The sequence below is a fragment of the Melanaphis sacchari genome, unplaced genomic scaffold (assembly GCF_002803265.2).
Source record: "Melanaphis sacchari strain LSU unplaced genomic scaffold, SCAv2.0 Contig1_pilon_pilon, whole genome shotgun sequence".
Lineage (NCBI taxonomy): Eukaryota > Metazoa > Arthropoda > Insecta > Hemiptera > Aphididae > Melanaphis > Melanaphis sacchari.
Window position 1 is genome coordinate 677,049 of NW_020270976.1, and position 59,871 is coordinate 736,919.

The following is a 59,871-nucleotide window of genomic DNA, read 5'->3' on the forward strand; positions in this document are numbered from 1 at the left end:
AATTGTTTATATTTATAATTATGGACATAATTGTTTTTAAAATGGATCTTAAGCATTAGTATTTTAAATTTAAATAATTAAAAACTCAGAATTTTAATAAATTAATTATAGTAGAAAATTATGAGAGTGGCCACTGACCAGTTAAATGGTGAGTAACCTAATACATATTATAATACATATATATTATTTTCGCTGAAGTCATTACAAAATAGTTTTTGCTCGTTGTCCACTTGACAACAAATCGTTATGCTATAAAATATTTCGAGTAAGTATTTACACACCCACAGAAAGTTATATACGCATACTATTATTATTACACCGATAAAAAACAACACAGAAGCCAAATTGCGAGACTAACTAAATTACAATATTTTATTCACGAGAAAAAAAAGTCCTCCAATTATTTGTCTTGTTATATGCGTGGTATTAATTAACATTGTAATATATGTATATTTGCATACTCATACTAAATAACAAAAAAAAGTGATAATGCGATTTCACAAACTTGCAGAGATATCCGATCTTATAACCGTTTTTAACAAACGATTCATCGTTATTATCCCATAATACATTTCAATAATTTTTTAATCAATTAAATAGCTTCACACATGCCATGCATTTAAATATAAAAATTGAATATGTAATAAGCAACTAATTGTATTTCAATAATAAAATTATAAAAATAATTGTAAATTTAAAACAAAATTGGTATTTGGAAATAAAATTATCAATTGATAAGTATATATAAATTTCCCGGTAAGTTACATTATTATTTTCCTAAATTTTAAAATACAAAATTACAATTGTATTTTATGTACAGTACAAACGACGTATAAATTATTGTTACACTTTTTATACGAATATCGAATTTGAAGAGTTAGCGGTAAATTTAATTTATTTTCAATCTAATTGTTTTTAATATTAACTAATTGTTTTAATGATCGCTAGTCATCTAATAGTGAACAGAATTTTCAGTAAAATTACAAATCACTTGTATTTATGATTTGTGAAAGACATAATATTATGTACATAAACACGTAAACAATTATAAATTCTTAACAAAAGGTAAATATGAAGTTAATATATACTACATAATATGAATAATTTGATAATAAAATTAGATAAGATTCATATATATATATAAATATATGTATATTATGTATAATGTATAATATACGATAAATTTAGGAAACAAAGTATATAAATAGTTAGATAATGCAGTGAGTAGAGAAATTTATAATTGGGTTTTATTTAATAATGAAGTGAAGAGGGAAAGAAAATGTTTCATGACAAAATATATAAAAATTAAATTGTTGTTTTCGTAATATTTATTTCTTGAATTGCCTATACTCAACGCCTTATAATAATTATTGTCAATTCTGTTGTCTTATTTTCGTCATTATGAATTATGATTATAAATACTTATACGTTTATTTGTCTATTAAATTATATTTCGGGCTGTTCAAATAAGCTCATTGGTTATAAAATTGATGCAATCTTAATTTTGATTGGATTAAGTTATGTAATCAATACATTTTGAATACTTGCAGACTCCACTATATTAATATTAGGCTATTGAGTTATTCCAAAGAAAATTGTATGGTATAATAATTAAAATTACAAAGCATGATTAAAATTGTTGAACTTTTACAAAACTTTAGCACGAAACTACCTGCTAATAATGACGTGGAAGAATAGCACGCTGTACAATGGTTTATAAGTCGTTTATGGGCACCATGTTTCAATTTGAGGAGGGATGGTTACCTTTAAACTTGAGCGTACATAGTAATAAATTATTTCAATATAATTACATATTGATTTTCTGATAATATATTATAGTTAACCAATGTTGAAAATTCAGAATCTCAATACTAAAAGTAATAACACCGTTGGTTTTGCAAACTTTACGATCAGTTATAGTTTATAAGAAGTAACTCTTTAATTTATAGATACCTGCTAACTATAATTAATATATAATTGCAATATATTTTTAATATCAAACTTATGTAAATTTAATTGATGTTTATGTGCTAAATAGTATAATATATTAAAATTAATATTAATATATACGAATCGTTAAATAATCGTTTCACCCTATTTCTATCGAAATACCTATGTATTAGAAGCGTCAAAATAATATTAAATAGTGCACGTTTTTATGTTAAATAAACGATTGAAATTTTTTCACTATACATAATTAATAAAATAGTTATAAAATAAGGAAAATTGGTATTTAAAAAATAGTAGTTATGTAATCGTGAAAACATAATCATTCTATTTTTTAGATGAAACGCAATTATTAATAAGTATAATGCAATAAAAGAATTAAATAAATAAATGTCATATTCAGTCAAATATTTTTTTTCATTCAAACATTACACCATAAGAGCAAAAATCGAACACATCAACCTTGCACTTATATATATAACACAACTCGAAGAACAATTTTACTGCAGCCAATTTGATGAACCCTTCACAATAGAGCACATGTCTTACATTATCCATTATTCACCATTGTAAGAAATATTTTCAACTACCATCAACAGTGAAAAAAATGCTCGGAGAATCGAAGAACAAAAAACACACTTTTTAAAACCTACCTTGATACCGATATTTAAAAATATAAAATAACATAAAAAAAAAAGTATTTTATTTTTATAAATTCTATAATGTAATACTATTTGAACATAGTTAAGTATATACTTATTATATCAATGTCAATGTAATTATTGAATATTGATTTCTAGTTTAAGCCAATACACTAAATGACACAAAATTATTCAATACTTAACATATATAAATGTAAATAATGTTTTAAAATTGTGTTGGTTATAAATTTTTTATATTTTGTAACTTTACCATACAACAATGTGTGGTATGTTTAAATTATTATAAGACCATAAAAAACATTAAGACAGTAAGCATTTTTTTTTTTTTTAAATAAATTAATTATCTAAATGTAGTCATTGTTTACAAAATATATATTGAAATTGGTTGAACTTTAAAACTTATTAAAACAAATAAAAAGTTTCAAATGTATAAATTACACACGATTATATTATTTTGAACGCAAATATTACATTTACAAAGAAAATAGTATACATAATAGGGTTTCAAAGAAATATATAAGTAAAGTATAGTAATTAAAACGGGTATTAGAAAAAATAGATCTTGAACTAACATTGTAATAAAATCCAAGTATAAAGACTACCATAAAAAAAACACTAATAAAACTAAACTAATAAAAGATTTTAATGAAGTACTCGTAAAAAAAAAATACAAGTCAAAGTAAAAAAATATAGATATTCCAAAAGTCTACTATTGCAAAATTTATTTTATTTTTTTTTTTTTGATAAAAGTTCACATAACTGGTTGTAATATAATTAATATTGTTTTATATTATCAGTCTAATCGATAAATGTTTTAATCACTACAGGAGAATATTACAATCGTTTTAAACATCAAGCAAGTGAGCCTTGAAAATTAATATCAACTACAAGACCTAATCTTTAGTACTCAGTATTTAACATTTCTCTCCTAATTAGACTATATATTTTTTTATATATGATGTTATTAATTAACCTTAGTTACTTTATCTATCAAACGGTGGTATAATTTTAAGACATGCCATAACCATTAAATGAATAATGGTACGTGGTCATATTATTAAAATGTTATATAATATATATTATTGATGTATGAATAAACAAAATAGTTGGAGAAAAAATTGAAATCAAAAGGTTATCATTTGAAACGTATTATTATAATTTATAATATTGTTTTGTCACTTACAAGTAAAGTATTCCGAACAATGGTGAATTCCCGTTCACTATAGACTCTAGATACGGTGATTGTGTATGATAAATACCTAATATTATATAGCTTTCCGATGATAGATATTATGATTTTCAAAAAAAAAAAAAAAATCTTAATACTTTTTTAATGTATACATGTACACAATAACTATGACGTTCTTATTATTTAAAAATAAATTTCTGAGAAAAACATTTACTATTATAATGCATACAATAGAATCAACTACAATGTAATAGAAATATACATAAGACCTACTTATTTATAAAATATTAAATGTATATTGAAATGATCCTTTTAGCAATTTTAATACAATCCGTAAATACAGAAACTTATTCTCTCAATAAGTGATTTTATTTGCTTATTAAATGAGTGATTTATATTAAATGAAGAATTTGGTTTATTATTATATCATTTCATATATTGATCTGATATTTATCGATCATAAAATTAATAAAATATTAAATTTTATAGTCGTTTCTTATTTTATAATTAATAACATATTAATATTTCATTATACATTTTAATAATTAATTTGATTATGAATGAATGATTGTTTGCTTATAATAAAAATGTAAGTGTTTTTAATTCCACGCCTCTATCATTAAATTATGTAGAATATCATTGAAATAAGTATTATTGAATTTGAACTGTTAAATAATTTTAAATTATAACGAGGTAATATTAAACACATAGTTTTGAATTTTTTTTTTTATAAATATGTTTTAAATTTTTGTAATTTTTTAAAACAAAATTAATACTTTAATATTTAAGTACCTATAAAATAACTTTCAATATTTTAAATTAAGAAAGATAACTTGGTTGGCACTTTAATAGATTAAATGTCTAAAAATATCCAATAATTTTTTTAATTATTGGGAAAATTTTCCACAAAAACAATTAAAAAAAAAAAATCAGTTTTGTTAATCAAAAGGAATAAGTAATCGTAGATTATACTTTTTTCACTTTTTTCACTATTTTCTTGTATGGTAACATTTTTTAAATATTTTAATTTTTGAATAATTTACTATTTATTACATTTGAAGATTTCAAAAATATTTAGGAGTGGTCAAAACTTTGAAATATTAATAAGATCCTATATAAGTTTTTCTTACTGTATTTTGAAAATGTTGTAAGCTTAAATACATTTCCAAGAATTTTTTTTCTGTATATTTGATGTGAATACGTTGTAAAAATTATTCAAAATCATGAAATCATTTTGGAACATAAAAGTATAGAATAAAAATGTATTATAAGAAATATTTCTTTGAAAAACCGTGAATACACAAAATCTTCTTAGTTGCTGATACGTTGACATATTAAAAAGTTAAAAAGAAGAGATGAAAGGATCCCTTTGTTCTTTTAAATATCTTAAAATTAGTATTGGTATTTCGAAATATTTATTAAGTATAGAAAACAATAATTTAAGTAATTTTGAATGTTTTAAGTTTCTATAATTAATAATTTTTAAATTAAAATATAAAAAATAAATCATTTAATAAGAAATTATTATTTTGCGAGTAAATAACATTATCAACATTTAAAATTTAAAAATTTATAAAAAATGTTTGTGGAATTAAATTAAATTTATGTTATAAATTTTAATTACTAGACTATACTGAAATTCTTATGTTGTTAAAAATATATACAATTTATTATAACAATAAAAGCAGTTATAAAAAATTAGTATAGAGATCGACACTTAATTTTTTTTTTTTTATTCTAATATTAACAATTTACCTACAAGAAGTCTTTTGTTATACTTTCAAGAATTATTGACGTGTATTAACTTTTAATTAATGAAGAAAATTATAAAATTTCAAAAAAATTATAAAACTATATCATATATAAAAAATATTAATATAACTATATAAATATTTGATAAGGATTCTAAGTACACACACAAAAAAAAAAAAAAAAAACAATAAAATTAAAATTTTTTTTAACAATTTTTGTTATCCTATAATTTATTTTGGTCTTTTTTCCTGATAATTAGAAATGTAAGTACTAAGAAATTTTTACTTTAGACTTAGTAAAGAACTAACTAGGTTTATTTTTATATCTAAAAATATATTATTTAAGTTAAAAAGTTTTTCTTCCTACTATAAAAAGCTTTTTTAGACGCAAAAAAATTTGAAAATTGAAATTCATACAATTATAAATTCATTGTTCTACTAACAGAATAAAATATGTACAAAAAAATAATATTCTACAAAATATTTTATCCTAAATATTACGTCTTATCAATACGTACACTCGTATTATAATTATGATGTCTTTAATATTATATTTTTAATTTATATCACAATAGATATATATCATTAGTAGATTATAATGCAATTTTAATGTTAACTGTAAACATATTAGTTATAATTAAATAATAGTGGCAATATTAATAATAATAAATTATATTATTTTTATAAAAAAAAAAATATTTTAAGTATACAAACATACTATCATTCATTTATTTTTAACAGGATATTAACAACACTGAGTAATTACATATTTCAACTAACATAGCTATAATTTAATAAAATAAAATTAGATTTAATTTTTAATTACCGTACTGTTAATATTTAATATAATACTATAAGGATAATAATGATAATATATGATTTATTTATCTTTTTCCGAAATAAACGTAAATTTTATTGAAGTCACTATATTATATTTGAATCATTGTGAAACTATATTTTAATGAAACAAATATTTTTTTTATTCATTGAAATAAAATAAATGATCATTCTAAAACATTCAAGTATACTTAACTTTCAAATATTTAAACGTGAGTTGTCGGTCCCCATTTTACCAGTAAAAAGGATAAACTCGACAGTAATTTAATTTGAAAACAAAAAGGGTTTAAAATTAATTTATTTTAATGCAAAAAGAGGAAATTAAATACAAGCGAAGGTAAAATTTGTACAAAGACAACAAAACAAGAAATAAAAATAAAATCATCCCATTAATTATATCCTTCAAATAATGTACAAAATTGTTAATGTTATCATTGCATATTATACACAAATACGTATACTAGGAAATAATATATTTTTTATCATTCATATTAAAAATTATTATACAATTTAAAAATGTAAGATCCTATACACATAAAAACATACTACAATTATCATTATCATGTATCAATGTTTTAACTGAAAATGAGATAAAGAGTTGAAGCTTGAGTAATAGTTAATAATTTTAGGTATCGAATTTTTTGGACTTTTTCTACAAACTGATTTAATTTTAAAGTTTCGTTCTTTTATTCAAGTCTTGTCTCCCCTATTGTATTTCCTGTATATTCCACCAATAATTATATTATAATTTATAAGCCAAATAATTGTCAGAATAATGAGAATTGTCAACAAAAATCCTTATTTTTGGCTATAATTATTTTAAAAATAATTGTTTTAATTATTTTTGTGAATTCTTTTATGCTAATTTATTTTAATAGTATGCCAATCTTAGTAATTAACTATTCACATTCTGTGCTTAGTTATAAATTATAAAATTACCGTATAATTTTTATATTTAAGTTTTGATTGTGATAATTAGGTACTTTGTAGAATTATACTGTATTTTTGAAAATAAATTAAATACTAATTATGGCGCATTTTGTTTACATTATTTATATACTTAAAGTATTTGATTTCATTATTTAAATTATGTAATACAATATTTTAATTAATTATATTATGGATGGGATTGATTTCATTTTTAAGTTTATATTTTTATTCATACACGTTTATAACACGCGTTGCATGTTCCAAGATACTATAATATTAAGAAGTTAATTTAATATTGCTTGTTTTTTTTTTTTTTTTATTTTGTAAAATGACAAAACAATGTTTTAAAAAATGAATAAATTTAATTTATAAAAATTTAATAAACAGGAGTTCTTTTAATTTTTAATAGAATCTTTATTCATAGATTTGTATACTTTTTGTAATTAAATAGATAATAGGCTGCTGGCCATCAGTACGTGGTCTACCATCATGTTCATGGGTGTCCCATAGGTGACGTTTTAAGTAGGGAAGGATAAAATTAATTTAAAAAAATATCAATAATCTTTCATAAGTACTTACATATTGTGTCGTTAATACGATAATATAATTAACGAATTGTGTATTTTCATACTTATTTTATGTCCTAAATTAGTTAAACAATTTATTATACTTAATGAATTATAAGTTATTATTTTTTCTGAAGAAGAATGTCCCATCTTGCTGTCACATCAATGAGCACTCATAATAATATTGCTTCCTCCTAAAAACTCTACAATATTAAAAATATTGATAAATACAAATTAAATATCCTAACTTTTTTATAAAAATCATTTCAGTACATGTTATATATTTTTGAATTAACTATATAAACGATTAATAACCAAATAAAATATGTTACGAAAACTATAAATTAAAATATTTGTGAATTGACGTTAATTTAACTAATAACTATATTAAACCTTAGTTATGCTCGAGTCCTGTTTATTGTAACTATTAATTATTATTTATTACTATACATTTATACATTTTATAGTATTACTGCGTAGACTTACCAATGAAGGACAACTTTTACAGTTAAAAAAAATTGATTTGTTAATATAATTAATATCGAATATGTAAATATTTGATATGTAGACAACGTATCATTCATCTCTATGTTCCGTTATTATATTTGAACTATACAGATAAAAACGATATGGGTTTAGTTTAATTTAAGAGGGTTATATCATTCCTGTAATAAGCCAAGATGTTAAAATAAACGCAAACGATTCACATAATTTTTCTTTACGTAGTTTACTAAAAACTAGACGTAAACAAATAGCACCCGTCTAATCCGGAAGGTTTTATGGTGAACATAGTATAGTAAAAAACTGTCTCTGTGCAGTATAGTTCTAATGAAACGAATAGATTTCGTTAAGTAGATACATGCATAAAACAAACATATTGTACGATAAAAAAAGATAAACTCGATTTTAACTGGTGAAAAACAATACAAGACATTCACGGCCCTTATTCACAAATTGTTTTATTTAAGCAGGTATAATCAACACACGACAATTACTTTGCAACATAGTGTATATTAATTAGTGGGTCACGGTTGCATTACGTCAGGTGATTTAGCGTATATGTGCATAATAATATGTTATCGCATATTTCGTTGAAGAGTATACAATATATTGTCACCCGCGGTGGGTTGTAAACTTGTAAGTAATCCATAATCATATTATAATATGATCCAAGTATAATAATAAATTTCATTGTCATAAACACGTCATATAATATTATGTATATACAAAGTGATTCTTTTATCGTTGAATTTAAAAATCTATTAATCTTTTTGAAAATATTTTTCTGATATAATTTACAGTCAGAATAACATTTTTTAGATACCTAATTATATTTTTATTTTTTTTAAATAAACACTTACATTTTTAATTTCATTTCTGGAGCAGAATTTTTTCGGAGTGTTTTGATACATAAAAATCGAAATTTGGACGAGTAGAATTTGAGTACAAGTATATTTTGAAGTTTTAATTAGTGTGAGTGAAATAATATTTGGATAAACCATAACATTTTGGTCAACTACTTCTCTTAACTAAACTTTAAATATTTATATTAATATGTTGTGAGTTAATCAAATTTCGTTTTTTTATGTATTAAATTACTATGAAAAATATTTTACTTCAGAATATGAATTCAAAAAAGTATGTTGTCGCTTAAAAAAGTAAAGATTGTTATTTTTATAAAAAAAATTGTTGCTTTATTTTAACTGTAAATTTTACATTATTATTTTCAAAAATATTAATATATTTTAAAACAATAAGTGTTCAATGATAAAAAATCATCTTATATAAATATACTAAAAATAACTTGTAAGTGGTACAATTATATTTATGGGTTTATATGGATAAATGAGGAAAAAACGGCTGGTAACAATGTGCCAACTATTTTGAATTATATACACATGAATCATCATGAGAACATGACATAACTCTTAAGACGTTATAGTTTATAGATGTTTTACGTCAGTTGTATAAGTACATACATACATGTTAAGCGGTATATAATGAATTTTAATATTATTATGTTTGTAAATAATATCATCACATAACGGCAGAGAGTTGTTATATCAGTTAATAAATTTCCAACTCCGATCATTCGTATAATATGTTTTACAAAGTGTCAAAGTCGTACTGTTATTGATGATGGTGAATGAAGTAAAATAGCTTACTATTGTTATAAGAATTTCGGTACCTACCTATAGTTTTATACAGTGTTAAGACATAATTATTTTTTATCTTTTATCTTATTTAGATAAATAATTACAAGTTATTTAAATATATATTTTACTCAAACATTTCACTTATCTAGATAAATTCACAAAGTATTTTTATTTTTTTTTTGTGAAAATTAGCTAGATTTGTCCAAAAATATTTCATTTTGCGTAGCGTGTACGTAAGATAACATTGGCTACAAAATAAATATGACGTTATTGTGAAAGACTATGAATAGTTAATATTACTGAATACAATTTTGTATTTAGCTATAAGTACAGATACAATTTTACGAGTTTGTTAATTTATAAGTATTATTGTTGTTTGTCACGACTGGAATTATTTCCCATAATTTTATAAATATTCAAAAACTACAATTAAAATACCAATTAATAGAAGTAGATGATAAGTTATAATTGCGTGACATTCTATTAATGTATTTTAGGTTATAGGTTATATATTATGGGATCTACGCACTGTTTGTAAATTATTTTTAATACGTACAATGTACATGTATGAAAATATTGAACATTATTTCATATACCTAAATAATACACGTAAATATTATTTTTTCAATTTTATTAATCAATAATTTTACATTTAAGTATGAATTTGTGTATATATAACTTTAGGATGTATTTTTAGAAATATTATTTTCAAATTTAATGTTTTCCTCACTCGTTATTTTATTGCATTTTATCATTTCTTCAATTCGATGTACGTGATGTTGTGATACGAACTACGAAGTGAAGTTATATCATTTTTATAGTTTTTAGTCGAAAGCCAATCGTTACTTATATAATGTGTTGAAATTAAGGTTTAGGGGTACATAACACGTAATAAATTAAGGCAAAAACAAACGTATTACATTATACACTATACAGAAATGTTCAAAAATATTTATTTTTTTTTTAATTGTTATTTATTTTTATTTTTATTTCTATAATCATCTGTAATTTATCTGGTTAAAATATTTTAATATCTTTTATTTGTACCATGAATAAAATTTAGTGTTGAATGTTGTTATCTTTACATTTATCCAGATGATTTTTTTTTATTATCTTTTCCTTGCATTGGTTTTATAAAACTAAATAAAATTAAAATCCGACAGTAACTGCCATATGAATTCAACATATTTCATGTATACACGAACAATTTATTGCTGGGTCCTTCATATTAACTACATATAAAATTTAAATATAACCGTAATATTATCTCTATATAGTATATTATAGATATTTTTTTAAGTATGAACATTTATGGGGTTTTTCTGTAATGCACTAAAATGAAAATATTTTTAGCAGTTAGAATAAAACAAATACAATTGGAAAATAATTACGTGGTTGTGATGATATCTTCAATGTTCTCAGAAACAAATGATGTCTATTGGATTTTTTGTTTTGTCAAAACACTGCGATACAATTTCCGAAGTGATATATATAATTTCAATGATTTATTAAAATTTAAATCGAAAAAAATTGACAAATGGATACTATTCTGCTGTACATTATAGATGCCAAGTGGGTTACCATTATGGGTGTGTTAAATTTTAACTCAATGATATATCATTCTTGGCAGACGATCTGTTAGTCAATAATATCACTATATTTTGTTATATGTTTTTTTTTTTAATAGCTATTAAATTGATTTATTTTATTTTTATACTATAGTAGGTTGATATAATTTTTACTTGGAAAATGTAGTATTTAATTACTATGATAATATACATTTATACCATTCAATAAAATTTTATATAACTCGAAATTTAATTTTATCTTTTTGTAAATATCGTGAGACAAATAGTTTCATTCAATATTTTCATATCAATAAAACCATTTTATCGACATAATTTATCGTATACTCATACAGATATAAACACACAATATCTAGTATAAAAATAATTAAAAAGGATTAAGTTAGATTTATATTACCTATTATCGATATTATATCATATCACATTTTGCAAATTTATTAATTATATTTTCATTTGACTTTATTATATTATGTTAAATACACAAGTATCAATAATAGAACAACACAAATTTAGTTATTATATTTAACCATTTAAATCATCAGCTTGATGGTTTAGTAGTCAGACCGTAGAGGTAATATTGATGTGTATGGGTGTAGTTTGTATTATTAAATTAACACCTATATAAGTTATTTACTAAAATGAGAAACTTTTGAAACATTTACTTCGTGCTTATTTTATTTTTAATTTTGTCCATAAAATTACAAGAAATACTGTGGCGGTCAGTCATCGTCGAAGAACTTTTTGTTTTTGTAATAATGGTATTATTTTATACGTTTAATAAAACGAAACATGAAGGACATCTGTTCAAATTCATTGTAATCGCTAAAATTTCGTAACATTTAATAAACAATAGTAGACATTAAAGTAAACAAGGGTTAGGTGCGAAAATAATATACTTTAATTTTAAAGGAAAATTACATAAATCATATATTTCAGGAAAAGTAATTGAAATTTCTAAAAAAATATAGTAATTTATTAAAATAATTTTTATTTCAATGCATATGATATAATATTAAGTCATAAAAATATGATCGTCAGTCAACTTTCGTAACATAAATGTAAATTTATTTTCTCTATATATATTTATATCCTTAGATACGCTCATAATCTATTGAAACTGTATTTTTCAATTTGTCTTCTTTTTTTCTAGGTAAACATAATATTATGATAAACATTGATTAAAAATAAATCAAAAAAGTGATTACAAATATTTAAAATAATATTGCGTTATCTATATTTTTTTAAAGTAATAATAAAGAAGAAAAAAAGAGATAAATATCTTTTATTTTAATTAAAATTGTTAAATTAAAAAAAAAAAGTACTTTTTTGTTGGTTTTTTTTTTTTAAATGACATTCGTTTAAAAAATGGAGAAATCAAGAAATATGCTATAAAATAAACATTCTATGAAAAACATTAAAAAAGGCATACGTATATATATTACAAATCATAAATGTATAGGTATCGTTTCTTTTTCGATAACTTCAATAATAATAATAATAATAATACGTACGTATACGTCGTGGAGACTTATAATATAGCAAATTGTATAGTGCATATTAATCACAGGATATTTATATCTTGCTATAAACAAAAAATAATATTTTCTATAGACTCTTTGCTTTTAGTGGAACAGTTTCAATATTAGCATGATGTAAAATAATTCAATATAAGTTTGTTTTAGTTCAATTTATGTTATTAAGAACACATAAATGTTAAAAATTTTTGTAACAACATTACATATTATACAGAGTCATTTTTTTAACGATTAACACTCATTTTATTAATTGATATTATAATGTTATTTGATTAATATGTAGATAATTTTAAGCATCAAGCTCGTATAACATCTGTATAAACATAACAAATATATATTTTTAGTTGATATTATATTGTTATATAGTATTATTATATTTCTTGATTTTTTTTTTTTTTTTTTAATCTTCTAGTGACGTTAAATTTCAGAGATTTATTTTTTTAGATATATTTAGTCATTTGAAAAATATATAATAATAACGAAACCTAAACGTGCATCTTTTTGAAAATTCATATCATACAGAAATATTTTATAATATAATAGTTTTAATACAAATGTATTGTACAAAAAACATTCTAAAATTGTTTAATGTTATACCAATTCTTACTAAACATAATTAACTGTATGTTTACTCTTCAAAAGCTATATAAAAATAATAAGGTAGAAATTATAGAGTATATATTAAATTTAAAATAATTGTACTTTTTGTTAAGGTTACAGGACGTTGAATTTCATCATTTATGGATGCTATGGATAAAAATAATTCTCGTAAAAACAAACACACGCGTATAAAATATTATTGTAAAAAGCCAGTTGCGGGTTGTATAAGGTATAAAGTCCGTATTGTCGCGGAGAGGGGGGTAGGGTGGAAAAAAAATAAAAGCGTTTCGAGTTTGCCTTTTTTCGTTTTTCTTCTTTTAAAATTTTTTTTTCTTATCCTTCGCTTGTCCGAAGTGGTTATAAAAACAAATGTATAGCATTATTGTAGTTAGCGTAGTCACTACTCACGATTAAAACGACTTTTATTGGTATCGCATATATCCTTTGTAGAATGGTTTCATCACTTATATGAGTATTTTTTTTCGTCGTATTATATGTCCTGCGGTTTATTTTTGCAAAGCAAATAGCAATAATACACGTGCAGTTGGTTAAGCACATTTACAGTACTTTATCACTCAATCAGCGTCTCCAAAATAAGATACGTATATTGCATTTATAAGGTTAAATGGATTATGAATGCGATATTTTCAGTAACCTTAAAATATATTGAATAGTATTTTTTTGTATTTTTATGGAACTACGGTATTAACATGGATTTAAAGCTATTACTTATTATGTATTATATAATATTATGATTTACCAATATTATCTAAAACCACTATCTTAAGAAAAATAAATTAAAATATCTTGATAATTTCATGGGAATTTTTACTTAGACGAGATTGAACTTAAAATGAGAAAACCTTGCGTATAATGTATCATATAGTTTTTTTTTTTTTTGTTCCATTTGTTTTATATTTCGGTAATAACTAAAAAAAAAACAACATACTGCAGTAAAAACATTACTATACTAATACTATTTATAATATAATATTTAAATAGTTTTAGCTTTAAGTTTTTGAGATGATTAAGTTATAAAAATCTATACAGTCTAAATTTGTTTTTTTTTTTTTTTAAGTACAATATCATAGAATATTTTTAAAATTGAGTAAGTATATTATATAACACTATACATTTCAAAATAATAAATAAATTATATTTTAATTTTATGATTATTTTTCGTAACTACGTTGTGTTACACGGCGCAATAAATAGGCAATATAGGTACATGCCAGCGTCGAGGAATACCTTTTTGGGATATTCGGTAGAGATAAATGCCACGCCAGCTAATCTTAAATGTAATAAAAATATGAATTTCACTGGTATAAATTATGATAAAAATAAACTTGTTTGTCGATAATGTTTATAAATAAAATTAGGTGAATACAAATAGCTTATTTTTATTATTGCGTTGGTTTTTTACTAAAATAAATATATTTTAATTTCGTTTTCGCACTTTAGATGTTTTAATAGTATACATATTTATTATCGATGTAGCATGCAATATATTTAAATTATAAAGTTTGTGGTTTATATTTTTTCATTAGATAATATTTTAATATTAAGAACCATTATAAAATATAGTAAAAACTTGTATTTAATATTTTCAAGTGAGTGTATTTACTAAATTTAAATTTTTAATCTCTTTCAGATAACAGGGAGAGGGGATAACTCACTTAAATAAGTTTTAAATATTTATTATGTAAATATTTAATTTTATTAACATTTGAGTTAATTTAAAAATTAAAACATAAAATTAATTTTTCATAATCTATAGTATTTATCAATTTAGTTTAGATATTATATCTTGAAAGTTAATTTAAATATTATATTTGTTCATGCTAAGTAATCAATTATTAATAGTAACCAATAATGTATAAAGATATATTGTCGTAAATTATCTTAATTAGATATCATCAATATTTGTTTAAATTCTTTCAAAAAAAAAAAAATATATTGATAAACAAAATTTAAATTTTTGGGTATCTGGTCGATTAAGAAGTAATAATTAAACAATTTTATATCCACGTGGTTTTTTCGATAGCTTGTGTTTGTATAACCATTAACGTTGTCCCATATTATATATAGTAATAAATGTTTAAAAATATTTAAAAATATTTTGCAAAGTTTAAACATTTTTTTTTTAATAAATTTTGAACAGTATAAAGTAAAATGCGTAGGATGTGCTTCAAAATGATGTAAATACACGATAACAAAAATCAATTTGAATGTAATGACTATATACGCCGCTATAGTTAAATACCTTATTTATAAATGATACATATTTAGATTTAAATTTTTATGGGCGTGATTATTTATCATGAAATTGTTTTAATGTTAAATGCCGTTTATCGAAAAAGATAAATTATAATAAATATTTATTTGTTAAATATCAGTGAATACAAAAATTTGGTACTGATGTATATCATACTGGGTAGTAACTGAAATACGAATCTGAGTTATATTTGTTACTTGTGTATAGTTAAATTTTTTCCAAGTACCTTGTTCCTATTTTATATTTAGATCTTTTTGGTAGAAACTTGTAATTAAAAATTACAATAATATTGTAATATTTTCTTATGTAAACTTTGTTGTACATGATAATTAGTGGAAATTTATCCAATGCAAATATCTCATAAATACAATTAATAGGTATCTTACACATTAAAACTTTTTTTCTGTAATTTAAAATACTAAGTGAGTTAGCCTAAGTAATATTATTACTGACAAATTAAACCAGTTGAATAAGAATATAATGAATTATATAATCAATAATATGAAATATTTGTCAACTGTATGATATGAAAATGTTATTAAAATGTCCAAAATAGGTTAGGTTAGGCTGTCATAATTTTTTTTTAAAATTTTAATCCAAAATTGTAGGTCATCTCAAGACGTTCTTTAAGAAGGCTATATCGATGATTGGGATGAAGAAGTACAACAAATGTTAAAAGAAAAATTGAATTGTTTCCCACGTTTGTGTATAATTATTGATATATATATATAATATTATGATCTATAAAATCTCGTATCGTAGTTTTATGTGTGTTACTGTTCGCAGGATCAATTAAATTTATTATTAACAAATGTATTATTATTTATTATAAACAAAACAAATTAAAAATTAAATTTTATTTCTTTTTTTCATAGATTGATTAAAAGACATTGAATTGTTACAGATGCATTTAAACTTGTCGCAGATTCTAATGCTCTCATGTTTATCACACAATTGTTGAGATGTTAGAAGATATATTTTCAAAATGTTCTCTAAATTATTAACAAATAAACTGTAACAGACTGTATATATTACTTACTATTAGAATAATTTTATATAATGCACGCGAATTATATATTTGACTTTTAATGTATTTCTGTTTCAACTCACCTTCACATTTTACTTTGTATTCATTATTAATGCGTATATATTGTTTGGAATGTGTTGGAAATGCATGATTCATTATACGAATTTTTATGTATATTTGCATATTTTTTTTATGGTTGATCATATTAAATGTTGAATAAGCACAGCATACGTTTCATGGTGTAGTAAATTGAAATATGAATATTTTCATTTTTTAATGCATATTATTATTTTTTCTTTTCACATTTTTTTTTTTTAAATTTAAATGCATATATTACATATTTAAGGTCGTATTTCGTCTATTAAATTTACGTTTCAGCGACTTTTATCAAATATAAAGTGTTGGTTTATGTATTGTTTTAAAAATTAATTTTTTTTTTTTTTAATTCTAACTAAAATATATTTTTGGTTTATTAATTTCTACTTATAATTAGCATAATCAGTGTATGATAAAACTATGTTTGGGCGTTTGGCCAATTTACCACATTGCATTACGACCAAACACGGTCATAAAATATAAGAAACTTTTACATAACATGTATGTCATTGTCATATGAGAAAAAAGTTTTTATTTTTATAAATATGATAATTTTTATTATACCTAATTTACATGATGCATTCAAACAATTAAATTTCATTGTGTGCAGACTAAATTCCATATAGCGTATTGTACTATAGCATAGTTTTAGTTGTATGATAACTGTATGATGAATTGACAGTTTTTGATGATTTAGCGAATGCCACGAGAGAAACATTTAAATAAAATCAGGGGAAAGGTAAAATAACATGATATAATAGTGACATATTTAACAACTCCGTGGTATCATAGTATGGTACCGTATTCGTTTTTCACGTTATTTTAATAGGTAATTTTGTCAATTAAATTTTATTAAAATTTAAATTATTTCTGAAGTGACAGTTATTTACGCGTATTATTCAATATTTTATTTTCAAGACTAGTTGCAAATTTATTCGATTCTATACCAATTTTAATAATTATTAAAAAACAATTAACTCCATTATCGATATTTTAAAACAAATATAATTAGTGTAAAGTTTGTTTTAAAACTATTGCTTGCAATATGAAATTTGTTTCAGGATATCGGTAGCTGATACACTATTACTTTAATTTACAGGATATTATATTAGGACAGAAGATAAAGTCGGATACTCGATGCACGTCAGTTCATTATATACAATGACATATTTCCAACCGTTCTCACAATGATATTATCGTTATCAAAATAACAACACGCTTATACTTTGTACACTACACTACAATTTTTACATAATGTTCTGCATATTATTAATGCTGCGAACAATTCGCGTCACATATACATCTGTTTTCTACAAGTCACCGATACTCGACACAATGGCGCGAAAGAGGTCAGGATCAGAAGAAAAATGGCAGCGGTGGCGTTTGAATAAATTACAATATTGAAATCATAATAACACAACAATATTTTTCCATTACGTTTGTATGACACGGTTTAAAAATAACCACAATGTGCATAATAAAAAAAATTTATGTTTTTGATGATAATTTTCAAATAGACGTCGTCATCGCCGGAAATTTAAATCTGGAATTAATCGAAAGCACTACCACTGACGTTAAATCGATGTCTTGGCCTATGAGAATGTATTAGAAGCCATTTCAAAATAATATAATTCGTTGCGTTGTTGAAAATTTCCCACATCGAACTCCTGCAGACACACACATTGTCTTTAATATATCACGTATTTGGATCGATATTGGATTTATGGCTGTAATGAATTAAAAACAACAGTAGTCAAGTAAAAGTTTTAGTAAACCATTTATTCATTATATATAATATTTACAAACACAGTTGGTGTTGTTTATAGGTAGTACATATTTACACGCAATATTTTTTATTTTTTACATTTCGTACACATCTTAGTGAATAAATTATGACTAGTTTCGATCACGCGTCACTATGTTATAATATTAATACGCGTCTTAGTTCATGTATTGTGTAATGCGAATTACAATACATAATATTATTATTACTATTCACTATTATTACCGTAACAATACTATAAATTATGTACACATTTTTTATTCATAAAAACATAATATTATATATAAAAAATATTATGTATTTTATGATACATTACATAATTTTACTATGTACAAGTTTTATGGGCAATAATTATGCAACGTGTCTAAAATTAAATAAGTATCTCTATTTCGATTTCGTGCAGGCGACACCTGCACCGAGATCGTGTACAACCAACAAAATATGATCTCACTTGCGGCTAAGTCCAAAAACCCATTTGGAAGTACGTTAAAAACATATTTTTTGGATATCATTAAGATTGTTGGAAGTGTTTGCGGACCGCACTAAATCGAATTAAATAGGTCCGAAAATAATTATACAGTGAATCGCTGAGATTCGACGACAGTTTGAACGCATACAATCATCAAATCTTTGCAGTACACGTATTTGCGTGCAAACAATAAAGAACGTATAATAATATTTTATATTATAATTTTGTTAAAATTGTTACACTATTAGTTATATTATTATCAAATAATTATTGTTTTATAAACATAAAGGTAACGATCGATTTAGGACGTAGTTTATCATATAATAATTTTATTTTAACTTAAACGTATATAACTGCTCATATTATTCATTGCTAGAGATCTTAATTTTCCCTACGAATTAAGTATCTACATTTAGTATTTAATCGTGCGCATTACACACATCGACATAACAATATTGTTGTCGTTGTTGTTATTGTTGTTGAATTTTTTCTCGAATTCTGTTGCGAATGCATATAAGCACCTACCAACGACGAATATACGTGATTCTGAGTTTGTCACTTAAATCTATGTAAATATTAGTGAACACGCAGGATGTATAGGTATATAAAATAATAATTATACAATCAGAAAACGTTCGCGATAAATTACATTATGAACACTTTTGGACGATGTCACAGATTTTTCCAAGTTTTTTATTCTGACTCCGCCGACGATGGGAGTGTGACATATTGCACTGGATTAAGATATCATATTTATAACAGGTTTACGAGACACGTCGGAGTGTATAATACGCGCCTCTAAATGAATGACGGGGAAGGGACACGATATAGCGTTTCATGCCGAAAATACTAAACAGGTAAGGGGACCGGATTAAAATCGCTATCCGGCCGAATATTTTTTACGCGTTAAAAGTTAACAATAACAACGACGAGAACAGTAACGATGATGATCATAATAATAATAATAATAATAATAATAATACGATAACAGCTAATAAAAATAATTACGAAAAACGGTTTTTTTTTATACATATAATAATAATAATAATTATAATAATAATAATAAAAATAATTATAAAAAAAAAAAAAAAAAACTGTATAATATAGAGGTACACGTCTTGTCCGCTGAAAATTTGTATTACGCAAATAATAACAGACGATAATATTGTATTATCGTCATTATTAGAAAAAAAATCGGCGACACGGGACAGAGCGCCGCCCGGCGAGGAGAAAAAAATTTGGGCCGGCGCGCGTCAGGCGTTCAGGTTTTTGGTGAGCAGTAAGTTGTTGTGCGGCCCCGAAAAATGGCGGACCAGCTGCTGGAGCGTGTCGAACGTCATCTGACAGAAGCAACAGTTGAACGCGGCCGCCGTCTCCTGGTCCGCCGCGCTGGTGCCGGGCGATATGACGTTCCTGTGCACCGAGCAAAGGTGCTTGAGCAGGTGCGCCTTCTGCTTGAACATGGCCACGCACAGGCGGCACGCGAACGGTTTCTCGCCCGTGTGCACCCGCAGATGCGTTTTCAGGTTCCAGCTCATGCCGAACTGCTTGCCGCAGTAAGTGCACTTGTACTCGCGGCCCGCTCCGCCCGCGCAACCCGACGACTTGTCCTCCGTGTCGGACGACGACGCCGCGGACGCCGGTCCGGCCGCGGACGCTGGCGAGCTGTGCTGGTGCGCCTGGTGCTGGTGCTGCACTTCCGCCGCCGGTTCGGACGACAGCGACATCGGTTTCACGTCTGCGGAGAGAAAAAAACGAAAAAACCCAAAAGTCAATAAGATAATATTGCGATTTGTTGCCGTTTCATATAATATTATATTATTATATTTAAATAACAAAAATAGTTGAAATCGTTACGTGACAGAGAATGGGTACTCAACATTTTAATGTTTTTAATATTTTTAACATTTTTAACATTTTTCCGAAAAACATTCCGACGGTTTTCGACCGGACACTCGTTAGATATCGTTGGAATTTTTCGCTTCGCAAAATAGCAATCTCTTCTTATGATGGCTTTGTTTACTATTAAAATTGTGATTTTAATCTTATATATATATATATATATTGGTGATATAATAGCGTTTAAAGTTTGGACAAACGGACGATCTAAACTTTTGTGGGATACCTACCCTTTTCACGGTATTACTACACGCTTTTTCGTATACAATTTCTAAGCGCTTATGAATACTATTAGGTACCTATTTATTTCAATTATGATAACGAAATCAAAAATATAGATTATTGTCATTTAAAAACAACTACAATAAAAAATAGTGAAAATCATTTGGCGTTATAAATATTTCAAATGTATTTTAAAAATTAGTCTAGCCATTCGAATGTATTATGTAATCAATACTCCATAATATATTATTATAATATAAATTGATAAATTTTATTTTGAGCTCATCATATTATACAACATTATTGAATGCTATTTTAGTACTTTTGAGTAATTAGCATGTAATACACTAATATTTGTTTGCAGTAATTATATTGTTCTCAAATGTTCAGTAGGTACGAGAAATTAGACCGGTGATGGTCACTTTTTATTTTGACATTTTGGATGTGTGTAAATAATAATATTATTAGTAGTATTGGAATGGTAGAAGTAATACCATTAAATATTTTAGTAATATATTATTATCATAATATGTGTTTTCTATAATAATTTGACCGAGTTCACACTTAATGCGTGCACAATAATATTGTTATCGTTCGAGGAGGACCATAGCATGTGCAACCATCAATTTGATGGTGATATAATTATATAATTTATTAGATTACATCAACACCGCGGTAGAGATAGGCTATGATACAAACTGGAAAACTAGAATGTTTGTTCACAACAATGTGGAGTGTGCGCTACAAGCAGACACAAAATCATATCGTCCTCGACGCAGTTATCCGCGGCACAAAATGATAATAAAATATTTTACTTTAATAACGATTAAAATATAACACTCGCATCACCACGCTAAATGAATCCTGCAGAATATCGATAAGTCCTGCAGTAGTAGATGTAATGTGCACATCAATGGGTTAAGGCGGCAGATGTATAAGAAATAAATAATGATTATTTTATTTTTATAGCTTAACTAGCCATCGTGAAATATTGAAAGAAATGAAATTGAAAATTAAATATCACTATTTTTAAAGAAATTTAACTGTGGTGATCTTGAGTATGGTTAATAATTATGTATTGGGATTATAACGGATGACTGTTAAAAACACCTATTTACTTTTATGAGGTTAAACATCTGGTAAATACTAAAACATTGAAATTAATGTGAAGTTTTAATTATAAGTATCATATTGTTAAATATAGTATATTATATTTGAAGGTAAAAATTATATATTTATCAGCACTTTTTAAAATAACATTTATTAAAACCTAAAAGTATTACTAAGATAACTATTTGGTAACTTTATGATTAGTTCGTTTTTGCTCTAAATTGTTTTTCACCATACAAAATGATATTTTGTTATTAAATTAAAATACGTATAACTCATCTATTCAGTGCTCATACTTAATAACAAGTACACTAGATTCCTACTCAACAGAAGAGCAGTTGATTACTTTACCCTCTTCCCAACTTTTTTTTTAAATACTCAAAACATATTTTACATTTTTCAAACCAATGTGTGTCCTTTTATAGTATTAAAGTGATACAGCCAAATATTAGGTCGAAATTTTCTATCAGTGACTATTCATCTACAACCAAGACGATGGGTGTTATTTTTTATTAAAAAGTTGATTTAAAGTACAGTTACTTGTAAGTTGTAGTTATAATTCATATTTATATACCACATTATTATTATTATTATTATTATTATTATACCTTGGTTTTAGATTGATAACATGAACAACCAACATAGTGGGTTCTTTGATTTCTTGGTATATATGAATGTATTCCTATTCCCATAAGAAAAAAAAATTATCTCACCAATATTTGGGAATGTTATAAAAACCGAACTAGCACATTCTTCTTTTCGTTGGCATTAAAATATCATTATATTCACTGTGCAGCCTGTTATCGAACTTGCATAAAATTCCAGTTTACGTCGTATTATATAATATCAGACAGTACACTTCACGCGCGTATTTACGTGGTCATATTATTATTATATCGTAGTCCCAAAAGTTGTGTAATAATAGACAAGGATGAGGAGAGCTTCTTTATACATGGAATAACACAAACGTTTGAAAACTTTCTTTGTGTCGGTTCCCATTTTAATTATGCCGCGGCAAAACTTCTCAGTGGGTGCCAAAGTTTTTGAATTTTGAAACCACTACTTGGTGAGAAATTACAATATACCTATATATTATTGTTAGTTAAACGTGCCAAACACGCACGCTAGATAATATAATGCAGTATAATGTTTCGCTCTCATTAGTACAAGTATATCAATCGGTTAATATTTTTTCGATGAAATACATTATACAAGTACGAGTAATATGAAATATATCAATAAACATATTCTTATCAGGTCTATAGCCAGAAGAACATATTAAGCACCGTCATAAAGACCTATACGGATTCATGCAGATTTAATGTAATTTATAGAATTATTCACCTATACTGATAAATCGCGAATAAAGATATAGCGCACGGAAAATCAGGTATCTTTTCTATTTTTATAGTTTCTAAAATGTCTTATCTATTGTAAAATATGTAGTATTTTAGAACTTATATTTTCAAGTCGTAATATCTTTGTATAATAAAAAAATGGATATTCTCGTATATACTAAATACAAGGATTTGTGATTGTAAAATGGAAGCTAACTGAAGTGAATTATCAATAATATTATATTGCTATCATGCTTTGATAACTCAGGTCGACTTCTCATGATTTTATTAAGTAAAAATTTGGATAACTGTAATCTCCTATCCATTCCTCTATTCCTCTTTTCGTGTCTATGGGTATATCTTAATACTTTAACGAAAAACGTACCAGGCGATGGTTTCCAAGGTGACCCGTTTTCAGAGAAACTGCCAAATGATGACGACTGGGTTGACTGTCCGGACGGTGGAGGTGGACTGCAGTCGTCTGATGGTGGTGGCGGTGGTGGTTGCAGCTGGGGCTGCGGCGGTGGCGGTCTGTACACGCCGGAGTCCTGAGATCTGGACCGGCCCATGTAGATGGGTGTCCTGTGCGGTGGAGTGTCTCGATCACCGTCGTCCGTGGTCCGTGGCTGGGTCAGCGGTGGCTGTGGTGTGGACCCGAATGGATGATGCACAAAGGAGCTGAGTGATTGCGTGATCTTCTGGTGCCTGAACGCCATCTCGTGGAAGTACATGGGCACGAACGGTGGGTTCTGGGCTGGAGAGTTCTGGAAGCCAGGCTGTTTCTTTCGTTTTCTCGGAGTCACCTGCACAGAATGGTCGTGGTCAAAAAAATATCTTTGACCTAACTATTGACGAGTAAAAAAATATTCTTTTGTGATGGGTTGGTTAAGGCTAGACAAAAGTTTAAGTTTCGATATATAGCTTAAAGTATACGAGCTAATTTATAAAAAAATACAGCACTTTAGTCTTTAGCTGCATATGCTATTTTGTGTCTTGCCCACAAGAATCTAACTATAAATATAAGAAGGGCATTTTTAAATACTATATCTATTATGGGTCATAAATAAAATATTTACTTTTAAATTTATATTCATTTTAAACAACGCAAACGATGGATAAGTCTATAAACTAAATACATAAGTATTTTTGATCACGAAATAACGGCAAATGAATAGCTTTTACGCTGCAGCATTAAACTCGCGTTCTTTATACTTTATAACTAGTTTGACTTGTAGTTTTAGGAGTTGTGAATCACCAAACTAGGAATTCATTTAAAGAAATGAAGAATTTAGGTATAACGATTGAAAATTCATATTTTTAAAATAAATGTTAGTTAATTTTTAAAAAACAATACATATTTATTTATTTTCATCTTATGCGTATTTTTGTATTTTTAATATTTTATAAAAACAATCGATGTTTTTATTTTATACTTAATAATTATTTTACATGTTTAACCAGTTTTTCTACACATTTCAAGAACACCATATTTATTTTTAATAAAAACAATATTATGATAAACCGATTTATTAGAATGTAACTAATAATCAATAAGTTAAGATTTATTTTTAACTTTGAATATTTTTTTTAGTAACATACGCTATTAATGATATTATTTAACTCTTAAAAATATTATTAAACTTAAGTCGAATGATATGGATATGGCAATACCTGAAATAGACGTTAGTGTGCAGTGAAGTAAATGAAGAAAATGTTATAAATGTACGAAGAAAAATAAACCTGCTTTCTTTTGCTTTATATATATTATTATAATTGTTAAAAATAATTCAGAATTTTTTGTTTCAAAATATATAGGTATATAGGTTTTAAAACAATAATTTATAAAATATGTTTTTATTTACGTTTTAATACATACTACAAGTGTTTAAATTATTATTTTTTTATGCACAATATAATTTAGTTTAATATATTTTTTGAGGTTTTGCAATTTGTTTTATTGATTTAATTTATCGATAGTTTACAAAACTCCAATTATACTATACTTTAGATAAGTAACAATAGTTTCGATTTGCTAATTGTTTTACTAAGTAAGTTTTCCTTTCATTCGCATAAATCTTGTGCATACTATTCGTATTATGAAAGATATTAAAATACAATACTGCAATATTATGTTGATCAAAATGAATAAAAAATATTCTTCAGAACGGGTTTAATTTCTATTATATTATAATAATATATTTATTATTTGTTTTGCATAATATACTTCTTTCTATATGACCTGCACATTTAAATAATTTTTTGTTTACTAGACAACATACACACAAGAAGTTAATAATTTATTATGAGATATCTAATACGCAGCACAAATATTTTTTCATTTTATTTGTGCCATCGTTTTTTTTTTAAGTTGCAATTACCGTGAAATTTCGGTAAATCACATTAAAATAATTTAATATTAATAAAAATAATATATACATACGTCATACATACTTCATAATTTTTTTAAGTCTCTGTTTTACATCATACAAATATAGAATGCATATTTTACACCATATACGTATGTATTGACCGCCGTTTACTACATAATTATATGAATTTCAAGAAAATGGGTGTGGACGGGAACGAAAAGGGAACATTTCATAGACTTAGTAGATTAAAAATCAAGAATAAATGGCAAGTTGGTGAAAATAATAATTTAATAGATGTTCCAAGTAATGACAGATATAATAGTATAAACACATAATAAAATTGAATACCACTTTCGTGCATTCATTATCTACTCATTCGACTTTTTGAAAGAAAAAAAATCATACGGTGAAGGTTGATGATTTATCTTTACAAAATTCCATTCAAATATGTTTTAATAATCACTTCAGGTTTTTAAGTTGCTATCTCGACATTCTTAGGAGTTGCGTAAAAAAATTTCTGAATTCATAATATAAGTCAGACCGTAGTATTATTACGTTTTATAGAATAAAAGTAGAATTTAAGCTCTCGAGAATTCAACAGCGTCGATGGTACAACATTTTTATTATCGTCAAAGCTGTTTAATTTTGATTATTGGTTTTTAATGATATCAGGGTAGTTTATGTAAATAAACGCGGATTTTCATTAACTTGGACAATATTATACTTATCGAAATATTAAATCGTACAAATAATAATTACAAAACGCATGTAAAAACCTGTGCCAGCATTTCAATATATTATAAAAACGTATTAAATTTAAAGTAAAAGAATTTCATTTTTGAGAGAAATTTCAAAAACATTTCACGTCACTGCACATCAAGTTGAACTATGTCGCATTTATAATATTCACCTCAATAATGTATTATTTTAATATTAAAGTATAATTATTATAGATTGCAAAAGTTATTTAAATTAATTATCACTAAAAAATTATTAAAGCCAAACTACATCTATGGTCGATTTTCGAATACACAACGTAAAGATAAGAAAAATCCATTCAATTTAATTATATAAAGACTACTCTAATTACTTACTCTCTTTAATGTCATGCCATATTATTGAAGCTCAAAAGACATTTCTTGGAACAGAGATGCAGAAAAAGCTATTTCAAAATACGTGGTATTGACTTCGTGTTTGGTCACACATATATATATAAATATACACATATAACATTACATAATGTTATCATTTCTTGCTAAAATACGCTGGGAATATTATCATGAAATTGTGATAAATTGATATTGCGTCACTAGTAATGCATTTTGGTCGGGAAATTTTTCCCTAATTATGCGACAACAGGTGTTTTGAACACAAGTTCTCTTATAGTTTAATGATTTAATTCCATTGTTTTTGAATTACTTATCAAATAAATAGATTTATTTTATCGTTTAAATTCAGATAAATAACTTTGTTGCAAACTTTAATTATGTACCTATATTTGTAACATTGGGCTAATTATTTTCAATAATAATTAAAAAAATACGAGAGCAGTAGTGTTAACTAAAAAGGTCAGTTTAAAGTATACTTAAGCTCAGCGCAACTAGATAAAACCAATTTTTCGGAGAAACTTATTCATTATTAGTAAAATTCTTCTAATTAAATATATTCTAATATAATATTATTATGCGTACCACGTAGTCGGCGGGATTCAGCCTTGCGTCCTTGCTGTCCGAATCATTTGTCTCTTCGATCTCGGGATCTAAGTTTGGTTCCGCCGAGTCCATGTACGGTAAGTTTACCTCACAACTGTACTGAAGTTGCGAACTCCGGTATTCAGTTTCGACCCAGTGTGGTTCACGTTTCGGGAATGGTTGGAAACCGTTGTGGTGGTATTCACGTTCGTGGTGGTGGGCATAGTCATCGAACGGCGAACTGCTTCGCCTCCTCAACTTCCGGTGGCTCTCTTCGAACTACACATGTAATAAAAACCAATATGTAAGTGATCAAGTAATAATCATATTATTATAATTAATTGATGCATATTGAGTCGTTTTATAACATAAGATCTACGCATTAAAAGTAAATTTTTGAAAAAAATCCTGAATATTACAACTTTTATCAAATAGATTTTTTTTTCAATTATGAAAACGACCAACCTATATTATTATTTTTTGTTTTATTAAATAAATCAAAATAATTTTCTGAAAAAATTTTATTTATTAATATTGGCAAGAGTATACCCTGAAATTTGCTACTCATTTAAACTTGAAATGTCTACAAAAAAAAAAAAAAACTATATTTCCATCATTCGATACTTGACGTTTGTATATTATATTTGTCTATATTTTACTCTTCTCAATATCAACCAATATTATTATTGTAATATTATATAACTTTTAAAAACATTTTAATCAGATATACAACAACATTGTATATAATCTGTATCTGTAAAAATATAACAACGGTATAAAATTACAAGTTGAATCGATATTATATCCATTGCCGTCGTCGTCCGCGACACGTTTGTTTCGCGCGGTCTTAAGTGTAAAATTTAAAATTTTTATCTCAAAAAACGTTCTTAAATTTGTGTAATACTTATAAACTAATGCACATAAAATAGTTTAACGTAGATTTTAAAATAACCGTATTTTTAATTTTTGTATAAGAACAAGACACTCTTAATAAATTGATTAACGATAAAAGCTATAAACTATTATCAATAAGTCATTGATATTTATAGTTTTTTCATCATAATGTATGAATCATAAAATTAATGAAATTTCCTTAAATTTTTATACGCGTATTAAATTTATTTTTATGATAAAAATACTAAAAACAATTTGAGTTAATTTTTTTTATTATTGTGATCAAGTCATTTTTACTTTATTTTTTAATAATTTAAATTTAGGTCCTACTTGTGATATATTATGTATCAGATATTTCTGTTTGACATGACAAGGACTCACTTTAGATACCCGCCAGTTAGATTGGGTAACGGACGTATCCTCGTCATTTTTCGTGTCGATGGACAAATTTACGGGTACGGATGACCGTCTCCGTCGCTTTTTGGGGTGTACTTCACATCGGGACGTTGGTGACAGATTTTCTGGATCCGTCCTTGCAGACAAGTCCGATGACGCAGCTGACGGCGGTTGTCCGGGTGGTGGTGGTGACGATGACGATGCCGACTCGTACATAGCCCTTTGCCACGTGTCTGATCGAATCTCCAACAAGTTCAATAAGCTAACCACCTCGTCGAATTCATTTTCCTGCAAAAACACCACACTCATACAACTACGACAACCAAAATTCTACGTTAGATTAAGTCAGGGTATATAATATAAAGTATATTCGCGTGCTGTTATGTACAATATGTTAGAAATAATGTACATAGAACTCATAGAAGTATGTACTCGTTTCTTAAATTTTTTTTTTTATTTATTTATTTTAATTAAAAATGCTAAAATAATATATATTTGTATTTTAGTTGATAAAATATTATAAAATAGTAGCCTATATATTTATTATATATAAGTACTTTTAATAGCGTTTTCTATCTGACTGCACTATTACACAATGGTGTGCACGAGTGGCATAAAATTAATTAATATCACTAGTATCACCAATTTAATAGATAATGCAAATTCCATTACGATGATGTGTTTATCTACAGGAGTGTAAAAACAACATCATGAATTTCAATATTCGAGTATAATGTAATTAGTGTAAATAAACGAAAGAGATGGAAAATAGTACGAGATTTATCTCGGTGACTATCAAAGGTAATCTAATTAAAAGAAAAAAATCACATTTACAATTATGCCAAACTAAAACTGAAGTTTTCAAGTCAATAACTAATAAAAAATCCCCGAGAAATAAATTGGTTGTTTATTTAAATACCTATGTGAATAATAAAAAATACAATTCTTGTAAGTCATAAGTAAATAATATATTTTTGTAAAACATTCAGCATTTTATTATAGACTAAGCTCAGAATATAAACAACTAATTCGACTTAACGACGTGGTAAATATTATTAATTATTATAATTTATAGTTTTTTCAACTATCAATAATCGCACCTCGGATGAACCTTATTGGTTACGATATCGCCACTGCGCAAAGCTATTATAATTTATAATAGTTTTCTATTTTAATACTCACCAATACGCTAGCCTGTCCGGTGTAAATAAAGTCCAGCACCGTTTTCATGTGTGACTCCTTGATTTCCGGGAACTGAAGCACCAGGTTATGGTACATGCACACGTTATCTTCTTTGAGTAGTCGCCGAACAAGCGGACTGACGGAAGCTAGCACCAGAGAGTGGGCCCGAATGGTGACGCCCTGCTCACACATCAGATCCATGTCTGAATGCTCATCGCCAGCTTGTTGGATTTCCGCCATCAGGTACACGTGGTGGTTGCCATAGTGCAGGGTCAGTGGTGCGGCATTGCCGCACTCAGAGTCAGTATCATACATCATTTGGCCGTGGCTGTACAACAGATAAATAAAAATTGATTCGAGATTAGTATATGGTATACGATTTATAGTATAAATGATGTATAAAATATAGATAGGTACTATATATAATCGTAATAATAGAGAAATTGCTGCCGTTTTCGGTTGTTTGAACGACAGATGATAATAAAAGTTTTAATACGATTCTATACACACGTATCTATTTTTATAATATTTAAGATTTTATTTTAATCAATAAGCAATAAAATAAAAAAATAATTATATTATATATAATTTTGTTAAAAAAAAAAAAAAAAATTGTGAATCTAGATCTTTTTTATGTATTGAGAATGAATGACTTGTATAAATAGGTAAATATAATAGTATATATTAAAATATACAGTAAAATATATTATATATTTATATGGATCAATGTTATCGATCATCAGCAATTACAATGCGTATCACATAAACAGCATTTATTTAATTCTGTACAATAATTATAGTTACCCTTGGGCATCTATAATCGATAAACATATGCAACATATGAAGTGTTTTTAGGTATTTATATGTATATCGAAGAGTAAAATAAAAAATATTATGTATAAACCTTTGAAATCAAAATAGCATACAATACATATTTTTTATTTATTTTTTTTTTTAATCATCAAAATCTGATCTAGATTCATACATATTGTTCTAATCGGTTGAAACTATCATCCGACTATATACGTATCAAAAGGGTTTTAGAACTGTTTTAATCACGAACATATTGTAACAAAAAATGTAATTAAAAACTGTTTAAAGTCTCTTTCGTTGATGGGGTCAATTAATTTTATAATAAGGTTTTATTTTGATATTTTCACATTTCAATTATTATGATGGCCTATATATTTGTTAATATAAGACATTTTACAAGTACATAAAGCTATGTGAATATACCTGCACAATGTACACACTACCGCTATATATGATAACAATGAAGATAGATAAAATTTTAATTTAATTTCATTTTTGAGTGTGTTTACAAAAGTTTAGTATTAACGAAAATTAATAGGTATATATTTCTATATTAGCGAGAAAATTAGTGATATGTGCAAAACTAAACTCTTTTTCTTACGATACTCTTGAGACTTACAGTAGGTACGGAACAAATTTTATTTCCGAAAATTAACACTTAAGCAATAAAAATGATTTTGGTCAAATTTTCCTTTAAACATAAAAGTAATAAACACTTGTTGTATACTTATATACATACATATACGCATATAAGTTAGATTAGGTTAATGATAAATGAAAATAACGACTCGGATACACGTAAATATTAGGCAGCATAAACATCATCCTCTGTAAATGATAAAAAAATTTAATGAGTTTTGACAGCAATGAATTTTTCTAACTCGAAAAATGTCATAACATTATAATTTATCATCGTTTACTCGAAAAGTGTATGCTATGATATATTATATATTGTTGAGACCCAAGTACTCGATGCTTTGACTTTTGTAAACAAACACGTATTTATGTCACGGGACTTGGAGCATTTAATGGACTTTTAAGTACCACTCCTTCACCCATTTGTAGAAGAATTGTTTTTTAATTAAGTCTATGATGGCTATACATTTGTTTATATTGATTATGAAATATACGCACACGCTGACGTTTTTTTTCTTAAATATATTAGAAAAGTTAAAATTATATGCATAATCTGACAAAGGCAGATTACCCATCTCTGTCGAATTAATTAACAACGCGAAGTATACCGATGCTCATTTGCCAGAGAATTGACGTAAATATATATTTGTTCATTTTTCTTGGGTGAATTTGGGTTATATGTATATCTAGTTCAGCGTTATATAATATTATGTTTAATTTATCATTATGATTTACGTCCGAAAACAGTGTTCATATCTGGTTTAGAACACCTCGAAACTACTAATAATATCATATTATCATTTTGTACGAAATTCGTAGCCGTAGGTTATAATAATATTTATTTTTATATTTTATCTAGATTACATATAATTACTTAATAATTTAAAAACTATTTTAAAATGAAAGATACTTCATCGGGTCATGTATAATATACATTATAATCGCAAAACACGCACAACTGACTACCACTAAAAAACCACTAAAATTATGAAAGATATTATTTTTAATACTTGTGCTAAACTTAAGTTAGGTATGGGAATAATAATAATTTTCCTTATTATAATAATATATTGGTGTATTGATATGTACAAAATGGCTAGATGACATCAATCATCGCGCTAAAATCATTACGAAAGCTGTAGTTCGTTATTTAATTATTATTTACTATCGTACGATGACAAAAGAAATAAGAAAAAAATGACGCATGGAATATTATTATAAATACCATGTAGAATAATCGAATACAAATATGGTAAACTTGTTGCACTCAAGCTCGCTCCGACACGCACACACATACACACGCCTACACACCTGTTGACGATGCAAGTATAATATAATGCGTCCTATATAATAATATAATAGTTGTATAAAAGTATATTGTGAAAAACAAACTGGAACGGTAATTGAAAATGTTTATAATACAAATGTATTTATGATGTTTAGTGTATATACATGGCACATTGACTTCTTTATTTGTAGTGTCTTATCCTACTAGATAATCGCAACTACGAGAAATAATTTTAGAATATACAATTGATAGAGAAAAAACGAATTTATAGAAATTTGTCAATAAATTTCATATTTGTAAAATACTTATAAAAATTATATAATGTTATGACCTTTTCTATTAAAATGTTTAAATGTTTCTCGACGTTTTGGGTAATACGAAAGTGTTTTTCTATTAATTTAATACAATTATTATAGTTACAATAAAATGATTAAAAAAATTATGATGAAATAAATAATTTATTATGTTGATTACTGGATAGTAAATAATAATTGTAGCATCGGGTATTGAGTGTTAACATTCAATTCTTGCAGCTGCTCAGCGTTTATATTTGTTTTGTTAGTATTTTAATTTACACATGTATTTATTGTATAGCCTTGTAATCTATCACATATTTTCGGTTTACTTAAAAAAATTCTCATCTGTGTGTACACATTAGACCAATGAAACAAATAAATCTCACAGTAATTTCTATAAAAATATATACACGTGTAGTATGCATGTAAATATTATTATCATAAAAATGTACGTTTCATGTTATGCCAGCACCAGTGGGTTAATGGGTAACACTCAAATTGTCCAGATGATGTAGAAAAAACCAATTAAACTATTTCATTTTTTAAGTTAACCGCATTTAATCACTTACGATATGTATTTATTGCCATTAAAAAGATCCCTCCTCTCTATAAATAAATAAATTGTGGCATACATAAAAGTGTAGTTATAACTATTTCAATTGATGACGATCCAACCGAAACTTAGAAAACATTATGAAAATGTGAAAAAACTTCCACCGTCGTATCTATGCGGCTATACCAATATGGCGTACTGCATAAATAGGTAGATGTAATATATATTCCGGACCACATGTATATACTTAACACCACAGTGACAGCCTGATGGGATGTGAAAACATAACGTGATATTGTGTGGCATCTTAATATGTAGATATTCACAAGCGTGCAATGTGCGTAAATCACATATTATCATATATATTAAGATAAGTGGTATTTGGTTAAAAATTAATACGAAAATCAAACTTTATCACGTTCCCGAGCAAATACGTTATAATAATAATATCAGATTCATTTTGTGTCTACTGACCAGTGAACCGAAAACGACGTCCGTATCGTTTATAACATATTAGCTCCACAACCTCTACTCACAAAAAAAAAGAAGGTAGTACTCGTATAAAATGCCGAAAAAAATAAATACATATTTCAAGTTTTTATACTCAATCCAAAATGAGCAAGATGTTATTTTCTATATGATTAGAATATAGTTGTTATTATTTTTGACATAAATGTGTTATAGTATTATTTTAAAAGTACACCACTACACCATCCGACCTATTTTATTTTAAAGAATTTTGATATTGCTAAATTGGTAATATTAATGATACATTGAAAACAATTCTAATTTTAAATCTTAAATATCTTTTCTGGTTGTTGCATAATAAAAGTTACGAAATTAAATACATAAATTGTTTTACATGAAAAACAATCGTTCAGGATAAAATCAAGTTAGGAAATCAAATTTACATATAATATAGAAAAATATTTTTCTTGTTATAGCATTTTTTTTTTTGAAATAATTCTTATCAAAAAGTTACTTAAATATTTACAGCAGAAAAATAATGTATTTCAAAAAATATTAAAACTTAAGACGTCATATTTGCATTTATTATTTTCGTCTTATTCACGCATCAAAACAGCAACATAGCACATTTGTAAGTGCAGAATAAACCATTTATCTTTCTTTTTTTTTTTTTTTTTTTTTGATAGTAAATAGTAAATTTACAAAAATAACTGTTTTATCAAATTTAAGAAAATAATATACCTAGACCCACATATAGGTTTTCATATTTAACTTTGAGCATATAGATACATGAACGTCTAAGAGATTTATTAAACTGATATTGAATAGTTATTTACACAAACAAATATAAACAGGTATTAGTAAAAATATTTTTCTTAAAAGTAAAAACTATTTTGAAAATTTTTATTTTACTTAATTTGTTAAATATTTTAATAACTAATCAAACATTTTTAAAAACTTTTATAATTCATACTTTTTAAATGCCTTATATTTGTTTTAAATTTCATACTACGAAGCAAAATATTTTTTTTTTGAAAATGTTAATATATAAATATTTAATGTTGAACAGCCTGTTTACTTCTTCCACTCCACTTCATTCCTCCAACCATTAAAAAAGTAAAGTTATAACTTGATTTTAATCTAAATAAGATATAATATAATATAATCTGATCACTGTAATAATAAATAAATTTTTGTTTGTGAAAGAAAAAGAGGGTTTACATTATTAACTTGAAAAGAAAGCAGTTCACCAACGGCACCTTGAAAATTAGGACTTTACCCGTCGGGCTGTGAATGGTAGTAAGCTGTTTTTTTTTAAATAATAATTAAAAGTATTTTCAATTATGGTTGTAGAGAAAAGCAAACTGAAGAATATTGGTGTTGAAGACATTATTGAAATCATTACAAACAAAGTGATTGTACTCATTTGTTAGATAAAATAATGTACCTACATCTTTTTAAACTATCGTGAATTATAGTACCTATACTGTCTTTTAATCAATGCAAAACAAGAATTATTTTATTTAGTAATCACCAATTCTGGGGCAAAACGTTTAATAAAACTTAAAAATAAGCATGCATATTTTATGCCTTGAACACATTTGAAAGCCGGTAAAATAGTTTTCTCGGGCTGAATTTTACTCTTAAATCACAACCGACTACATTACAATATCTAAACATTGTACGGCGAGTATACAATTATAATATTTTATTATATAGTAATTATTATATCCATACGCCCGCCGTATATGCGTACGTGAAAACCGAATTTAGGTCACACACGCCGCAAACACACAATCATACGTACACACGCACAAACGGACGAGTGTGCGTGTGCTCTGTTTTCGGCCCATTGCGTAACCTCAGCAGCAAATGATCTCAGACTCAAAACTATTACTACTAATACTACTAATACTTTTACTACTATTACTACTACTACTACTACTACTACTTTTACTACTACTATTACTACTACTTCTACTACTGCTACTACTACTAACTCTATTACTATAGTGTTGTATTAAAATTAGTAAAATACTAACACTGTTACATGCATAGTACACGCGACTATTATACGATTTCGACACGAAATGTCCTTCCTCACACGTGCGCGCGCACACCTCCCGGCCCATCCGTTCGCGATAGCTGCGCTTAACCTTGGACGGACTAGTGCACGGCGGCAGCTGAGAGAGGGGAAAGTGGAAAAAAAAAAAAAAAACGAAAAAAGGTCGAAATAAAAGTGAAAATTCGGTTTTTAGAACGTCGTTTTCGGCGTTGTCGTCATCGTGCTGCATTATGATATAATACAATACAGGTACGTGCACCGGGCTTGCATCTGCTATTGCGGTGGCCGCGGCTGTGGTAAAAATCGTCATTATTATGATATCGCAGAATATAGGTTAGGAGATTACGGTAATACATCGATCAAAAATATGAGACCTCAAAATAACTGCCTGCGAATGACTAAAGAATTCCTGATATTAAAAAAGAAAAGTGGTTTTCAAAAACAATAATATTGAAAATCGAGTGTCGAACGATATTCGTGACCAAACTATATTATTTTTTATTCCGAGAACTTGGCGAAATGTAGAAATCCAGTTACATACCTTTACAGCTCTATATAAACACCATAATATTATAATATTATTCGTGTCGACCTCACATATATTTTATTAATTCGTTCGCTCTGATTGCGCATAGAGCTGGCTGATGTTTATTCGGCTTTGAGTAATTTATTCAAACAGTCATAGTCACATTGTTGACAGGTATGGCATGAATTTAAATTCGCGAAGTTTGAATTTCAAACCTGCTAACACATTTCGCACGAAATTGCACAGCTGATAATTTCGAGCACATGATATCGTGGTTATTGATAGTTACTGTTTTGAATGTTGCATTACAGTCGTCATACCCCCGAAAATTATATTCCACAGTTTATAAAACTATAAATATATATATATATATATATCCACGAACAAATCGTCGAATATAATTATTATTCAGGAGTTTTACTACGATATTATAACGATTCGATGCGTTTTTTGTCGTCAACATCTCCCCCGAGCTTTAGCCGCGCCGCGTCACAACATCGTTGTAAATTATTAATTACGTACGTATTTCCTCGGGTGGTTTCGAGTCGCCGGCGGCCCGGTCACCCCGCGGCGTTCGATCATCGGGGCGGCGCCGCCCCCGAGAGCGATCTCGATCGGCGGTGTAAATTATAAATACACGCAACACCGCCGCACGCATTGTTGTCGTCGTCGTTTAGGCGCAGTGTATTATTATTAAATTATACTTTATTGCGGCGCACGTCTACAACAGCTGTGTGCAACGCCTGTGCACAGAGTTTCTCGCGGTCCTCATAATATATTATAAATTATTATTATAATAATATATCGCATTGTAATACGCACATGATGTACCTGCATACGCGCACCGCGCGGTATTATAATATCATTATAATATATCGGTTGTGCGCGTGTTAAAATATTATCACGACGACGACGAAGAAAGAAGAAAGGTTGAAAGGCGACCGGCGACGGTCGGCTTAACCCTCGGGCCGCCGTAACGCAATTATATAACCCGTACCTCCGCCGTTCCGTGAACTTTCACATCGCGTGGCGTATACGGTACACACACACACTATAATATTATAATACATTACGCGGCATATAATAATATGTAGGTAGGTATATTTGTGCGGTGTGTGTGCATGTGCATATTTTATTATTCGTATACGCCGCGTACGTTGTGTATACACCGTGCACGCGTCATCGCACGGCACTAGACTAATTGACGCGGTCGGCGCGTGTTGCAGAGCGACTGAAAACGGGGCGAGTGGCGACGGTCTCGACGTACGGCTTAAAAAAAACAATAACGAAAATAATAATAACGACGTCGAGAGTGTTACGAGCGTTATACCGGTGCGGTTTATACGACAATATTTTCACCGGTATGATATAGGGCGATACATACACATAAGTACGCGAGTTCGTTCGAAACGTAGTCCGACGTTCTATCTCGTACAATATGACGTGTAGGTATATTATGTCTTCTCTTTGAGCGCGGCGCAAACGAAACCTGCGTGTTTAATCGCGACCCAACACCCATATAGTACGATAGTAATGTATGCATTGAGTGGTGATTTATTAATGAAATCGTTATTCGCGCGGTTTACAGCAGAATAATATACTCGACCGATCCGCGCAGAACATTAAAACATAATAATTATTATTATCGAGCGCCTATAATATGAGAATTGTTGCAGTGCAACGCCGCCGTGTGTTCGAACGATTATTAATTTTGTTGTTGTACAACCACCATCGCTATTAAAGTGCCGGGTTGCCGGAATGTAGGAGGGGAGATTCGTTTCCGATTCGATTATTGTCATAACGCCATATTATTATTATTATGTATAGGTACCTAACGTCGGATTATTTTTAAGTTTATATTTTATTTGCACGGCTTTTAATATATAATTACATATATCAACCACTTAAAATGTGTGTCTTACCTGTAATTAAATCTTAAAAATATGCTCTATAAATGTTTACATATATTAATGTAGGATGTATACAAAATAATTATTATTATATTTTGAATAAAAAATTAAAATAAACATAGTTATAAATATCTACATTTTCATTTTATGAAATTAACATTACAACTCCCTCTACCCTGAGTTGATGTATTTAATATAAATTAGTACGTATTTAAAATAATGCTCCTATACATACATTAATTTTATGTAAACAACACACATACCTACATATAATACGATGGCATAAAATTTGGTGAAATCTAACAGGTACCTACGTTGTATATATTTTATATATACAAATATGATATACGATATATACATAATACATATACATGTGTGTGAGTGTAGTAGTGGTAAAACCAAATGTGTAGTAGTCGTGCGCTATACATAATAATTATGTAAATATGCCGAAATCGTAGTAAAATTCCATTACCTATACTATGTTTTTTGTAGCAATCGTCTAAAACGGTAAAAGTAGAAAATAAAAACCTACACCACTAATCGCTACCTATCTAAAAAACATCTATATAAGCGTTTGTATACACTGTACAGATATATCAACCACGTGCAGTACACATTATACGTATACCTATAAATTTATTTTTATGGTTTTAAAATATTATCACTCGTACTTTATTCATCTTTCACCATCGTCTGAACTCTGAATCACATTCACATAGTCGCATCAAAACGTAGTGCGACGTCGACCGATGGACCCGCCGAGGCAGTATAATATTATTGTTTTAAATGTTTACGATGTACGACACGCGTTTCGTTAAACTGATTACTGATTAGTGTTTGCATGATATATGATAAATTAGGTTACGAGTTAAACATTCACATCATTTGGATGATTTGAACACGTCTCTCCTATTCGATTAAGCCATAACTTTAGACATGATAACACAGTAAATGATTTTTTTACTGACTCAAGCTATATTTTAGTATAGTATAACGTCTCAAATTGAGAATGAGTTGAATAAGTAATTGTATTGAATGAACGAAATTTATCAAGTTAAACTAAAAATATATGTTTTTATAATAGTAATTATTTAGATTATATACTCAAGAATATAATATTTAATAATAATATAATATTAATTTTTATCCTATGTCTGATAAATGAAATTTAATGTAACATGACACCGAAAAGATTGTTCCTATTACGTATATTGTATATATCATAAAATTGTATGATATAATACTTCAAATTTCAAAACATTTTTTATTTATAAATAAATAAAACTATATAGTTTAAACGAATTATACGACTTTTAAATCGTTTTGAATTAAATTAAATTATAAGTGTATGACTTCAAAACAATATGAGTCTATATCTCGTGAAAGTAAGTATTTTATTCATAATACATTAAAAAAAATACTTTATAGTGTTGATTATATATCAAATAATATATAAATGGCAAATAGGATGTTATAAAATTGCAAGCGCCCATAAAAATAATTAATGAATAAGAATAATCAAAATATAATACATTGATTACGAGATGTATAACATTCTATTTAACTCTCAAGTCATAATATATAAACTTACATTTTATATCGAGAAAAACAAATTAATATTTATTATTTATTTTCCGAAAACTATCTACTAACAAATTATGTGTCTAATCTGATATACATGATTGATATACGTAAGCATACAGTGATTATTGAACTTAGGTACACTATAATGATTATAAGTATTTATAACTCTACAACATGTATGTTTTCAGATTAAAATAATAACATCATCATAAGACAAATATGTAATACCCTCTCGTCCAGCTGATCATATAATAAACATATATTTTATTAAAGATCTCTTACTTTTGTTTAATAAATTACAGTACATTATAATGTATACTGATATAAGATATATAAATGAAATTTCAACCAAACTTTATATTTTTCTTAGAAAATGGTTGTGCGCAACTCTTAGAAATTAAAACTAATTGTGATGTATTAATATCGATTTATATACGTAATATATATTTTGTATAATATATAATACACTCGGTTAAAGTACAAAATGCAATGATCTATTTAAAATGCATTGTAATTCAAATAATATTGTTCAAAATGTATGAAATGAAATTATTATTTTAGCCATTAAACATATAAAGTATCAATTTTTTCATCATTAGTGTATAAAGTATATAGATTTCTAGATTAGATTATATTTGTATTTATTAGATCTCTGAAAAATGATTCATATAAAATATCTATGTAGTTAAACAAAGTACCACCCACTATTTTTGAAATAATAATTGAAATAGATTTTAATATTATGTTAGTCACTTCTGCGTGTTTTAATGTTATACTACTTAGTTTTGACGTGTATCCAGAATCTTTCTTTCTTGAGTTTTGTCAAACAGTTATTAGGTCGCTGAATATATTATGACTTATTTATATTAGTGTAAATTCATAAAAAAAAATAAACACAATATAATCATCACATTTTTGACATAAATTTTACTCAATACATACACTTATAATTTCCAATCTATAAACTGTAAAATTATGAAGTAAAAAATTAGATTTCATAAATATCAGTAAATTATTATGTACCTAGAATATCTATATTTTAGTAGACATCGTACAAAATTATCATACGTGCGATTAATAGCAGAATACGTAATACGAGTATCGCAATTTTTAATTTATAACGACTAGAATATTAATAATATTTAATATTTTACTCCGATCAAATTTTTATTAATATATAATTAATGATTGTAATTAAGAACTAATAAATTTGATGGGAAATAGATATTTAAAATGTGTTACATATATTATTATTATTATTATTATTATTATTATTATTATTATTATGATCTATAATACCCAGTCGTGCGGTACAGATAACGATAATATAATATACTAAAGTGAACGAATATACGCTTGAGAAATTTTCTAAGGGGAGTGTCGATCAAAGTATACATAAGTACGATAGATGTCAAGAAAATATTATAAAAAATTTTTCAAAAAGTTTTTAATGAGTAGCACAGTACCTACACATATTTTGTATTAAGTCTCTCTTCGTTCAATTCAATGCATATGTATGTTACCCTTTATAGGTAAAAAATAATAATTATAGAGGTTTACGTGTTTTGGTCTCAGTGTGTTTAATGAAGTTTTAAATTTCAACCTAGGTACTGACTACAGTAAAAACATATTACGCATACCATCTACTAGTTAAGATCTATAAAATTAAATAATATAGGCACTAATATTATATATTATTAAAACGATAATTTAAAATAAAGCAGTTTGCTTCCCTCTGTTATTTTTCTAATAGTATTCAGTTAGCATACATTATTATGTAAATAAATAATACAAATTTATCAAAACTAATATGATGTATATTAAAAACGATTGCCGACAGATTAGTCAAACATTTATTGGACATAAGTTTTAATTCAAAACCTTAAACATAAATCAATTATTAATCGTAAGACATTTAGGAAAATGAAATAAAATGCAGTAAGTGTCTTTATATTATTATGTCTCATTTATCTATGAGTATATGTTTTCGAATTTTCTAAGTGATGTATGTCAGGAAAAATAATATTGATTAAGACATGAGTACAAATACAGAAGTGCGTGCCGAATGATAAATGTTTCGAAACGAAAGCCACATAAGTACGCATTTTATACCAGACTATACTATATTAAAATATTTAATATTTAGATGGAAAGCATTTTTGAGATAAACGATTATTAAAATTTATTATGGCAGTTCAAACTGCAGTGTTCTTCCGATACCGTATTACGCCCCAAGAACCTAAAATTATATCATAAAATACGCGCTTACGTCGAAATAAAACAGAGTGTTAATTAACTGTCTTATAGTCATGATTAAAATAATTACGACGCCGTTCAAAGAGCCTTTGCAAATATCATGTCCAATACACTGTAAGTATTTCAAATAATAGTACAGTGTTAACATAAATGTTATATAAAATGCACCAATATAAAATTATAATAGAAATACTTTTGATAGTGAAAATCGAAAGAAAAATAATAAGCGAAAGCAAACAATGGGCTGGCTGCGAGGCCACTGCGTTATATTGCTAAATAATTATAATTCACATGTAATATTGAAAACAAAAGCAAAAACAGTATTCATAGTTGCTATTTGCAGTACTGCATAATAACTGCAGTAAATAATAAAAAAAAAAACTAATCGTATTATATTATATATGTTATGTGTAGTATACAGCGCATTCAACATGCAATTGATTTTGTATTATATTTATAACGGTTAACCAGCAAAACTAAATTCACTATTGCTAGTTTTCGTAAAAATTAAATAAAAAAGTTGTATATTATTGAACGTGGTGATTTAAACATTAACATTACCGGTACTCACTAAAAAAATACTTAATCTAACTCATAATATGTTATTTACTATTAGGTATTATGTAATTTCGATGAATTAATTATGTTCATAACATATGATATAAAAAAGAAAAAAGTAAAAATTATCGAATACATAGTATCCTTCCGTGCGACCTTTCATTAATATTATTAACAATAATAATATATAATTTTTAATCGTTTGATCGAGAAACCCAAACGGGTAAACCGGAGTAATTACTTTCTTTTTCTTCGCGAAACAACATTGAAAATCGCGAAACATTCCGTAATAGCTGCGGTGCCAAATAAGTTGCGAAATCAATCACAGCAGCCGTGAGGTCAAGTCGAATCGTGTCGTTTATAGAAAGAATAAAAGTATACACCAGTTGTTTTGCAGTATTATATTGCACAGTATAGTTATTAAATTATTACATTGTACGGTTGGGAACGTAAAAGCAAAAAAAAGTAGATTGAATAAAACGTAAAGCAAAACATTATAACCAGCGATTTATACCCAATAATGATATAATAAATAAAACATCTATATAAAGATATTAATTACACCCATGGCGTTTATTAAAGTTATAACCATGGCAATAATATTCAATCGTATTATTATTATTATCATTATTATATTATTTAAATATTTTATAAAATGGACATACCTACTGTATGTACATACTACATATAAACTGTCGACTGTTGTCATAACATTAAATCATTTTTGCGTACTTGTAAGAATTTTATTTTAAATGTTTTTGCGTTTATTATTATAAATAAACCGCTAATAATTTGCATTCAAATAATCCCAATAATTTTTGACGGAACTTTTATAAAAAATACATGTTTGTTTATCAACTCAACCATTATTCTTCCGATTTTTTATTCTAAATAAAAAAATAAGTACACTATAAATTGAGAAAATGTATTAACAGCTGTCATAATAATAACAGTGTAATTTTTTAAGAATAAATCATAAAAAACAAAAATATTTTGATTCTAAAACTCTGTTTTGAATAAAAACAGAGTTTGTGTTTATGTATAACATAATACACAAACTGTGAAATTGAATCGAGGAGTATATGGTTTAGGAATCGAATAAAAGTTCAACTTATCACTATTATATTAATCTATTATGTGTAAGTTAAACGAAAAATTACATTCTTTCTTTACATCGGTATAAAACACGTCATATTTTGTAAAAAAGTTGCAATAACGGTTATATTAGAATATGCCTAAATAAAAATGTGATTAGTATAAATATTAAACGTGATATAGGTATTGGTTATGTTGTTCCTTGTGCGAATAAAATTAGGCCAAACATCTGAAGGATGTAGAACAATCACAACTAGTTATGAAAAATACAGATAGTATAATATATTAAAATGTAACACGTATAATATAATTAGGCATAAATAGTAAAAAAATATAATGGGTAATGATAAAAAGTTATAATAATATTCGCTATTAACGCTATTCATTTCATATACATATATCCAATACAAATAATAATACATGATGCACGCGTATTCGGAGATATTTGCGCTATCAGCTGTTGACTTACTCGCTCATTGTACTGAAATAGCCGTGTACGACGATCAATTATTGCATTAAGATGTGTAAGTAGGTAGAATGTTCATACGATGTGTATATATATATAATATTACAGCGTACGAACGCACTTATCAACCGCGTTCGACGAAAGTAGAATCTATGGTCGATAAGACGCAATCGGTTGCGAAATTATCGTCGTATGATAATATATCATTATATTATTACCCGTTTCCAGAACGGATATGGGTTAACCTACATAATACTATTATGCATTTTGAGACAGTGATACAAAATTTCGTTCGGCGACGGCATCGACACTCGTTGAATAATATTATATGCGATAGAATCGCGTCTCACCGATTTTTATATTATAATAAAATACTACAGCGCGTATAAAATGTTATTTACAGATACACTCGAATCGCGCACAAATTCGGAGACGTTTAACGTCACGGACACGACTAACGACAATGTAATAATCATAAAAATAATAATAATACATATCGTCTGTTCGGGAAAAAGGTCATTTTGGATTTATTTTTTTTCGTTTGCCGATTTAAGATTAGGTAGACGGCGGAAACGATAAATATTTTCGTTACTCATATTAAGTATTGTATAATGGACAAAACATAATAATACACTCACAGGCTACTCGGAAGTGAAAAGAATTTCGAAAAAGAAGATTTCGTTTGAACATAATAGACTGTTTTTAGGCCATTGAAAGTGAAAATCAATAATCTTTACGAGTTGTAAGATGCGCACCACCTATACCTTTATGTAAGTATATATGTAAAAAAAACAACCGTCCTCAAAACCGGGTCAGGTCTACCGAACGACCTCCCTTGTAGGCAAGACGGATCTTTAGACAGGCGTTCACAAAGGTCGAGTTCTATCACTGGATTTCATTATTATGTTATTATATTATATGTATATACATCATACTTATTCAACAATATAATATATATATGTGTGTGTATGTGTGTGTATATGTGTATGTAAAAGGTAAATACTTCAGTGGTGTACTCACGCACGCAACATGCCCAATACCGGCAATACCCATCACACAGAAATACAAAAGATACGTTAAATAAACATTGGTATTTAAAATGTCGGTAGCCAGTAAATTATTTTTCGAATAACACTCAATTCTATATTATATTTTACTCGTACGTAGGTACGTATGTACATAGGAATATACTCGTTGAACATCATGGTCATCTCGTCAGTGTCGAAGTAAAAGAAACTCTTATTTTTGTTGAAAATTTACTTTATATTTATTATACATATATAGGTATTTAAAGAAACTTTTATTTTTGAATTTTCTCAATAGATAGCGAAAATTTGATTAAAACATATACCTATATTTTTTTTTGGATAAAATATTACACAAATCGGTACGGCTTAAATTAAAAATAATGTTTAATGCATTTTGATGGCATGTATAAAATATGTATTAAAAATTATTATGAAATTGTTATAGTAAAAAAAATACTATGTATATCATTAATTATTCATTATTTATAAAATGTATAATCTGTTTTTTATATCATATATATTTATGTATAACTAAGAAAAATATACGAACAAAGAATACTGCAGAAAAAAACAATAGTATAACAATATGTCGCTTTTTGAACGACATTAATTCTTTAATTTTTTTTATTTAATTTTTTTTTATAGCAATTGTCATAAAGTATTGTCAAAATAAACCACTGTTAAAATTCACGAATATAATAATTAATAATTTTTAAAGTTTTTTTTTTTTTTTTTTTTTATTTAAAATCTTTTTAAAAACACAATGTGGTAACGATAATTTTATTCTATTTGATCATTGTTGTTAAATGCTTATAATACAAATTTTATTTACACCTATATTATGTTGTTTTCCGAATATTATATATTATATTTTAAATGTATCAATGATTTTAAATTTATGCATAAGAATGATCAAAAATTGGATGGAAAATTCATTATAATAGAAACAATAAAAATAAAAAATAGTATATATAATTGCATAAATAATTTAATGCATATTATTATTTATTATTTTTTAGCACTACGTTTAATTATTGATATATTAGGTATATTCATCTACAAATTTTTTTTTATCTTATTAAGTATTATGATTTTTATGTTTTCATCTCATACATACCTATATATTTAAAATTTACCTTGACATGTAGATTTGGCTTGAATATATTATATATTCAGTTTGAATAAGATGATTAAGACATGATACTATATCTACGATGGCACTATGGTAAGTGTTATACGGCTCTGTCCATTCAGTTCGATGATTTTCGGTATAACTTGCACATTATTCTTTAAACGTTCGTTGTGTACTGTGACCAATGAAAATAACCCTTAAAACTATCTAATTAAAAAAGTGCGCAGACTGTTCATAAGTAAGAACTCATAACATCATCGTAAGTATTATATCATAATACGAGCATGCACACACAAACATGTATACGTAGACAAAATCCTAAATTTGGCCTCTGTTTTAGAGGTTCGTAAACATAATTAAATTAACATTCAATCACGGAGTCGACTGCACCGTCAAAGCCATAGAAATTGTACAGCATGGTTGCCGCGTTTTTTTTTTCCGAAAGACTTTCATAGGCGAAACTGTAGTGCTAACGCCGCCGCCTCCACGGCTACAGAGGGTTTTGAAATCCTTGACCGGATTTCGTATGTACACGTGAAAAACGATATGTGGTATAATATATATGATATATAACATATACGCGGCGGTCCGAATCAACAATCTCTCGTCCGAATCGTGTACTCCAGTGGTGCGAAATGTAAGAACGCATTTTTTTCGATTTTTATTGTTATTTATAATGGTTTATAAACACAATTCTCGACGACAAAAAAAAAAAAAAAAAAAAAATCGAGACCGGATTTGAAGTCGAAAACTAAAATATTGTATACGGAGCGCGTACACGGTACATGAACACACAAACAAAATGTATAAATTGGTTACCCAAGTCTCAGTAGGGTATAGGTTGTGATAAAACAGGATTTATGGATTCCCTGCACGCGGTCGGCCGCTCAAGCATCGAAAATCGCGATCAATTTATTATGCGTAAATATAGTCAAGACAACAATAATAATATTGTAAAAATTATTATCTACACTCAAAAGGTGTGTTTCTCATACGAATCCAATCCTAATACGAGTGGCACTAAATAGTTGTCATAAAGCCATAGCCATAAATAATAATAATAATAATAATATTATACTATCTATTACAAGGTCGATCGGAATACACATATAATATTTTAGTTATAATATACTCTTGACACGGATGACATTGGTGAATAATACGAACAGTGACAAACGATATTTTTAATATACTCATAAAATATTCTTCTACACAGCTACTTATCTCCCTACTTACGAATTGCGAATAATAATAACACCAAATCAATAATGATTGAATACGAAACGCGAGATGAAAGTGTGTACGAATTTATTAAGAATCGATTGACTCGCGCGAATTCATGCCATGCGCGCGCCTATTATAATAGCTATAAACACGCTCATAAATATGATATTATTTTATTATAGTATATTATTTATACTCGTGCACGTAGGCAGTATGTATTACAGAAATTTAGTTTTTTTTTTTTTTTTTTTACAACCGTGTTTATTTTACATCGATTCGCGCGATATTGATCAAACGTGAAACCGTATACCGCAGATTTTTACAATAAATATTTAAAATTTTCATATTACAATCGCGAGGAGTCTATCAATTATTATTATTGTTATATCGATCGAACGTAATATTTTTCATCTCAACAAATTTTACCGATTCGTGTAAATTCGTATAAATAATACGTAACATCATACCTATGTAGTACGCGTCTCGTATCGTTTTGAAAATAATATGTATTTGTATATAATATATTTATACGTATTTCATATATTATAATATGTCGATAAATTTAAAACGATATTATTTATCTTCTGTCGCTTTTAATATACGTATATTATTATTATGTACGTCATACTATATAATCGCAGTGTACGATGTGCGTGCGTACGCGACTCTGTTACGAAACAACAAGCACGGTTGTTACGACATCTCCGGCGTAGAGGCAGCGGGGCGACCAGCACAGGAGAAATTGCGAGAAGACGAGACTACTACATAATATTATACGGTAGAAATGTTCGAACGTAGGCGAATATTTTTTTTTCTTCTTTTCTTTTCTCGGCGGGGGTAACGCGGGCGGCCGCGTTTATTGACTGATCACATTTCTCTCTACAGCGATATCGAATTTTAAATAGTTATCGGAAATCTGAATAGGTACCTACCGGCTACATAATATAAACAATTTAATGTTGTTTTTATATACCTACATTTTTGATTATGTTTTTTTTTTCTTTTCTTTCTTTTTTTTTTTTACGGGAGGTGCTTGCTTCATGTTACAACATATTAATACAAATAAATAAACAAAATCTTCGTCAAGATAGACAACTTAAATTGATCTATAAAGATTTTAACAACTCAACGCTAAATTATAATATTAAATCAAAATATTCGTAGATCAATAATAATAATAATAATAATAATAATAACAACATTGTGAGATGTCAACAATACTAAATAGATAAATTGCATTGTTAAACGACATTCAAGTGGATAATACAAATAATATTAATATAAATGTTATATGTAGTTATAGAAATGTGTGAAATAATTAGGCGTGGGCATTAGTATTTATTGATAAAGCTATATAAATTATATTAATGGCAAGTTTTTTTCTTAATCCAATTTTTTTACACATAGAATACCTATACTGTCTAAAAATTTTCTAATGCTTCTGACCTTGACCTTGAATAAAAAGAGGAGTGTTAAAAACGACAGGACAGGAATACATAAGTGTATGAAATAATATAGTTTAATATAATTGTCTTTTTCTGATTTACCTTACGCAATTTTCTTGTATTTTAGATTTCAGCCACATTCCATATTTTATCTATTAATTTATACTTTTATATTATAAATAATAATCACGTATTACCCTATATTGTATAAATTATAAATTACGAAACAATTTTGTATTACAATATAATATTATAAATCAATATGTTTACAACCCTTCTCCCACAAAAAAAAAAAAAATAATACGTTTATTTTACCAACAAACATAAACGTACACCTGTAAAATTCAATTAAATGTTTGTTTTAAAAATATATTAATTATAGATACGCGTGTATAATCATGCATATGGTGATAGTACTAGTGAGGCCGGCATCTCATATTGAATCATAGATATATATGGCGTGTGAATAATAATGTTCTGTACAGTTAAAAGTATACAATACCTAAAATAATTTTTTACTCAAAAGTAGTTACTGTATCGAGTTAAGTAATAATTTGGGTCAAATGTCAGCATTATATAATATACTATATACACGAAATGATAAAAAAATGAATAAGCCTAATTTAATCATATAATATATATAATACCCTATATAATATTTATGGTATGGATAAACGTATATGATAAAAAGGTAAATTTAACATAGAAAATAATGAAAATTATTAGCTTAATCATGAAAATTAGCTGTATTATAACAGAAAATAAAATCAAAACAATTTTAAAAATAACATTGTATTTTTAAAGTAATAATATGATGTGTGTATAATGATTTAACTTCAATTTTATTAGAAATAACTACAACTATAAATGGCAGTTATTGTGAACAATTTCAAACTATGATTTAAGTAACCTGTATTTTTTTTTAAACAAAATATACAAGTATTTACGAAATTTAATTTTAAATCTGGTTTAAAGTTCATGACTAAGGTATAATACTTCCTAAATTAAATTCAATCCAGAAACATTAGTAAGTATTTAATAAAAAAAAAATGTATAAGCCATAAACACTTGTCGAAGCCATTATTAAGTACATTATAGATACCTATATTATATTAATTGAAAATAAAAGATATTATATGAATGAGTCATAAATGCTTTGATGAACACATGAATGGTACATATTATATAAAATTTAATTGCTTAAATGTTTTATGGAAATAATTTTAGGTAGACAAATAAAATATACACAATCATTATAATATTATTGTCGGCTACATTCTAAATCGTATGAAAAAGTCATATTATAACGTAATAATTGTAGAAATCCGATTATCAAATACGATATTTACACAGCAGAATGCGCAAATATCAAAATATACAATAATAATAATAATAATAATAACCACATATTATTATACACGAGCCATACATTTCACACACATATTATCATACGCATAGATAATAAAACCAAAACTGGCGTTAGAGTGTGTTCATCATAAAGACTTTGTTTTTCGTAAATAACAATATCAAATATTCCTATGTTTTATCGTAATATAGGTATACTTACCTAATTACACAGTCGAGTACTAATCGTGAAGTAAAAAAATTCAACTTATCGTCTTACAGTAAAAATAAATCGTAATAAACGTTAATGATTGCTTATACGTTGCATCAAAACACCAATAGATTATTGAAATTTACAACACCAGTAAGCTATGATTAATTTTAATTTGTATTTAGTTTTTATTACATATATAATATATATATTGATATGATATACGTCTCTATATACGCGAAAATAAAGAAAACTCAAGGGAAATAATACAGACAAGATGTGTAGTACGATGTTATATATATATATATATTCGTATGTATAGTTGATGGAGTATTGGACTGGATGTGTACGAATTTAGTTGTGCGGAGAAAAAATTGTGCAAGTTTTGTTGACCTTGGCGAGCGTGGCTCCGCGTGATGGCGAGAGAGCAATAATAATAACAACGCGATCTTGTCATCCTACAACGATGTTCGAGGCCACCATTTCCATCCACGTCCCACTATCTTTTGCTATACATGTATAATACGCATATATAGAATACGTACATTATATTATATACTTACACGCTTAGCCAAACACATATTTCTATATATGTCGATTATTATTGTTGTTATTGATTCTGACCACAGATTTGAACCAAGGAATAAGGCTTGGTAACAACTAGATAACTCATTGAATATATAAATATACACATATTACATAAACACTGTAGGTATAAATGTATCATAGTTGATTATTATGAGCAAATCCGTATAGGTAAGTAGGTATGGAACTATTGAAGTATAATATCAACAGCATCGTCGCCAATCGATCATCGCAGTTGCAGATTTCGTATTATCGTAACTGTGGATTTTTTTTTTTAAATTTGATAAGTACAATTCGTTATTAGTATTTTAACTTGAACTGAGTATATTGTAGAAATTTACAAAAAGTTAGATATCACACGAATTATGCGGTGTTGAAATTTTACAATATACTATTATACAGTTATGTATTTTAGGCATTTATCGAAAATAAAATGTAATATAATAAGATTTTAACTATTTTATGTAAACATAAAGAGAATAATTATAGGTTTTAAAATTGCTCGAATACATAGCATTTTTTTTTACTTATAATATTATATATACTTTAATAGTTTAATTATATATTGTATATTATTAACTAACGACTTTGTTTTTGAACGACTATAGATACTATTAATACTATTTTACATTTCAATAGAAGCGTGTATATTTTTATTAAAATATAATAATATTTTTACTACAGAACAAAATATAATGCTAATAATATCGCTTAGATAAGTTTAAAAATAAATGCCTATAAATTATGAATAGTTAGTAACATGAACGACAATTTACTGAATATCAATTTAATATATCAACTAAAACTAAATTGTATTTTTCTAATCTTGTTTGACCTCCACACTATAACTTGATCTCAAATCAATGTCATTAATATGAATTTTAAATACTTAATAATTAATTGTATTGATTTTAAGTGTAACAGGTGTTGAAATCATATTTGGTTTTATTTATTAATTACTAAAAAAAAAAAAAAAAAAACAATAATAATATTATTATTTCTCTAACTAAAAGTACGTTCAATTAACACAACTACGAGTAAAAGTAAACAAATAAATTAATAAATCCAGATTTATAAAATATCATAAAATATGACATAAAATATCATCATAAATATTATATAAATTAACATAATATAACGACATGATAAGGAATATTTTATCATTGATTGATCATTTATAATAGTATACAAAATTATTAAATAAGGGATGTTTTTTTACCTTATTTTTGACTACGTACATATTATATACATCAAGTGTACTTGTATACTCACACTAACCTGTTGATTTTATATTTAAACTCCTTTGCAATTATTTAATTAAATATGAATTCTTTTAATGAATTTATAAATTTGTGAAAATTAACGTTTGTTTTTTAACATCACTGTGACTCTAATTTTTCCCTTACACGCTGGTTTTTTACAATACAATGTCACTTTTACTCTTAATAAATGTACGTAAATATATAAATTATTTTTAAATTTTATTTATTAATTTTAAGTTTTTAAATATCATAAATGTCAAACCAATTAATTTAAGATTTTTTAGAATATAAATTGTCCACCAACTAAGATATAATCAAATGTAACATTCACTACTGGGTATTTCAAATTTTGATTGTCGTGCCAATACATTGAATATTATTCATTCAGTCACAATTGGTAAACAAAAGAATAAAGCGCTCAAACCGGAGTGTTCTTGCGCTTCTATAACAATTAAAACTAATTGGTCATTTCGCATTCGTTTAAACAACCACACTAATACTTTTCTTTCGTATTTCTAAAAACGTGGCACTTTTATGGGTACTTAGATTTTTTACGAAAACGCTATTTTAACACAATACATACTGCAGCAGAAGTATCCAGGGTCGTAAATCAAACGTTTAAACGATAACATCACGAAAGACTATTAAAAAACCATTTTACAAGTTTATAATGTTATAGGGAAAAAATTCAGAATTCTTATACTTACGTAATATTATGTGTACTTAGACTAGGTGTACTTGATGGACAACACGACTATGCCTAACTGTTGACGATATTAATTATTGTAAAACAAGAGATTGCAGTACTGCAGCTCCACACGTGTATAATATAATTATTATATACATGAACAAAGACCTATGTACAAAACTTATATTATAAGTTATATATGGCTTTTAAACATTTTTTTTTTAATGTAAATATTATTATTTAATATATCTCAGGTATGATAAAATTAGAAATGATTTACTAATATCGAAAAAGAAAAAAATGCTTTGAAACCACTGAAACTAAGTTTTTACTGTTAATTTTATGATTGTATAATACCTATAGGAATACTTATTCTTTTTTTTTAAAGCTTTTAATTCCTAAAATAAAATATTATAGGTCAGAAAAAATAATGTTTTGATAAATAATTATTGACAATGTATGGAATAAGTGCGATATGTGATTCAAAAATACATTTTTCGAACAATGCAATATACCACGTAAATAATAATTTATGACACCGAAAGCACTTAAGAACCGATCGGTTAACGCGTATATCTTCATATTATCAGTTCAATATCGGATATTATTACGTATTGAATGGATAATCACACTGTGTTTGTATAATATAATATGCATCATATAATTCATAACAATAAAATATCGTGATACAATTTCCCACAAAATGTCCATCATCGATTTTGAATTTATACAAAAAAAAAAAGGAAAGAAAACAACTGGGACTATGTCTCACAACACTATTGTACTATGGTGACTATATATTATATTATCAAGACCTATCAAATACAATGTATTGGTAGGATGTGGGGGTATTGGTGTGAATTCGCCCGGATCCCAATTTCTGTACACACGGCTCCTATCTATAAGTATAACATATCATGTACTTACAAGTTACAACCGCCGTAACTATTTCCAATAAAATATTATCGATTTATTTATAATACTATAAACGTTGTGTAATGCAGGTTCTAACAGGATTAAAGGAACATACATTACTTGTGTAGGTATACTTAACGAATGTCAAATATCTAGGTTAGATTAGATTTAGATGATGAAACAAACCATGCGATTTTGACAGATCTTTCGGTTGTAAATAGAGCAATGCGTGAATAATTGAATCAGTAAATTTAGTTTAGTGCTCGAACCTAAAATAATATATCTAGACTATCTAGTTTTAGAGTAGACTATAATAAAATTTGAATGCTCTACCCAACAAACAAACACCAATAAGTCAATTTAAAATATAAATATAACTATAAAGTATGTATTTTATGTTATAATATTATGTGTGCTATAGATTAAATTTAACAAATATCATTTGTGTAAGGCTCGATGAAAAGGTTCTATAATAATAATAACAATAATAATAATAATACTGAAATTCGGTATTTTATACAAAGTTGTATATGATGACATTTATATTCGTTCACCACCCAAATGTTTTATCATATTATGTAGTGTGCTTGTAGCTCACTTGAATACTGGTCATAGGAAAAAGTTTCCCGAACTATTCGGGGCAACTAGTTGCAAAGTGTTGATATGACCTTACTAAATCGGTAATGCGAGTGACATCGCCACCACAAAGCCTGTAGATACCAGATCGAGTAATCATGATCATCAACTAACAACATTATGCGATTGATTAGGTATTGCACAAAAACACAATTCATACAAAATATAATATGTCTTACGTATATAGTGCCAGTGCGATATTCATATCAGTCGTCAAATCATGAATGTGATTAAACTATACTAAGACTAGATTAAACCATAGCAGGAGAACTATACACAGGAAAAATTCTAAGATAGTTTAGCAACTAAGTATATACTTATCAACCTTGTAAAAATTATGTGTAAAATTCGGGATGGTTTTCAGTACTTATCTGGCGTAAGTAATGTTTTGGTCCATAGATTATAAATATCGTTTACAGTGTGTAGTGTGTATACACAAATCTTAAGTATGCTTTTATTTAACCAAATAATTGAGTTAAATGTAATGGCGATTTTAGACTACGTATTGTATGTAAAAAAGAAACAACAACATAGTCTTATAGAAAATACATTTAAAGGGCACCGTTTTTACAGTCAATGTTAAAAGGATCGCGTGTGAAAACCCAATTTGACTGCGGTAATTTTTCAATATTCATTTCTTAAAAGATTATTTAAATATTTCCTTCACTATGATTTTCCTTAAATGATTTTTAATATATTCAATTTTAGGAAAACAGCGTTCATATAACTACTCATGATGCAACGGTGATCATAAATTGAAGACCAAGACGAACGGATTTGTGTATAAAATTGTTTGCACTTAATCGGTAAAACTATGTATACATATATAATATTGATCGATAGGGAATTTTTCTTTGCATTTCTCTGAACTATATAGACCAATTAAAAAAAAAATTGACGTCAATAATAGTTATGGGTCACATTATCACAATTATCTTCTTATGAGTGTCTATTATATCGAGGCCATAATTTATAGATTAGAACTACTTATTATTATGGCTTAAGTGAAAACTCATAAATTCATAACTATACTTGATGAACTGATATATAATATATGTATCTCCAACACGTGGACTTGATCCATTAATAGATTTGATGCGAGCGATAGCACGTATTTTATCATGTGTGATAAATGATAAATAATAAAACTATAATGTGTCTTTACTCTTTTTAAACGCGCGTTTTTTTTTCACGAATAAAAGCCACGAACACATATTATATTATAATTGTGGTTTATATGTTTTTTTTTCATATTTTAAATGTGAATACACCTCTTAGACACGTTTTTATTTCCGCGGCATTGTACCACGCGATGTTGCAATCGAATTTAGAATTAGGTCAACACAACGGGTGATTAGATAGTGTACATATCATTATGTAGAAGTAGTGGCGCGTGTTTTTTGTTGTTGTCTGTGCGACAGACCGTCGGATATTATCCGAATTTTATCGCATCACTTTGGATGACGCGAGAATCTTAAAATTCAAGACATTATATTATTACGATGTTGTAATGTGTAGTTAAATTGATTCGTAATGATGTATTTAAACTGCACAAACTATGTTTGCTTTATGACTATACGCGCGTGTATCATAATCTGTACGTAAAATATAAACGTAGTTTAATATGACTATATTACTATATTCAAAATTTATATCCTTGTGACACTATAACAAAGTTCAAAAGTTATTAATTCTTAATAGTATAGTATGCAATATGAACGAATTTTTGTGATCATGATTTTGTTTCTTCTTGAATCCGTTAAAAAGTATTTTCGTGTTTCATTTTTTTCTATGCATTCATTTGTATAGACCGACTCCGAACTCATAATGTTATAGCACCATCCAAATAGTTCGAAGTTTTCTCAAGAACACACATTAAGGCCGAGAGGCGCTTTTAAGGTGACACGTTGGGAGTAATATCGTTTCGACATTAAAACACGTTTAACGTGCCGTTAAGTTCTTGAGGATGACCTAAGCCCGAAGGACTTCCAAAACCTATAAGGTCTCGAGGTTTTTATCCTACGCGAACGTAACATTGTCGTCATAACTATAATATATACCCAAAATTATAATCATCAGAGCGTTTGACATAAGTAAATCACATACATATCATTATAAATCATACATAATATATATAGGTATATTATATATGTATACATAGATCTCTATATATTTCGTTTGACTTCAAAAATCGTTATAGAACATAATGTATATGTATTACAAGGCCACCGATGTGATTAAAAAAGGTTCTGACTGTATTCTATTCACTACAGCGACGGCAGTGGTATAGAATAGCCAGACCGTATTCAAATACTATTCACTTTCGTTTTCGAAATCACTGGACGGCGACGTCGACTCACCTACACACACCGAATAAAATATCGTCCGACCAACCGTCGAGAGGTCGAAATATTATAATCTTATCGGTTCGTACCTAACGATAGCGAGATTTGTTAAGAATGTTACAGTCAATAGTTCGACGTTTTTAATGACAAATTAATAATTAGCTAAGGGTATAACTATTTAGTACATATATATATATATATTTATACATGCCCCGTGTTAGACACGCGAAAGTATATAGAAAATATAATCGGCGTAAATATGTTACCATGCAAATATATCTAGGTATGTATTCATATACGTAACAGTAACGCTTGATATAATATTATATATTTGAATCAAATTTAAAGGCCGTTTACATTTTAAACGTTTTATGAGTACCTACCAATAAATTAAAGATACCTAGTACGATATTAATTGAGAATTCCATACACACAGTAATGTTGTTTAAATATTGATTTTAGAGAAATTGAGTTTAATAAACTAAACTATCGTTGTAATCTTTTGATAGTAAAATATTATTTATAATAAATGTTATTAATAATGTTATAAACTTCACCAACATTTCTCGTTTATCTTCATTATTTTTCAAAAGAAATTAAATGAATTATTTAGAATTAAAGCATATATTAATTTGCATGCAGATTATCTAAATGAAGAATTGAATAGTATCATGTATTTAGTCTAGCACTGCAACAGGCATAATATAGACAACTTTCCATTAAAGTCACGTTATTGTTCCCTGAAATATAGGTAAGACCATTTGTCTTTTCTTGTAATGTCCTTCTATTATGTATAATAAACGAATGCGTTTTAAACAGGAAATTCGGTGTCAAAAAAAAAAAAAAAAACAATATTTTAAATTTTGATCTTACTAATAGATTGCTCCTTCACATGGATTCGTTTTTTTACAATCTATCATATTCGCGGAGAAAATCATATAAAATCAGTAGGTAAGAAATATGCAAGCGTATAAGAACTTAAACTAGCCGTAGATTGTGTAAGTCGTTCGACCGATTGTTGTCTACTGTGGCAATAATGTTTTAGAGTAATATTATGAGAACACGCATTGCACTTACCGTACATGATGGTAATCCAAATTGAATCCTACTGGCGTAAATCATAGTATTTTATTTTGTTCTCTTACGGACGGCCGAAACCGGAAGGAACCCAAACTCTCACTTTCGCGTTAACACAATAAACACGCGCGCGAGTAGTGCGGCGGACAAGCGATCGGTCGGTCTGCGTGTACTTTAATATGCTGTATAATATTATATATCGTAATACGATGGATATACAGATGACGAACTAGGACGAGGATTTCTGAGCGATTTTTCCTTTTCTCATAGTAGTATACCTATGTTTTTTCCTTTAAAACTGTCACTCATTCCCGTGTAGGTACCAGACGCTAGAAAATCCGCCCGACTCCTTTGCGGACGGCAAAAGGGTACACTATATATGTATATATATATATATATCGACGTGAATGACGGTGACGGGCTTCGGCGGCGGTCCGGTTCCAGCCTGTTCATTTCTACCGCTGTGGTGGACCCCTTTCCTTTCGACGGCCGCCGCCACCGCCGCCGCAGCCACCGCTTGCGTGCAAATGGTACGAAACATCGCCGTCACGCAGCACTACTCAACTTTTACGCCGTCAACGAACGACTCTAAACCGACGGGCGTGCGTATAACAGTTACCGGAGACGCTAGCTAGGTGGGCGGGTCGGTGTATCATTCACCCTCCCCAACCACCAGAAGGTTAGTCATAATCGAGCGTACGTCGACGACGTGACAAAACGTAGGTATATCGACTGTTGTTTACAACAGTACGGATTGTCAAACTGGAATTGATAGAGAATAATAAATGACGACCCATCTGTGAGTGCGTCGTGCATGTATATATATAATATATAATATATATATATATAGACATATAGGTGATGTAATCCTCATTACGGTTAGCAATAAAGTTGGACGTTGTTTCGTTTGTTGGTTTTGAGAAATTATGGTAGAAAATGTTCTTGTTTTCAGACCC

At 27.1% G+C, this 59,871-nt stretch overlaps 1 protein-coding gene and 1 non-coding gene across 2 annotated transcripts; both read right to left on the bottom strand.

Moving 5' to 3' along the window:
- Nucleotides 1-20,509: 20,509 nt before the first annotated feature.
- Nucleotides 20,510-59,308, bottom strand: LOC112593203 (transcription factor Ken 1-like). Its single transcript, XM_025337547.1, has 6 exons — nt 58,916-59,308; nt 30,510-30,837; nt 29,313-29,615; nt 28,038-28,316; nt 24,363-24,780; nt 20,510-21,147 (listed from the first exon to the last, which is right to left on the bottom strand). The coding sequence occupies exons 2-6, from the start codon at nt 30,825-30,827 to the stop codon at nt 20,663-20,665; spliced, it is 1,803 nt and encodes a 600-aa protein (XP_025193332.1). The 5' UTR covers nt 30,828-30,837; nt 58,916-59,308; the 3' UTR covers nt 20,510-20,662.
- Nucleotides 30,322-30,472, bottom strand: LOC112593350. Its single transcript, XR_003114598.1, has one exon. It is a non-coding gene; the product is annotated as a U4 spliceosomal RNA (small nuclear RNA).
- Nucleotides 59,309-59,871: the final 563 nt, after the last annotated feature.

Coding starts and splice junctions, on each gene's coding strand:
- LOC112593203 (XM_025337547.1), bottom strand. CDS start 30,827: ATGATGTATGATACTGACTCTGAGTGCGGCAATGCCGCACCACTGACC. Junction 28,317..29,312: donor CTAACTGGCGGGTATCTAAA/GTGAGTCCTTGT, acceptor TTACATGTGTAG/TTCGAAGAGAGCCACCGGAA. Junction 21,148..24,362: donor ACCTTGGAAACCATCGCCTG/GTACGTTTTTCG, acceptor TTCTCTCCGCAG/ACGTGAAACCGATGTCGCTG.